Source organism: Coptis chinensis, chromosome 9 (assembly GCF_015680905.1).
Source record: "Coptis chinensis isolate HL-2020 chromosome 9, ASM1568090v1, whole genome shotgun sequence".
Classification (NCBI taxonomy): Eukaryota; Viridiplantae; Streptophyta; class Magnoliopsida; order Ranunculales; family Ranunculaceae; genus Coptis; species Coptis chinensis.
Genome location: NC_141464.1, coordinates 23620683 through 23692771, shown reverse-complemented (window position 1 = coordinate 23692771; position 72089 = coordinate 23620683). Strand labels below are relative to the sequence as shown.

Genomic DNA, 72089 nt, shown 5'->3' with positions numbered 1-72089 from the left:
GACAATTCTAGTTAGAGCTGCCTTCTGTGCACCAAGAGACAATGAGCATGAACTATGGTAATAAGAGCTCTGTCAATCATCACAGTAATGTGTTGATTTGAAAAATGAATCAAAGTAGGAGTGGGGATCGAAGCTTTCCAGATGAGCCAAAGATTAGGAACTCGATTCGGATATAAACTAGGATTAGAGTAGAATGCACTGTTCATTCCTAGAGAGTGTAGAACATTAATGGGAAAATCTTGTGGAAGAATTTTAGGTTCTGCGATTCCCACAAAATCTAGATCCCACTTATTGATAAGCTTGGATAGACGGTTCTGCAATTTGTCATTTGCAATACCTCTAATGTTCCAAAAGACGCACCTCATTGTGAAGGATGGAAATTTATTGATGGAAATGGCGATAGCCACCTTATTCTTCCCTATTACCAGTCCTAGATCGGGATTTGGACCTAGTGATGGGGAAATCTGTTTTCTGTTCTTTCCATTATGACCTATGAGTACCTTTGGTAGCATCAGCCCAGCTTGAGGATTGAGGAGAGATTACATCAGGTGGTTTATCCTCTAACTCTCGAACCTGTTTCTTCTTTTCCAGAAGATGTATAACTTTTTCTGCGCTTCCGAGTCTACGATGATAATTCCGGGGGGAATGAATCCGAGAGACAGAGCTATCCCCATTTCTATTGGGTAGTATAGAATCCTCTCTGGATGTTGTTGTAGAGTCCCTTGCTTCAGGATGATCGCCCACCACTTCTGCTGAAGTCTTACACCTAACCGAACTATTTGTTTCATGTGCTCTTTTAGAATCGTGTTCTATGTCAGAATCGTGGGCTCTAATAGGACTATGAATTGCTATAGTTGCCTGCGCTCGGACAGGACTTTGTGCAACATTTGCCTATTCTCTGACAGAGCTTGCTGCTACAGCCACGGTCTGAATAGGACTATGTCCAACTTTTGCTTGTTCTATGACAGGGCATGCTGCTACAGCCATGGTCTGAATTCTGACAGGACTGTGTGCAACATTTGCTTATTCTCTGACAGGGCTTACTGCTACATCCATGTTCTGGACTCTGACAGGACATAAAGGTGTAATTGCTTGGTCTCTGACAGGGCTTGCAGATGCAATATTGGTTTGAACTCTGACATGGCTTGATATCTCATTAATTGCCTGATCGCTGCTAGGAATGTGTGGGGAGTTCTGAATTCCTGAGTCCACATATGGTTCCACTTCAAGACTATGTTTATGAGTCTCTCCCAGCCCAGTGGAACTACCTCCTGATCATCACTTTGTCGTTCATGGTCCTCAATAGAACGTATCTCCTCCACTTCCAGCCCTTCAAACATATTACGGACTGTACTCCTTTTGTTTTTTCTGTGTTTTTTTCCCTCCAGAAACTCGCCCCTTGTTTACTTGTTTCTCTTGAATTCTTTTTTCTTCCATGCCTTCTGAAGGGTTTGTCACCCAAAGGATCCAAGGAGGGAGTGACACCCACTACCACCTCCTTATCTTTATTACCCTTTTCCTTATTATTCTATATATCACTTCGTAGCTTCCTACATTCCGTGACTAAGTGCCTGACAATCTTGCAATGTGTACACATTTTAGAAAGTTTTCCCACCTCCACCGTTTGCCAAAAAATGTTGTGCTTTGTCTTGACAAAAATTTGGTCCAGGATTGGTTTAGAGATATCAACATCCACCAAGATATTAGCATAGTAACCATACTCTTTGTTAAGAGTCTTTTCATCGACTTGCATTGGGTACCCCACTCCACGAGCTATGGACATCAGTGATTCTGGTTCCCAATATTCTTGTCCTAGTCCGGGTAGTCTGATCCATACTAGACCATGAGAATGTCGATGGCTCTCCGGATTGAAATTCGGCGTCCATTGACTGATTCTCATAGGAATTTTATCAAAGTCCCATGATCCTTTGGCCCAAACTCTGTTCAAATCTTCTGCATTCGAAAATCTTAGAAAGAGAAAACCTTTGCCAATAGGGGTAATGAGCCATTCTCCTGATGGCTTCCAGATTTGTGATGCAATTGACCGTACTCTCTCCATTGAAACTTTTTGCAAATCAATTCGTCCAACTAAACAGTGCTTGCAAAAGAGCAAACCTTTCTCATAGGCTTTTTCTAGAATTGTGATTGCCGGATACTCACCCATTTTTTCTGGAATGGGTAATTCCTGGAATTCAACCAGTTGCCGCATTTATTGTTTCGCTGCATCCGCATAGGAAAGTGTTGGAGCACTTTTCTGTGGTTCTTTAGCAGGTTTCTCATTAATAATGGCTTGCGTATCTTGTGGCTGGGTTTCCTTAGTTGTTAAACTTGGATTCTCTAACTCATATAGATCCATCTAGAAAACTTTTCCAGAACACACATTGTATCGCAATGTTGGATTTTACTTGGAAAAGTTCGGAGCTTGAGTATGAGAAAAAGACGAACCCAACCTTGTATTCCCACCTTCCAGAACTCTCACTGTAGAGCAGCGGAGGATTTTACCCAAGAGGAAGGAAGAGATACCCTAAGGAGGATTTTACCCGAAATGGGATGAAGGATGAAGATGAGAGGATAAGAATATTGTTCTAAACTAATTTGTGTCTAAAAGCGGCAAAAAAGGAGTACTGAATCATTTAAATAACTTAAGTTATTTCACTCCCCATCGCCAAGCATTTGGTCCCCATTTCCCCAGTAAAGAGACTATGCCCAATATACAAACTCAAAGTCCATAATTTCAGTAGTTGAGAAACCTTATATGTCATATTCCCCATCATTTGAGCCTCATGAAGGACACCCACTACCAACCTCTCACTCTTTTGGATAATTCAACTATGACGGGTTATTGCATAAGTTCCATGATGGGCTACACAAATATTCTCTTATCATCATGCTCTCATCCACGCACAATAACAAACAAATTATTTCTTCTATAATATCAAGTTAATATATATTACCACACAAAAATAGTGGTTACTCACCTCTTGTATCCACAAAAAGAATATGTATAATAGAAATCTCGTTACACCACGCCAAAAATCTAACCCAAAGCTAGCTACGAGATGCACAAATTCACATTTTCTCCTTCTTCTTTCTTTTAGTTAACTTGTTTTGTTCTAAGCAAAAACCTTGTTTTCTTAAAACCCTAAATTTATGACAAATCATTTCCATTCCAAAGAATTCCCTACCATATTTTATGCTTAACTTTAAGAAATTTTCCTTTTTACTAAATATCTCTATTCATAAATATAGAATATTATTCTCTATTAAAAGTACTCTATTATTAATATCTCTTTTGAAAAATTTCCAAATATTAAAAATCTCTTTCCAAAATTTAAAATTCAAAACACTAAATCCCTTTAATACAAATTTCAAAAATATTCTCTTGTTTTCCCTCCTTTCTCTTTCTATAATAAAAGTCAACCCAAATTTTCTAGCACATTGACCATGCATTAAATATCTAATTTAAAAATATTAAATATTGTTACATAATAATATAAAAATAATAATAGTGGTCTTACAGCTATACACATCGACCTTAAAGAAATCTCGTCTTGAGATTCAGCAATAAAGTACACTATGCGAATAATTCGGATTGCGATCCTAATCTTGTCCTCAAACTCCCAAGTCACGTCGTTCTCAGCTTCACTCCATTGCACCTTCACCAGGTTCACTTGCCTCCGCCGAAGTTGTTTAATGATATATGCTTGTTTAACACTACTTAGAGGTTTGAACTCTCTAAATTGATGCAAAAGCACTCAAGGTTCCTTACTCACGATCTTCGTTTCATAGAGTTTGAATAAGGATTCGAACTAACCTAAAGTTTAGAACAACTACAAATTGGATGTTACAATTAAGGGAACTAAGGAGTAAGGTTATAATATTAAAGCTAGGATTTTCTTCCTACACAAACATTAAGAAAGACATTAAAGTTTGAAAACATGCACTTAATACCAAAATAGAGATTTGAAAGAAAAGGTGGAGAGTTAATCCTCCTCATGTGAAACTATCATTAGTTGTTTATTTGAAAAAGGTTATTTGATCCTTCCTAGACTCATAGACAAGCCCCTAATAGAAGAAAAGATTTGATCCCTAGCATTTATGGCTCACTTAAGAGCTCACACATGCTAGCAAGTGGAACTAAGCAATGACTTATCTCTAAGCTCATTGCTTTGATTCCTAACTAGACACTACACCAACTATCATTTTAGGATAGTGTGTAGAGCTAGTTGTTCTTCCTAACAACCTACCAAACCAACAAAAATTGATTTACCCTCACATGAGTTGGATTAACTCCCCAAAAGGGAAGTTAGCTCATGATCCTTGGGACAAGGATTTATAAACTAAAAAAAACAAAAGAGAGATAGAGAAAGGAAGAAGATAAACAATCAAACTCACTGATATATTTATTTTCTAGAAGAAAACAAGTGTTTCCTCCATTAAAACTATTACAAGCTTCTTACAAAAACTAAAAACTAACTTATGATTTTTTTCACTAAGGAACTAAAATAATGCCATGTGAGGAAAATAAGTCAAGGGAGTAAATGGAGTGTCCCCCACCCTTGTCTAATTTCTTCTCCATTTGAGAGAAATCTCATTTCCTCCTCCCGTGAATCATCAAACCACATTAATTCATTTTTATCCACCACATTAAAACAAAGTGACACCTTGCCTTTTTTTTTCACTATTAACACCTAATCTAATTTATTACATGCAAGGTGTCAACTTTGCACCAATAATTTGTTATTTTTGTCTTGACATGCTCCATGATTGATGACTCATCCAATCTTGTGGCCCCAAGATAGTGGGTCCATATGCGATCCGATGGCGGTCCGGTATTTTGGGCGCTTTTACAACTTCCGCCTATACGTAAAATTCATCATACGATTATCCGAAAGCAGACTCTCTTGTCGTGATTCGAGTCCCGGTTCGAGAGGTAGGAGCTTTAGAAGTTTGATGCTAAATGCGGATTTGGAAGAATTCATATATCCGTTCCTCGTGCTTTATCTTGAGTTTAACCAATATTTCCATGTTTTTTGCAAATACCGCACCTTGAGATGAAAACATATTTATTTCATGATTATTAAACACATAATTAACCAAATTTATATGTCTCAATGGGGTTTCATAATACACTTTTGGGTGCTTATCACACTACCCCAAACAAAGACTTTGCTTGTCCTCAAGCAAAGAAGAGACACTAAAATAGATAAGTGGCCAAAAAATGTGTAGTCCTAAACTAATTCTCGTTTTACAGAGTGCGGTTGCATTGACCATATGCAACAAGGCCTTAAACCACTAGGAATTCCCTAGTAGGCGAAGTTATAGCCTCGTGAGAGTTTTCCGAAAAGATACTCACAAACTTCATTTATACTACAACGACTTCGATTGTAAACTCGTTTCCTAAATTAATCTCAAACTATCCATACATCTCCTTAGCAGGGAACGAGGATTGATTTCTTTGAAACTCAAGTTAATATGTATTCAATAATTAAAACATCTACATATGATTATTCATGCAGTGAACTTTTCATTGAAATATACTAGCAGGGTTGTTTCTGGATCCCTTGGAGAGCGTACCTAAATGGGTTCTCGCAGGTATGTGTTGAAACACAAATTCACTCAAAATTTTTCCACTCAGGTTTTGTTAACTCCAGTGTGCAGTGGGCACACGTTTCCTCACATCTCAATGACAGTCAGAGGAGCCGATGTCGATCAATCACGTCTACTACTTATTATCACACCACCCTACTCCTAATTGAGCTAGAGGTCTTTATTAGGTATTGTGGGGCTTAGGTGGATAGTGTACAAGAAAATGGAAATGGATAATCAAAATTTACGAGTATGAGAGAATAGGGACTTCATATATTTACACTAGAGAAATCCTTGTTTTCTTTCCTTCTTCTAACTGAGCTTTATAACCTTGTTCTTAAGCCTCTAATGGATTTATTATTATATTTTTTTTTTTTTTTTTTTAGATGGCTTAAAAACATGATTCTATTTTTCTTTCTTGAAGCAAGTAACTGACTTTTATTTGGGACAAGTCTTTCTCTTTATTCTTTCCACATTTCATCCTATTTCTCATACTCATCACTTAGGTAGGTTCTTTTATTTGGTTTAATAAATGGGTAAGGAATTTTTGGTGAAAGTGAAAGGTTTGATGAACGGTTCAATTGGAGTGACTAGCGGTAAAATTTGTAATGTAAGAATTTTTAGCTATGTCGATCCAAAGAAGGCCTAAATTCTCGCCTAGGGTTGGTGGTGATCAAGTAAGTAGGCGCGTGATTTCTCTAATCGAAAAAACTCCTCCCGTGTCATCATCACACAAATCACTCATGTCAAGGTTTTTGGTTAGACTCTCACAGGATTTATAGTTTAAGTAACTAACCGTTGGTTCCAGAAACTTACTGCCATGTACAATCGATGATACTCAGTACATGAATATTCATGAAAAGATGTATAAACTATTGCATGCGTATTATTTAAAGTTTCTTAAAACAAATCCTAATTTGGATACTAATGTGAGATTTCTAGACAATTTTCATCAGTGAAAAGGAAACAAGACTTTGTCACTAAGTACAATTATTAATATGAAAATAAAAACTATATATAGGCTACAAGATGCCTAATTTTTGCTACAGGTTTAAAGCACCCCCAAACAGAATGATGCTTAGTCCTCGAAGGATCAATAATTAAAGAGAGAAAGTACCTGAGAACCGTGAGCAAAATTAGGGCTAGATTGCTGGAACAGAGAGGTTGGAGATCATAATATATTATTCAGAAAGAACAAGAAAATGTTCAATAGCACACTAAACATAGCACACGATACATAGCACACGAAATAATGAACCATAGCATACGAAACATGAAAAACAATAGCACACCAAACATAAGGTTTAGCTAGATATATGTACAATGGCAAACTCAAGTTTACCATCCAGCAGGACGTGAAGGTCTGGCGTCCTCTTTAAGGAAATGCATTTCCTTAGCATCGCCAATAGATAATAGTCTGCCAAATTTCTGCCCATTCTTTGTCTCCGGATTCCCTCAAATTGGTCTTCATCTTTTTCGTCCTTTGGGTAACATCGTACATGCCTCGGTATCGGCGGGGACGCTTCCATTGACAAAACCTCAATGAGTGAATGATTCGTTTTTTGGGCACATGGAATCTACCTTGACCTGATCATGAAAAGTGGCTACAAACCGTGGGAAATGTGTCTTCATGATTCGCAAGCGGTGGTAGTAAAAGTATATCCGATCCCGAAAAAGCGCGAGCTCATTTGGTGGAGATAACACAACCTAAAATGTTAAATAATGCATGACCCGAGCTAGTGCATCAATTCAACATAGCGACCTCATTGGCGGTAGAAAAATGCCAATCTCCCGTAATGTTTAGAGTACAAATAACATTGCAGTCCCCATGTTCATGGTCATGCTTGCTAATGGAATGGTGATGTTGCGCATGGCACATGGCCATCTCCTTCTCGTTTGATCTCAAGACCATCACCATAAGAGTCGCTAAACGCTTTTGCCACCGAAAGGAACGGTAAGAATTATGATAGATGTCTTTGCCAAGATGCGGCAGGTTCGTGGTATGGAAGGTCCAAAGATAGGGCAAGTTGTTGTTCGAAAAAGATATGAGGTGTGTCACCAACTTCGGATTGTGAACCCGTCTAAGTAGAAACCATGCACATGGTTGAATGCTTGTGTGTCTTCCATATTAGCATAAAAGTATGCAGCCAAACTCGGAGAATAAGTTTGGTCAGGTTGAAGAATTAGGGAAGACCACCCAATGTTTGTGATGTAATCATGGAAGAGATGGCCATAGGCATTGGAATCCATCATAGACTGAAAAGGATTGCTTTCGGGGAATGAGTTTGGGAGGTACCATGGATGATGAAGATGCAATGTTTGATGAAGATGCCATGGTGGATGAAGTAAAGAAATGGGTAACAATACCGGCAACTGGATGGAAAAATGAATATGTAAGAAAATAGACCCTCCTGTAGCACATGTTAAAATTATATTAGTCACAATGGAAATGATGACAATCCTATTAAGCATTGCATACAAAAGAAGACAAAAAGATAAGACAAAATACATAGTAAGACGGAAAAACGTAATAACATAGATGATTATATACTTATTGACTTAGTAATATCATGGATTCTTATATTGATCTTGGAGATGCATATTTTGCACCAAACTATTTAGGTCTTCTATTTGTTGGCCGAGCTGCATTTGAATGTCCCCTTGGCTGGCAGAGAGTACAGTTTGATTTTCCATTAGGAGAGGGTGATTTTGCAAGGATTGAGAATGATTTTTCCAAGATCTCCTCCTGTTCAACATCATGCGTTGCTTGACGATCTTGGAAATCCTGAAGAGTTATGATGATGATATTCTGACGAGCGTGTAGTTCCCTTAAACCCTGATGAAGAAGTTTAATGCCTTCCATGGGATTAATAATATTCAGCATGGCATTTTCATCAAATAAATGGTCAGAATTTGAGCTTGGGGTGTTCTACTCATCTATCAGAGTATCAGGGGTCCAAAAACCAATGGAGTAGTCTGTTTGAAGTACCTTTATATATGCTCTTTGAAGGGGTGTCTCTGGAGAAATTATTGGATAACCCCAACGCATCATAATCTGCGTTACCAAAGTGGGTAGAGGTGTTGACCTTCTTGTTTTCTTGGTGATTACGTTTCAGAGGTGTTGGATCAGACAAAAGTCATCTCTTTGAGTTTGCAAAATCCAAAGTAGGTGAAGTTGAAGCTTTGTGACTTTTGATTGGTGTGATGTACCTACCACATTATGTCCCAACCAGTGGAGCACAACACGTTGATTCTGTTTCAAAGAGCGTTGAAGAACCATGTGATGTGTATTTTCAACTCCGTTTTCCCCGGCAGCGGCGCCATTTGATATATGCTTGTTTAACACTACTTAGAGGTTTGAACTCTCTAAATTGATGCAAAAGCACTCAAGGTTCCATACTCACGATCTTCGTTTCGTAGAGTTTGAATAAGGATTCGAACTAGCCTAAAGTTTAGAACAACTACAAATTGGATGTTACAATTAAGGGAACTAAGGAGTAAGGTTATAATATTAAAGCTAGGATTTCCTTCCTACACAAACATTAAGAAAGACATTAAATTTTGAAAACATGCACTTAATACCAAAATAGAGATTTGAAAGAAAAGGTGGAGAGTTAATCCTCCTCATGTGAAACTATCATTAGTTGTTGATTTGAAAAAGGTTATTTGATCATTCCTAGACTCATAGACAAGCCCCTAATGGAAGAAAAGATTTGATCCCTAGCATGTATGACTCACTTAAGAGCTCACACATGCTAGCAAGTGGAACTAAGCAATGACTTATCTCTAAGCTCATTGCTTTGATTCCTAACTAGACACTACACCAACTATCATTTTGGGATAGGGTGCAGAGTTAGTTGTTCTTCCTAACAACCTACCAAACCAACAAAAATTGATTTACCCTCACATGAGTTGGATTAACTCCCCAAAAGGGAAGTTAGCTCATGATCCTTGGGACAAGGATTTATAAACTAAAAAAAACAAAAGAGAGATAGAGAAAGGAAGAAGATAAACAATCAAACTCACTGATATATTTATTTTCTAGAAGAAAACAAGTGTTTCCTCCATTAAAACTATTACAAGCTTCTTACAAAAACTAAAAACTAACTTATGATTTTTTTTTAAGGAACTAAAATAATGCCATGTGAGGAAAATAAGTCAAGGGAGTAAATGGAGTGTCCCCACCCTTGTCTAATTTCTTCTCCATTTGAGAGAAATCTCATTTCCTCCCCGTGAATCATCAAACCACATTAATTTATTTTTATCCACCACATTAAAACAAAGTGACACCTTGCCTTTTTTTTTCACTATTAACACCTAATCTAATTTATTACATGCAAGGTGTCAACTTTGCACCAATAATTTGTTATTTTTGTCTTGACATGCTCCATGATTGATGACTCATCCAATCTTGTGGCCCCGCATAGTGGGTCCATATACAGTCCAGTGGCGGTCCGGTATTTTGGGCAGTTTTACAACTTCCCGCCTATGCGTAGAATTCATCGCCCTGATTGTCTGAGCAGCTCTCTTGTCGCATTCGGAGTCCTGGTTCGAGAGGTAGGAGGTTTGGAAGTTTGATGCTTCTGTGCGGATTTGGAAGAATTCATATATACGTCGTTCCTCGTGCTTTATCGCAGGTTTAACCAATATTTCCATGTTTACTACAAATACCTGCAACAGTATGAAAACATATTTATTTCATGATTATTAAACACATAATTAACCAAATTTATATGTCTCAATGGGGTTTCATAATACACTTTTGGTGCTTATCATTTAACGTCACGGTCCACGATGGTGATACGCTTCTGACGTAGACTAGATTAGAGTATCTCAAAGTTGTATTTGATGTGGTTCATCATATCCTAGATTGTTTAGAGTTTGAATGATGGGATTTTGAAGGAAGAAGGTAGACTCTTAGTTTAGAAATAGTTTAGTTTTTTTGTTTATGAATGAAAAACATTGAACTTAAGTTGTTTAAGATGGAAATGAATCAAAACATTGAAAGAAAGTATTGAAATGAAGATTGAAACAAAGAACAACAAAATAAGATTGATTGATTCATTGAAATAAACAAATAACAAGATTGAAATGAAAAGAAAATGAAGAACAATAAAGTAAAAAGGCTTGAAAAATAAATTACTAGAAATTAAATCCAACATGACACTAGATTAAGTCTAGGTTCATTCTCTACTCCTACAAATCAATTGGTTTGGACCCTAAATGCAATGGATGCTTTCTCTCTCCTTCACTTTTGGATTATATACCCCTACTTTATGTCTTTTACTGATTTGTCCTTCTCCATTACATTTGAGACACCTCACACTTCACTTAATGCTTTTGCTTTTCTTTTTGCTTTTTTATTTCTTCTTGACCAAGATATGTTTTAGAGAATGCCATATTTTGAGATAAGGGCCTCCATCTCTGGTCTTCTGAGTTGAGGGCTTCGACCTTTGACTGTGACCTTTGACTTTGACCGTTGACTTTGACTTTTCCAGCACTTTTTCATAGCATCTTCTGGTCTTCATAATAAGTGTGATCAAGCTTTTTTTTTGTGCTAAAATACAACTTTTATGATAAGTGGTCTGAAATTCTCTGTTACCTGAAAAAGGCAATAAAAGCTACGAGTTGTCTTTTCATTAAGCGTAAGAAGGTTTATAATACAGTAATATAAGGGTAATAAAATGCACATTTGGGAGCTAATCACCACCCCCAAATAGCATCTTGCTTGTCCTCAAGCAAGGATGAGTTAAAAAACTAATATCACAAATGAGTGATTTATTATAAATTAAATTAATCTCATTTCGCAGAGTGTGATTACATTGACCATATGCAACAAGGCCTTAAACCACTAGGAATTCTCTAGTAAACGAGTTTTAAGCCTCATGAGAGTTTTCCAGTGAAGGTACTCACAAACTTCTTTTATTTAGTACAAAGGGTCTTGTTTCCTTATTTATTTTTAGAAGTCCATACATCTCATTAGTGGTGAATAAGGACAAGCTCCTTTGAACTTAGAATAATATATGTATAGTAATTTAATCATCTAAAGATAAATGTGCAAAACATGAGCAATGAAATGCAAAAGCAGAGTCATTTTTGAGACTTTTAGAGAGCGTCCTTAAGGTCGGTTCTCACAGGGGTGTGTTGCAATCATAACTCTCTGATAGATTCATTCAAGGTTCATTCTCTCAAGTGCAGTGGGAACTTATATTCCTCGCATACTCAAATGACGTCCAAAGAAATCTGGGTCGATTGATAACGCTTGCCACTTACTATCACACCATCCTATTCCTAATTGAGTTAGAGGTATTTTATTAGGAGTTATGGGACTAGGGTGATGGTTTAGAAAGAAAAAAGAAGGGAAAAACAAAATATGATAAGTTGAGAAACAAAGTCTTCAAGATACTTGTAACTAGAGAAGAACCTCGTTTGTTCTTTTGCTTCCGAATTATACATTCTTTTAGCTCTTTGGCTTTGTGACTCCATATGATTTTGAATTTTTGGGAGTACTAACCTTGCTTTTGTTTCTTTTTGTTTTTATTTCTGATATCGTTTCCTTTTGATTTTGAACTTTTCGAAGATTCCATTTCTGACTCATTTGCTTGTTTTTGGAGTTTTGGTTTTCTTTTCTTTTCTTTTCTTTCTTTTCTTTTCTTTTCTTTTCTTTTCTTTCTTTTTCTTTTTTTTTTCGAAGCAAATAACTGTTTTGTTTTTGTACAAGGTCTTCTCTTTTCTTTTTCTGAAATCCATCCAGTTCTCAACTCGTCAGCTGGGTAAGCTTTTTATTGTGTGTTGTAACGGGTTAGGAATTTTTGTTGAAGAATAAAAAGGCTTTTTAGGAAAGGGTGAAGACTCAAGAGGGGTAACTAGAGGAAAAACTATCTTTTTGGGTTTTTAACGTTTATTTGGCTGTATCAATAAAAAAAAAGGGCCTAAATTCTCCCTTAGGATATAGCGTGGTGATCAAGCAAGTAGACATGTTGTCTTTCTATCCGGACATCCTTTGTGTCATCAATCAATAATCATACAGATAAGGCTTTTGGCTAGATTCTCACAGGTTATGAAACTTAATTGTTCTAACCTTAGTCTCGGAAACTCATTGCTATATACAAACAAATGCTGATGCATGTCATTCATGAAAAGATGCATAAATTATTGTATGTATATTAGTCTAAATACAAAGAACCAATCCTTACTTTATTGTTATAATGAGACTTCTAAACTTTTTATTCATCCTAGAAAGGGGAAATAAAACTTTTTAATACTAAACTGAAAAATATTTTTGGTCTTTTTCGAAAAAAATTTTTAGAAAGGGAGAATTACACTATTATATCTACTATATATAAAATATCTAGTTTTTGCAAAATGTTACTATACCACCCCCAAATAGAACTATGATTTGTCCTCAAAGTATGAAGAGATAAGAAAATATATTACCGTACAAACATGAGCAAAAATGGTGATACACCTGTATTTTGTTCTTCATGATGAAAATACGCCACCCCCAAATAAGTTTGGGGCGTGGGTTGGTTGATATAGAACGAGAAATACATGGTTTATTATACTAGGGATAATTATTCTACTATGAAATCTTTTTGGGTTTTCGTATTTTTGAAAATATATATGGAATGCAGAAGATCTAACATGCATGCATGATTATTATTAGACTACGATAAAAGAAATAAAAAATGTCAAATGTAAAGTACGTAAACAAGTATCTATACAGACACATATGAAATGTATGTGTGCGTGGGATTTTTTATTTTTTTATTTTTTTTAGAGAACAATTGTTTTTCCTCAATCTAAAGGTATCTCTAACTATATAGAGGTTTTGACAAGAAGATAAAATTATACGTGAATCTGGTATCATTTTAGTTACTCCGAGGAGTATAATTTTTATTTTTATATCCTCTAGTTTTGAAAATTATGGAGAGATATTTTAAGATACTCGTACTCAAAAGCCGTGATTTTTAATGTTAAGCATTTGAAAACAAATCATAACATGTAATCTCAGGCAACTTTCGTGTCGGCTCTATGGTGAACCCAATCTAGACAAACAGAGCTTCAGCTATGCGAGTTAGGGGATTTACTACGCAAGACATGGAATGTCCTAACCCGAGCGAATAACTTGGTGATATAGGCAACCTTTAGTAAGCAAAACTGATCTCAAACTACTCCTAGATTGCGTTGTTCTAGGGGTTGGTCTGTGTAAAATCCATTACCCATTTTGTTTTTGAAAAAAATCACTTAACTATTCATGTATTGAGAATCTATCTTTAACAGAACAAAGAAAACAACTATTTTTTTTTTTATTTTAAAAAAAACATTTGTTTTTGGCTTTTTGGTTTTTATGTTCCTAAATTACTATGACAGAAAAATATAAACTATAAAACTACTAAGAAAAATCATTATGACGAAAGTGATCTTCCCAATAGAAGGTGCTTGAAATTAAGTGATTCTAATTGAGAACCTGAAGTTGTGTATTGTGGTGTTGTCTTCAAAACATTAAAAGTGAGGTTCATCCTAAATTGTTTATAGTTTGAATGTGGGAGTTGAAGAATAAGGAAGGTAGACTCTTAGTGTAGGACTTGTGTAATTTTAAGCTAATGAAGAACATAAAAACTTAAGTTGTTTAATATGGAAATGACATGAAAACATTGAAAGAAAGCATTGAAATAAAGAACAATAAGATAAGATTGATTGAAATAAGGAAAAATAACCAGATTAAAAAGAAAGAAATAAATAACAATAAAGTAAAAGACTTGAATTGAAAAACAATAACTAAATCTTACAAACCAAATGGTTTGGACCAGGAAACAATGGATACCTTCTCTCTCTCTAACTTTTAGATTATATACCCCTACTTTATGCCTTTTACAGATTTGCCCTTCTCCATTACAATTGAGACACCTCACACTTCGCTTTATGCTTTTGCTTTTTGATTTCTTCTTGATCAAGATAGGTTTTGGAGAATGTCATATTTTAAGATAAGGGCATCCATCTCGGGTCTTCTGAGTTGAGACCTTTGACCTTTGACTTTAACTTTTTCAACAATTTTTTTATAGAAGCTTCTGGTCTTCATAATAAGCGTGATTAAGGCTCCTTTTGGTGCTAAGATGAAGCTTTTATGATAAGTGGTCTGAAATTCTCCGTAACCTGAAAAAGACAATAAAAGCTATGAGTTGTCTTTTCATTAAATGTAAGAAGGGTTATAATGCAGTAATATAAAGGTAATAAAACACACATTTGGGAGTTGATCACCACCCTCAAATAGCATCTTGTTTGTCCTCAAGCAAGGATGAGAGAAAAAAAAACTAAGATCAGGAATGAGTGATTTATTATAAGTTATACTAATCTCGTTTTGCAGAGTGCGATTGCATTGACTATATGCAACAAGGCCTTAAACTACTAGGTATTCCCTAGTGGACGTGTTTTAAGCTTCGTGAGAGTTTTCCAGTAAAGGTACTCACAAACTTCTTCTATTTAGTTCAAAGGGTTTTGTCTCCTTATTTATTCTCATAAATTCATACATCTCATTAACGGAGAATACGGACAAGCTCCTTTGAAATTAGAATAACATATGTACAATAATTTAATCATCTAAAGATAAATGTGCAAAACATGAGCAATGAAATCCAAAAGTAAAGTTGTTTCCTAGACTTTTGGAGAGCCTCCTTAAGGTGGGTTCACACAAGGGTGTGTTGCAATCAGAACTCTCTGATAGATTCACTCAAGGATCGTTCTCTCTAGTCCATCGGGTACTTATATTCCCCGCAAACTCAAATGACGTCCAAAGAAATCGGGGTCGATTGATTACGCTTGCCACTTACTATCACACCATCCTTTTCCTAATTGAGCTAGAGGTCTTTTATTAGGAGTTACGGGGCTAGGGTGATAGTTTAGAAAGAAAAAGGAAGGGAAAAACAAAATATGATAAGTCGAGAAACTGGGTCTTCAAGATACTTGTAACCAAAGAAGAACCTCGTTTTGTTCTTTTACTTCCAAATTGTGATGCATTCTTTTAGCCCTTTGGCTTTGTGACTCCATATGATTTTGAATTTTGAGAGTTCTAACTTTGCTTTTGTTTCTTTTTGTTTCTGATATCGTCTCCTTTTAATTTTTAAACTTTAAGGAGATTTGATTTTTTTGACTCTTTTGATTTTTTTGGAGTTTTGGTTTTTGATGGGTCTTTCTTTTCTTTTCTCTTTGAAGCAAATAATTGTTCTGTTTTTGTAGAAGGTATTCTCTTTCCTTTTTTTGATATCCATCCAGTTCTCAACTTGTTAGCTGGGTAAGTTTTTTATTGTGTGTTGTAACGGATTAGGAATTTTTGGTGAAAAATAAAAGGCTTTTAGAAAGGGGTGAAGGCTCTAGACTGGTATGGTAACTAGAGGAAAACTATCTTTTTGGATTTTTAATGTTTATTTGGTTATATCGATCCAAAAAGGGCCTAAATTTTCTCCTAGGATATGGCGTGGTGATCAAGCAAGTAGGCGTGTGATCTTTCTATCTGGACATTCTTTATGTCATCACTCAATAATCATTCAGATGAGGCTTTTGGCTAGATTCTCACAGGATAGGGAACTTAATTGTTCTAACCTTGGTCTCATATATACAACCAAATGCTGATGCATGTCATTCATGAAAAGATGCAGAAACTATTGTACGTATATTGCTATAATAATGAGACTTCCAAACTTTTTATTCATCATATAGAAAATGGAAACAAGATTGTTTTAATACTAAACTGAAAAATATTTTTGGTCTTTTTCGAAAAAAATATTTTAGAAAGGAAGAAATATACTATTATATCTACTATATATAAAATGTCTAGTTTTTGCAAAATGTTACTATACCACCCCCAAATAGAATTATGCTTTGTCATTAAAGTATGAAGAGATAAGGAAAGATATTAAAATAGAAACATAAGCAAAACCGGCGATACACCTGTATTCTGTTCTTCATGATGAAAATACGCCACCCCCAAATAAGTTTGCGACGTGGGTTGTTTGATATAGAACGAGAAATACATAGTTTATTATACTAGGGATAACTATTCTACTATGAAATCTTTTTGGGCTTTTGTATTCTTTTTTGAAAACATATATGAAATGCATGAAAGAAAAATGGAATATTTTGGCATGATGTATTTGTTTTACCTTCTACTCATATACCAAATTCTACAAGAAAACAAAAAACAAGCATATAATATTAAGCATATAATTAAACTTATAATAAATGTCATACACGTAAAAAAGTAAAAGAAAAATAAAATATCCAACTATACGAACACTAGGGAAATGCCTAGTCAGAATCTGTGCAGGACTCGTCTCGACATTGAGAAAATCCTTCTCCTTGATGACGTCGGGTCCTAGCATGTCTATCACTACACGGGAGCGCGTCTCTGATGCTCTGTAGTGTTCTAGTGACACTGTGTTGAAAACATCGCTCCTCCTGCTGGAAGGACCGCTGCTCCTCTCTGATGGTTTGTTGTTCCACTATAATTTTCCCATGAGTTTCCCTGAGCTGGTAGAGATACGCATGCAGAATCCTCTGGCCGCCATGGAGGAAGTGAATTCCATACATAGGTTGAGTGAACAGTCGAGTGGCATCTTCAGCAAAGTAATCCACTTTCTCAGTCGAGCGTGCTTGCTCAGCGGCTCTGGCGGCAGGTGGAAGCCATATTTTATGGACGCAGTAGGCATAGATAAGACATGTGGTAGTGTCCTTGACCTCCACTAGGGTGTCTGTGGCCTCGAACCCCCAGTGCTGCATGATCCTGGTGACTAGCACTGGTAAAGGAGCGGTGAACTTCTTCGGTTTATAGAGTTGCTCCCAAACGAAAGTGACGATGCAGAAGTTGTTCTTCTGCTCTTGAAAAATCCATAGAATATGGAGCATCGCCTTACTAATATTAGAAAGCTTGGCTGAGCCTAGCAAGTTGTAGGATGTCCATTGAGATACTACCAACTGATTCCTTTGCAGCGAACTCTGAAAAGTGCAGTGAGACTTCGTGTTTTTCACCCCCTTGAGAAGTGTCTCTACCATCATCACATCGATGGTCTTGTTTTTTGGGGATTGTTCCGTATGAACATAAGCCCTCAGAGGAATCCCCGGAACTCTACTCACCACCTCCTTGGTGAGCTCCAGTGAGCAACCATCCTTGACAATCGTGATGCAGTCATCCTCGCTTCTAAGCATACAGTTATAAAATGAAAGAGTAAGAGAGGGAGAATAAGCCGCACTTTCCAACAAAACCAAGGGTTCCCATCCTCTTTTTCTAATCTCAGCCTTGAAGTGCACTTCAAATAGATCAGAATTGAGGAGGTTTTGAAAATTTTGCTTCGGCACGATTTTAAGAACTCAAGCCATTTAGAGTATGGATTGATAAAATTGGGGTTGAAAATAGAGCAGGCTGTGAAAAAAATGGGTGGTAGTATGTATGGGCGAACGAGCAGTCGTGAGCTAGGAAGGGCGGTCGCGTGGGCTAAGTAGTTTGATGGCATGTGCCTTCCACGTGCCTCTTTAATGAAATTGAAATTTTGGCCCAAGCCCAAATAAAATCAGGAAATTTCGATCTTGTCATTAGTGCCTTGCCAACTTCAAGAACCGATCTGCGCTTCGTTTCTCGTCCGATCTTGACCTGTGAGGTACCAAAACGATCAGCATTAAAAATGCAATGTAACATCATATGGTATACTCACATCTAACGATGGATGAAAAACAAATGATGGAAAGAAGTTAAAAGGAGATGTAGGGAAATATGTACAGATAACAAAAAGAAATTTTTTTTTAATTTTTTTCAGTTCTAAATAAGTTTGACTGAAATTTAAAAAGGTGGGTCATTTTAAGTCCGATCTCCAAGACTTGGAAGTTTTTGAAAACTTGAGTCAATCTCAACTAGATAGCTGGATTACTCTCTTCAGCTGTGCTCGATGAGTAGGTGGCTGGCACATGAAAACATTAAAAATTGAATTCTCACTATGAGATTGAAGACCGGGGCAAGTTGATATTTGACAATTCAAGCACCAGCTTTCTCTCATAACTCGTCTCTTACTTGTGTATGAACCTTACCTAAACCAAGAAAGATTTTCGGTATATGTGTCCATATCTTCAGTTGCAGTTCTCTAGGAAGTGCTTGCACATAATCATTGAAACTTATCCATCTATCCTTGCTACAGAAGACATTTTTGAAAAAACTTTCAAAAAAGAGAGAGATTGAGAAGGGGAAAAGATTTAAAAAAAAGGAAAATTTTGAAAATTTGTACAAGTTTGAGTCTTTTAACGTCAGATTCTCGAGACAAAATAGAGAGGTGGATGCAAAAGATAGAATTAAACAGAGAATAGTATCACTTTGGATTACTCTATTTGTTTAATTCTCATTTAGAGACGCCACATCTTTCTTTTTTTTAAGTTGGTTTTCTCAATCAAAATATATCTCTAACCATATAGAGGTTTTAACAAAAAAGATAAAGTTATTCGTGATTGTAGATATTACTACTTGAAAACAAATCATGATAGATAATCTTAGGTAACTTACGTGTCACACCCCAAATTTCTAAACAATTACAAAATGAATATTTGAAATATAAATATCTCAAACATCACTATGTTCAATTGTCTAAAAACCCAGACTATAACGGGGTGGATACAACACATGCCAAAACCGAAAACCCACATCATAAAGAATCAACTTAACAACAATAATCTCCAAATCTTCTCAACCATCACTTTATTAAAAGACTATCTTCCGTCCAAAAATCATCAATATAAAACTCTAAGAATAATAGGCATTCAACATCATCTTCTCATGTCATATGAATAGGAAACTACGTTATTACATACTTCCAAAAGATCAGACCTAATAAAAATAAACTCCCGGACTGCTCCAGAAACAAATCCAAATCAAACGTCGTGGTTCCACTGCCTTCCACCTATGTTCCCAAGAACACACCCACGTTGCCAAAACAAAGCAAACATGGGTCAGCAAAATGGAATTTGCTGGTATGAGTAGACTAACCACATAAAAACAATGTCATACTTTAATTATCTAACCAATCACTTTATATTTTCCCATAACTTAATCATTCTCAGCTTGGAAGACAGGTAGTTCCTTCATTTCAACCGACATAGTTTCTTCCCAAGCAAGACTTCCATTTTATTAACTCATTATAATAACCCATCTTAATTACTTAATAATTGAATTAAATCTCACCGATATCCACTTCGGTATAAGGGTAGGACAGCGTCCCTGCACAAAAGATTATTAAGTCGTACCCTCCTACAAACGGAAGTTAGAAATTTTATATAACATATGTAGATATCCTATAGGTATTCATATGTAAACCCAAGCACACTCGCACAATCAAATTAATTTCTCTTATTAATTAATCAATTACTTTTCTTATACACCCACCTTTTAGTACCTATGTACCTCAGGTCGTTCCCGCCACATTCAATGAATACCCGGGTCATTCATGGCACATTCAATGAATACCCAGTTATAACGTTAACGGGCCATTTATGGCACATTCAATAAATACCCACCTATCACATGACATCTTCAGTCATAAAATCTCATTTCCAAAACTTGAGGCGTGGAGAGATTTAAAAAAGGTGTGGTAAATTTGTTGAGAACACTATTGAACTTTATTGCATATATTATTCTAGAGAACGGAAGAGTATCTTGTTTCTTGTATTATTGTTTACGCGTTATTAATATATCGATGTCTAAATGTCATAGCGTTGTATATCATAAAAGACTGAACTATCATATAGTAGTTAATAGACGTACACACACATATATATAAAGTCTTAGTCCAAAGCCAAGCACGCTTATAGCACTAGACCTATCCCAATAGACCTAATCATAGCCAAGTCAAAGGTCTTTATGTCTATGTCTCTTAAAATTTAAATCTCGTCACATGTCCAAAATTTGATAATATCCACGTCAAATCTCTCTTAGAAAATGACGAACCAATTATACATGCTTCCGTAATATTTTAGCATTAGATTTGTCCATACAATTTACAACATAAATGTAACACAATTAAACAGTCAATAATCCACAATCAAGGTCCAAACCAAAGTCCAAAAGTCCAAATATTTAAAGACCCCATTGGATCTATTTTAATTTATATGGACCGGTCCAAACAAAAAATAGAACTGGCCCAAACAAAAGAAATGAAACTGGCCCAAAACTTAAACTGAACTGGCCCAAAACTTAATCTGAAACTGGCCCAGCATACTAATTAGTTTGGCCCAAAACAAAAGAAATATAAACTGGCCCACAACAACTAATGTGGTCCGGCCCAAACAAAACAACCTAAGGCCCAAGCCCAAGAGAAATAGACTTAGAACAGGTGAGACTGGGAGCACCGGATCCAAATCTCGGTCATCCCCTCCACCAGACCAGCTCGTGTTCGGCCACCGCAAACCTCCACACACCACCATACAAAAACCAACCGAAATTAAACCCCATCAAAAACCAACAACATTTAATGAAAGCAAAATTTTCAAATCATTAGATCAATCAACCTCATCCAAACTAGATTTGGATTCGCGCTTCAATCGCCCTACTGTCCAGCCCACAATCACCACGAAACAGTTGGGTTTTGATCCCCATCGACAACCAAAGCTTTAGAGTATACCCTCAAAACCCAAAAGCCCTCACTGCTTACCAATGGCGTTCGACGCCATTAACGACCATTCAAAGCTCCGAACAACACCAAATCTCCAGCACTCCACTACAACTAATCATCCATCAATCAAAACAACAACAATCACAACAGTATTCAAGTTCAAACTAATATACAGGACTACTCTAGGCTCGCGTCTCCATTAACAAAGCTCCAAAGTTCGAACCGTTCCAACAGTTTCAATTTAAGAGTTTTCAATGATTAAGCAACTACAAATACTAACCTCTAACCAGTTCAACCATTCAACAAGATGAGAGAAACATAAAAACATAGAAAAACAGATAACAACTTAGCAGAAGAAAAACTACGTAGATATAGCTTTTTCTTCCTACCCGTAGATGCGGTGAAAACAGAAAACTATAACTACGGTGAAAATAGAAAAACTATAAATACTCACTGTTTGTAAACCGAACAGCTAGATTTTCGAAAGTGGAAAAACCTTGAAAGACTGAAGTCGGATGTCGCACGTAGAAGACGGTCTTCCTCGTTCGAAACCTTTTCTTTTTACTCTTACACATCAACCCCTCACTGATGTTACTCTCCTTTTCATTTTTTTTTTCTTTTCTTTTCTTTTCTGGGTAAAAACTCTCTATGTTTTTTAAAAACTCTGTGTGAACTCCTTTTTGTTTTCAAAGTCCCCTAAAAACAAGGGAGGAAAGTTTATCTCTTAACCCTACTGGGTTTCCTATCCTTACTAATATATATCCTATCTTTTGTTTGATCTATTCTCTATTATTATTATTATTATTAGGAAAAATAAAAGAATAAAACACGGGGTGTTATATTACATATCGACTTTGTGGCGAACCCAATCTAGACAGACAGAGCTTCAGCTACCCGAGTTTGGGGATTTACTGCGCAAGACATGGAATGTCTTGACCCGGGCGAATAGTTTGGTGATATAGGTGACCCTTAGTAAGCAAAGCTGATCTCAAAACTGCCCCTAGATTGCGTTGTTCTAGGGGTTGGTCTGTGTAAAATCCATTGCCCGTTTTGCCCATTTTGAAAAATCACTTAACTATTGATGTATCGAGAATCTATCGTTAACAGCACAAAGAAAACAAACATTTTAATTAAAGAAAGAAAAAACATTTGTTTTTGGCTTTTTGGTTTTTATGTTCCTAAATTACTATGACAGAAAAATACAAACTATAAAACTACTAAGAAAAATCGCTATGCTGAAAGTGATCCTCCCAATAGAATGTGCTTGAAATTAAGTGATTCTAATTGAGAACCATCCCATGGTTTGGCATCCCTAGATCTTCCACCTCTTGTTTTGCAAGTAGGCAAATCTAGTGAAGAGGACTAGCTCTATTTCTAGATAATCTAGTCTCTCCTCTCCTACTCTCTAGTTAGCCTTAGTTAAAGCCATTACAACCAGAGAGAAGGACAAAGCTCGAAACAATTAGACATCAACCATAGAAGGAAAAAGTTTTCGAAATCAAAGGCTCTAGCTGCTAACCATCCCATGGTATGGCATGCCTATGGAAAACAAGACATGCTAAACAACCATGAGAGACAACAATAAGACACCTTCACTCAATCCCCATCGCCCTTTGCTTTGTTTCACATCTCTTCTTTATAGAGAAAAGACTACTCAGCATCAAAGGTGAGATTGAAAGAAAAATGTTTATTCTAAAATAGAAAATAGGGAAATAAAAATAAAGACAAGAATTGTAAATGATAGGAATTGTAAAGCTATTCTAAAAAGAAGTGTAAAATAAAGAAAAGAAAAATTGTAAACTTGCTCCATAGGGGTACACTACTCAAACGACGAGTAAAAGTGCTAACGTGGAATGCGCAAGATATACTGTGGACTCAAGGCTCCGACACTTACAACTACACCCTCCAAGTGGAGAGGTCCGGTTACCTTATTGATGTATCCCCTTAAAGCAAAAGATGGAATGGAATGGGAAAGGAATGCATCGGAAAAGAGGAGTCAATCCTCGTAGATGGGATGATTAAGAAAGAGTTTTTAGCACTCCAACTAATAGGGTTATATACTAAAGGCATTACTTTTGTATTAACTCTAATTCTTTATATTTTGAATGAGAATCATATGGGCAAATGTTATGCATATTATATATGTTATTAGTTATATGTATGTGTCTAATACTTTATGTTGTAGATGATATGGTGTGTGTTGACACACAGAAGATCATATCATCAGTACCTTATAAAGTATAAGTAAACGTTCACAGCCTAAATGGATTTGGACAAACCATTGGTATGGTTGTAGTATAATATGGTATTAGTCTATCTTGACTATAGGATTACACTAGTACACTTTGTGTGTATTGAACAGGACCAAGTGAGGTTGTTTCTCTTTATACTGACTATATAAGAGAACAAACACCTCTGTTATTATGGATGCTTGTCCTCTTAATCCGAATATAATAACGGACACTTACGTGCATTGTACATTGCTTTAAATCATCAATGAGTGAGATTTATTTGTGAATCAACAAACTTGATGGATTGGGTAATGATATTGTATGTAAGGTGTGTTGTTGATTATAGAAGGAATCCATGTCTCGTAAGAAGTCGGGCTGATGATGTCCCCTTAAGGAGCTTATAAGGATTGTCATGTAAACCCTGTAGGTAGATTTGATCTGACATGACAATGAGGTTGAGTGGTACTACTCAAGGACATAAGAAGTTGATTAATGTAGTTGTCAGTAACTTGACTTAATCAACGGGGTTTCGATATCTTAAACACGGAGAGATCAACAAGCATATAATATGGAGCCCATAAATGCTGACACGTAATTTGGGATTAGGGCGGTAGTGCAACAATGGCCTTTAGTGGAATAAGCCATTTGTTGACGGAATTAGGCCTTGTGTTCTGGGCGAACATGGGAAGCCGAAGCCCGTTAGGAGGCCCAACCCTAATTTCTCCTCATGGTCCCTGTTGTAGCCTATATAAAGGAAACCTCTTTCTCTGGCCGTTTTTCTACACAAAAAAAAATCAAGGTTTTGCTCAAGAAAAATAGATCCAGAAATCGGATCCAATTTTGTGAGTGAGAGAGGCCAAGAGAGAAAGAAGAGGTTGGAAGATCGTTGCCCACACAACGTCCACTCTGTGCATAGGAATACAACAGAAGATCAAGAGGTTGATTTCGGATTCGTGGATTTCTGGATTCTCAGAGATATCAAGAAGCTGATCTAAAAGGTAAATTTCTAACCAAATCGTGACACCCCTTATTCCGCTGTGCGTGGGTGTTTCGCGGTTCGTAGTAATTCATTCGGCGAAATCATAACGGTTCCTACACCAGCTTCGTTCACATCACTTGTTGCTTCAAATGTTGTGTTTGTCGGTTTAGGATTAGGAATAGCTTGACCTAGGAACACACCTTTTTGCGTTTCATCTTGGGTTAACAAGTTCAGAGATTGTTGCACGGATACTAGGATTTTGGTATGCTGTTACATGATAGATAGCATTATTTCGATGGGCTTATCTGTTTGGACACTAGTTGATAGTGTAACGGGAACTAGGTCTCTTTGGTTATTGATAGGTGTGTTTTGGTAGTTCTGGTTAAACTGGGATGGAACCAATGCTCTATTCTGATTGTTATAGGTACCTTGTCCTTCTCCTTGTCTGAATGTATTTGTTGGTTTGTTGAAACCTGGTGGTGTTTGGTTTTGTGGAATGTTGGTCTATGCAAAGTTTGGATGTTGTCTCCACGGTGCATTTGGTATATGGAAAACACATACTTCTTCTAGCTAAAGTGATGATAGGTTTGTGATTAAGGGACAGGTGGCATCTATATGATTTAAGCTTAGAAAAAAATTGTATGGTGAGGTATTTACGTTCATGACAAGATGAGGGGTTTGGTCTTTTTGTTTGGTTGTGACGGCATCTATCTTTCTTGTGAGGGTTTTTTTATTAAAGTTTTGATTTCTAGATCTAATTTCACCTCAAGAATTTCAATAGCCTTAGATGTACTAGGTTGGGCTGTTCTGGAATTGTTTATGTCGCCCCAATGGGTACTCTTTTCAGCTTGGTTTTCAAGAAAGGTTAAGGCTTCAGTTGCACCTCTATCCAAAAAATTACTATTACTCATGATGTCGAGGATTACTTTGTGTTATGGGAGAAGGCCTTTGAAGAAATATTGGACAATAGTAGATTTTTCTAGTTTATGGTGAGGACATGAATGGAGTAGGTCAGAGAATCTATCCCATGCTTTGAAAAATGTCTCACTCGGACTCTGTCTGAAAAATTGTATCTTGCTTATTATCTCTTTTATTTTCTTCGGTGGAAAGTACTTCTTCATGAAGGAGAACACAACATTTTCCCATGTATCGAAAGAATCGGGCTTCTGTGAAAGAAGTCAAGCATGACTCTTACCAGCTAGAGTGAAAGGAAACACTCGTAGCTTAACATAATCGTTGGTGACACCCGGATGATGAAAAGTATTACATACTTCATGTATCCGGCGTAGATGCTCATACGGTAACTCGTGTTCTAACCCATGGAAAATGGGTAGAAGATTTAACACGTTCGGTGAAATATGAAAATCACTCGTGAACGGTGTGAGTGGTATACAAGATTGAGGCCTATCTTGCAACGGTGTGTAGAAGTTAGAGAGAGTCTCTTCAACTTACACTACTTCTTTAGCCATCTTCTGAGATGGAGTACTAGAAATAAGAGATTGTCTAGGGCGATGAGCTCTCCTACGTGAGTAAGTTTTATTCTTGCTAATACTAGAATTGCCTGAACGCAGTATCATACACTTTTAGCAAGACCCCAAAACTATCCTAACATGCGCAAACGGTGCAATGTATGGTCAAGAATTCGAAATTCGTTTTTGCAAGAATGGAGTTTCAAAAACTTTGCTTTTGGTCTATATTTTACTATGCTTTGTTTAGAGGAACAATTGGGCGCGAGACTAGGATGGCTCTACTACACGTCTCAGAAGAGTAGGCAGTCACTTCTCTAAGTGGTGTGCTACCAAGAATCTCACTCACGATGAATCTGTGGGAGGGGAGTGAGGAAGGTAGTTGGTCCATCGGAATTTGGTAACTGATTACTCTAAATCCTCGTGGCTATATTTTTGTCCTTTTATGGAGGAGCATGACTACTTTGGGCTCTAGTTGATTGATTGTAATTCATTTTTTTTTTTTGGTTTAGGGCTTCAAAAATCAAGCAACGTCCAATTTACCTACATTGAGGAATGACTTCCCCATGGTTGTTATGTAGCTCGAGCTCAGCCTTATGCGTGAATGTAAATTGCAGTGCGGAAATTAAATTTCAAACAACCACGTAAGCATGCTTTAATACACAAGGTATCCTCTTACTTGGGCTTTGAGGAGGTTTAGAATTTGCCTCTCAAGCTGTGCTTACACCCGCTGTTTGAGGAGAAGGCGACGTCGGTTGGCGCATGATCTAAGAATCAAGCCTAACCTTTCAAGCTTTACCCTATTTTAAGTTACAATAAAGGTCCACTTAAAAAGCCCACAAGTTGGGTTTTTGATAATTTAGACAAATTTGCCTTCAAGGGCCCAAAACTTAAAACTAAACTAATACTATATTAATCTAATAGATTAACTAGCTTTAGATTGATAATCTAAATTAACTATAGTCAAATGGGCTTAAAGTGTTGATTACCAAGTTGATTCAAAGTGTGTGACCTATCACAACTTACCTCACACACTTGAACTTCCCAAGGCAATGAAAACTCTAATCCCTTGGTAAGTATTCAACTTCAACCAAGTTCAACTCATGTTCATCCACAAAAATCAATCAAAAACTATTTTTTTCTAAATTTTTTCGTTTTTCCTTTTATCTCTAACTATTACAAACAAGTTCCACTAATTTATCCTACTTTATTACAAAATCCGGGTTCGAAGTTCAGGTAAACACTTCAACACAACTGATACTGGAAAAAAATCAGGTGGTGTTATGCTAATATGGGCATGCAGTCGCCCGTGCAGTTTCGACAAACTTCTGTCAGCTTTTCTCCACTGCTTCAGCTCCTCTCTAGCTTGTTGATCCTGAACCCTGATTTGCAAAAAAGTAAGTCAATACTAAAAAACAACAAAATAAAACAACGAAAAATTAAAAAAAATATAGAAATGGAAAGATGAGAATGGTGCTTACTCCTTAGATTCTCAACCAAGCACTTTTACTCCTTCAATCCATGTCGGTGGCGCCATTTGGAGCAGTGTATTGTGGTGTAGTCTTCAAAACATTAGAAGTGAGGTTCATCCTAAATTGTTTAGAGTTTGAATGTGGGAGTTGAAGAAAAAGGAAGGTAGACTCTTAGTGTAGAACTTGTGTAGTTTTAAGCTAATAAAGAACATGAAAAATTAAGTTATTTAAAATGGAAATGACATGAAAACATTGAAAGAAAGCATTGAATTGAAGATTGAAACAAAGAATAATAAGATAAGATTGATTGATTGATTGAAATAAGCAAAGAAAACAAGATTAAAAAGAAAGAAATGAAGAACAATAAAGTAAAATACTTGAATTGAAAAACAAGAACTAAATCCTACAAACCAAATGGTTTAGACCCTGAAACAATGGATACCTTCTCTCTCCCTAACTTTTAGATTATATACCCCCACTATATGCCTTTTACAGATTTGCCCTTATCCATTACAATTGAGACACCTCACACTTCACCTTATGCTTTTGCTTTTTGATTTCTTCTTGACCAAGATAGGTTTTGGAGAATGCTATATTTTGAGATAAGGGCCTCCATCTCTGGTCTTCTGAGTTGAAGGCTTTGACCTTTGACTTTGACCATTGACTTTGACTTTTTCAGTACTTTTTCATAGCAGCTTCTAGTCTTCATAATAAGCGTGATTAAGGCTCCTTTTAGTGCTAAGACGCAGCTTTTATGGTAAGTGGTATGAAATTCTCCGTAACCTAAAAAAGGCAATGAACATTATGAGTTGTCTTTCATTAAACGTAAGAAGGGTTGTAATGCAGTAATATAAGGGTAATAAAATACACATTTGGGAGCTGATCACAACCTACGTGGGGTTTGGCTTGCCCTAGATTGTGCACTTCCTTGTTTTGCAAGAAAGCGAATCTAGTGAAGAGGACTAGCTCTATTACTAGATAATCTAGTCTCTCCTCTCCTAATGTCTAGTTAGCCCTATTTGGTAGCTATCCCAACCAGAAAGAAAGACGAAGCTTAAAACAATTATAAATCACCTATAGAAGGAAAAAGTTTTCGAAATCAAGGGCTCAAGATGCTAACCATCCCACGGTATGGCATGCTTATGGAAGACGAGACATGCTAAACAACTATAAGAGGTAACTATAAGACACCTCCACTCAATCCCCATCGCCCTCTGCTTTGTTTCACATATTTTCTTTTTAGAGGAAAAACTACTAAGCGTCAAAGGTGAAGATTGAAAGAAAAATGCTTATGTAAAAATAGAAAATGTAAAAATAGAAAACAGGGAAATGAAAATAAAGACAGGAATTGTAAATGACAGGAATAGAAAAGTTATTCTAAAAAGAAGTGTAAAATAAACAAAAGAAAATTTGTATACTTGCTCCATAGGGGTACACTACTCAAACGATGAGTAAAAGTGCTAACGTGGAATGCGCAAGATATACTGTGGACTTGAGGCTCCAACACGTACACCCACACCCTCCAACTGGAGAGGTCCAGTTACCTTATTGATGTATTCCATTAAAGAAAAAGATGGGATGGAATCAAAAAGGAATACATTGGAAAAGAGGATTTAATCCTCGTACATGGGATGATTAAGAAAGAGTTTTTAGTGCTCCAGCTTCGTTCACGTTACTTGTTACTTCAAAGATGCTCATGAGCGATGTGAATCGTATACAAGATGGAGGTCCATCTTGCAACGGTGTGTAAAAGTTGGAGAGAGGCTCTTCAGCTTGCACTACTTTGTCGACCATCTTAGTAGGTGGAGGAGGAGAAATTGGAGATTGTCTAGGACGACGTGCTCTCTTACGTGAGTAAGATTTATGCTTGCTATAAACTAGAAGCCTAAACAGTTGGGGATCAATCCATAAAACATATAAAAGCATACACCCCCAAACATAATGAGATGATGCATGTGGAATGTAATATGCAGAATGATAAGAGAAAGTTTGTGTAACTCATCATGGAACTTATGTAATAACCCGTCATAGTTGAATTGTCCAAAAGAGCGAGCTGTTGGTAATAGATGTCCTTCATGAACCTCATATGATGGGGAATAGGACATACCAAGTTTCTCAACTACTGAAATGACGGACTCTTGTATTTGTATATTGGATGAAGTCTCTTTACGGGAAGATTTAGAAAATTATGAATGATCTCAAAGGCAATTGGCTTAAGTACGAATTTGAGGTTTCTTTGAAATGGTTTCGTGGTGCTGTCCTCAGAAATTGGTGGATTTTTTATGAATGGAGGTTGGATTTCAAGAGGTGTTAATTTGGGATGGTGATGGTTGGATGGTGTCTTTTCACATGATCTCAAAGACTCAGAGAATGCTTCATCTAGTTTTGGCATTTCCACATGATTGTGGTTCATAACTGCAATAGTATGGATGTCACAAATTTGTTCCATCGATAAGTGTTTAACGACCAAACTAAATTGAAATTCACTTTCCACTTTAGATTTTATTCCTTCTTTTCCAAACACTTCATTTTCTTTGTCCTCTCTGCCTAGATCTTCATAAATTTTCTCAATGCCATTTTCCAAGTGTGTTGAATCCAATACATGCTCTTGAGTTTCTTCTGTCGGAGTTTTCTCATTTATGAGTGATGATGCATTAAGGCATGTGAGAGAAATTGTGACTTCAGGCATATAGTTATTGTCATAAGATTTGGAATTCTCATGATAGTCAGGTGGAGGTTGATAGGGATTTAATTGGTTAGAAGTATCAGGATGGGCTTTAGCAATTTGTTTTGTTAAAGTAACACCTTATTCCTCTTGTTGGATGGGTTCTGGACTAGTGGGAAGAATATCAGTCTCAGATGTGGCTTTTTTTTAATCGGATTGGAGAAAATATAAGGTAGTTACTATTTGATGGTTAATATTATTTGCTTGGCCATCTCCTGGTAGAGTTGGTCTGTGATAGATAGTGGAGTGGAATATGAATTTGATAAGGTCGGTGATGTGAGTCATAATAGGTTTTGGGTGAAACCGTACTCTGACTGACTAGGTAGATTTATGAATGGTGGTTGACTATTTGTGGTGTAACTCCATGAATTGTCAACATGATTAGAAAACTCTTAAGTGTATGGGGTACTAGGGAAGTTTGAAAATTGAAGTTCGCAATCGTAAGGATTTCCCGTAGTAGACTCGAATTCAGTATATGATGGACAATGAGATAACCAGTGATAAGGACTACCGCAAAAAGAACAAGGTTCTGTGTTTGCATTATAATTCCATGACGGTTGTGTTGCATATTAATAAGACATGAATGCTCAGTCAATGATGATGCACAAACAGTAAAAATTAATTTTTTGGATTTCTGAAAATATTTGTTTGGTCTATACATTTACTATGCCATGTTCAAAAGAACAATTGGGCATGAGACTAGGATGGCTCTACTACACGTCTCAGAAGAGTAGGCAGTTACTTCACCAAGTGGTGTGCTACCAAGAATCTCACTCATGATGAATCTTAGGGGGTGAGGAAGGTAGTTGGTCTACCGAAATCTGGTAATTGGTTACTCTAAATCCTCGTGGCTATATTTTTGTCCTTTTTTGGAGGAACTTTGGGCTCTAGTTAATTGATTTTAATTCATTTTTTTGGTCTAGGGCTTTAAGAATCAAGCAACGTCCGTCTTACCTACATTGGGGAATGGCTTTCCAATGATTTTTATGTGGCTCAGGTTCAGCCTTATCCGTGAATGTAAATTGCAGTGCAGAAATTAAATTTTAAACAATCACGTAAGCATTCTTGAACACACAACGTATCCTCTTACTTGGGCTTCGAGGAGGTTTAGAATTTACCTCTCAAGCCGTGCTAACACGTTGCTTGAGGAGAAGACGACATTGGTTGGTGCGTGATCTACGAATCAAGCCCAACCTTTCGAGCTTTACCTTGTTTTAAGTTACAATAAAGGTCCACTTAAAAATCCCACAAGTTGGGTTTTTTTTATAATTAAACAACTTTGCCTTCAAGGGCCAAAAACTTAAAACTAAACTAATACTATACTTCTTCTTTTTTCGCTAAGCCATACTTTATATATATCATAATAAAATTGGGATACAGTTGACCTCTGAACAACACTGTGGTAGAGAACTCATGTCAGCCTTACTTGCCGCCCATCTTGCAAGGTCATCAACCTCCCCATATGGTGTAGCCAATTAAAATAGGAAAACACAAACTTACTGGAGGTTCTAATAGTAGCTTTAACAATATTATGTAAAGACCAGTTTATACTGGGTTCCTAGCCTTTTAAGGTGTTTATGACATTGAGGCTATCTCTCTTAAAAACAAAATTTCCACTTCCCAAGTGTTTTGCCAGTTGAACTGCAACTTCTACCACCAGTAGCTCACTTTCTTCAGCTGACTTAGCAGCAAACCTTCTAACTACAGTAGCTAGTAGTCGTCCATCCTCCTTCCATGCCATAGGAGCTCCAGGTCCTTCCCTAGTTCTTTTGTTGAAAGCAGCATCAAACCTAATATTTACACAGTCCAAAGGTTGAGTTAGGTGTTGTCTCCCAGCTAGAGATTGATGTTTGCAGACATTTTTTGAAGTAGAGGCATGCAAGTTTGCATTATCATTGCTATTCACATTAAGACTTGAACTTGATGTTTGTCTATTACTACTTCTATGTTTATTTCGATCTACAGTAGTATTAATAGAGTTAAAAATAGAGTTAGGGATCTCCCTATCAAAAGCCTTGAGCCTTCTCTCCCATTGTATATTTGTTGTTGTCAGAATGCTCTCCCTTGCTGCTGCTCTTTTGTCAAATTTCTATAGGTTTCTATTATCCCATATAATCTGGAGTAGAGTGCATGCATACACTCCTAGGTTGTCTATGATAGGGTCAGTGTTGTTGCATCAATTCATAATCTCATCCAACCACCTTTTAGTATTCCACTTGTCATGTACTTCAGTCCTCAGTGGTGTGGCCAACCAAATGGATCTTGCCCATTCACATTCAAAGAAAACATGTTCCTGTGTTTCCAACTTTTGGTAGCAGAAAGCACAGCTAGTTTCCTTGTTTCTTATCCTCTTTTGGATTCTTTCCTCAGTTGGTAGTATATTCATGTACATCTTCCATAGGAAGATCTATTCTCTGGTTGTCACCTCTGCTCTCCAAATTCTTTTAATGGTTTTAAGATGAAAAGTGGAGTCATAATCTCTCCACTCTTCAGCTTTGAGCATATGGGAAGCTGACTTGACTGAGAACTTTCCTTTAGGGCTAGGCCACCATGTTAGATCATCTTTTTTCACCTTCCTGAGGACTTATATGGATAGCTTTAATAATCCCAACAACCACAGGGTCAAACACTTCCTCAATCAAGGCAGTGTTCCATCCATTACCATCTTCCCTCATGAGATGTTTGACCTTCCAGTATGCTTGGTTACCCACTGGGTTCTGCAAGCCTTTAATTAACACAGTTTTATCATACATCATAATCCATGGATCTTTAAAGACATAAGTATTACTCCCATCCCCAATGTTCTATATGGACCCATTGTTCACCAGTTTGAAACATTTATTGATCCCTCTCTAAAAGTAGGAGGCATTAGATAGAGCTTTCTACTCCACTCCAATGTCTTTCATACCATAAGCAGCATTAAAAGTCTATTACCATATATAATTCTTATCTTTTAAGACTCTCCAAGCTTGCTTGGCAAGCAAAGCCTTATTCATGTCAGAAAATTTCCTAAATCTTAGTTCACCCACGGACTTTGGTTTGCAAAGTTTATCCCACTCAATAGTGTGAATACTTTTAGATTCCTCATACCCATGCCACCAGAAGTCCTTGCAGACTTTGTCCATACTATCACATACAGAGGTAGGCAGGGAATATGATGTCATGGAATAGAGGGGAGTAGCTTGGGCTACAACTTGAATAAGCACAGTTCTGCCAGCCTGGGAAAGCAATCTGGCTCTCCAACCTTTTATTTTCTTGTGTACTCTATCTACCAGATAGTCAAAATCATCTCTCTTACTTTCTGATAGGGCAATAGGTTTCCCAAGGTATTTATCATTATTGGTGAATTCCTTCATACCCTAGAATCTTTTGAGAATCTTCATATGCTTAGGATGAAAATATTTGCTAAAAAACATACTGGATTTATCAAAATTAATTTTGTGTCCAGAAACCTTACAGTAATCATGTAGGATGGTTTTAAGAGTACCAACTTCATTCAGGGAAGCTTTAGTGAACAAAAACAAGTCATCTGCATAGAGAAGGTGTACAATAGGTGGAACATATCTCCTAATCTTAATGCCATGTATATTGCTATCCTATTCAGCTTTATTTATCATGCGAGATAAGGCTTCAGAAGCTAAAATAAACAAATAGGGGGAAAGTGGATCACCTTGTCTTAGTCCTCTTTGCGGAAAGAACTGATCTAAAAGTGAACCATTCAGCAGAACTTTGAAAGAGACAGATGATATACATTGCTCTATAAAGGCTCTCCACTTCTCACAAAAACCCAATTTTTCAAAGATATTATTAAGAAAACTTCATTCTATTCTATCATAGGCTTTGGCCATATCTACTTTTAAAGCTACCCACCCCTCTTTTTTTTTTGTTCATGTGTTTCATATTATGAAAAAGTTTACTGGCTAGTCCTATATTATCCCCAATGTTCCTACCCTTGACAAAGGCCCCTTGAAAAGGGGACACAATCTTATGAATATGACACTTAAGCATGTTAGCAAGAATCTTAGATATGATTTTATACACAAAATTGCATAAACTTATAGGCCTAAAACTAGAAATATGTTCAAGGGAGGTAATCTTTGGTATCAAAGAGATAAAGGTTTCATTAAATTTGGGATTAAGAATACCATTAATGAAAAAATCTTGCACACAATTTCCAACATCAGGCCCAATAGTCTCCCAACAAGATTGAAAGAAAATCCCTTGAAAGCCATCAGGCCCTGGGGCCTTAAGAGCCCCCATCTTCTTAACTACTAGCCAAATATCCTCCTCAGATGGAATCTTAATCAGCATATCATTTTCTATGTTAGAGATACAGGGAGTAAACAATGTATCAATAACATCATTATTCACAGGAGTATCAGAAGTAACCAAATTTTGAAAGAAAAGGTTTATATTTGTACCAACCAATTCCCTCCCCTCTACCCAGTTACCCTGATCATCCTTAATTTTATCTATATTATTTTTCCTTCTTCTATATATAGTGGAAGTATGAAAGAACTTAGTATTCCTACCTTGTTCTTTAAGCCAGTAAGCACCTGACTTCTGCCTCCAAAGATCCTCTTCCTTCCTAATACTATACTAATCTAATAGATTAACTAGTTTAGATTGATTATCTAGATTAAGTAGACTTAAATAGACTTAAAGTGTTGATTACCAAGTTGATTCAAAGTGTGCGAGCGATGATTCACGACTTGCCTCGCACACTCAAACTTCCCAAGGCAATGAAAAATCTAATCCCTTGGTAAGTATACAACTTCAACCAAGTTCAACTCATGTTCATCCACAAAAATCAATCAAAAACCATTTTTCCTACTTTTTTTCTGTTTTTCTTTTTGTCTCTAACTATTACAAACAAGTTCCACTGGTTTATCCTACTTTATTACAAAATCCAAGTTCGGAGTGCAACTATACATCAAAAATCAATTGGAACTGGAAAAAACTAGACTCACGTATGTTGAGGTACCTCCGTGGTTGCCCTCTGGCTAGGGCGCGGTCGCTCGTCCGGTTCCGATGAAAGTTTGTCGGTTTTCTTCTCCAGCTTCAGCTCCTTCCCAGTATGTTGATCCCGAACCCTGATTTGCAAAAAAGTAAGTCAATAATGAAAAAACAACAAAATAAACAATGATTTTTTTAAAAAAAAATAGAAATGGAAAGGTGAGAATGGTGCTTCCTCCTTAGATGCTCAACCAAGCACTCTTGCTCCTTTAATCCCCGACGGCAGCGCCATTTGAAGTAGAGTAGATTAGAGTATCTCAAAGTTGTATTTGATGTGGTTCATCCTAGATTGTTTAGAGTTTAAATTATGGGAGTTTGAAGGAAAAAGGTAGATTCTTAGTTTAGAAGTAGTTTAGTTTTTTAGTTTATGAATGAAAAACATTGAACTTAAATTGTTTAAGATGGAAATGATTCAAAACATTGAAAGAAAGTATTGAAATGAAGAATGAAACAAAGAACAACAAAATAAGATTGATTGATCGATTGAAATAAGCAAAATAACAAGATTGAAATGAAAAGAAAATGAAGAACAATAAAGTAAAAAGACTTGAAAAATAAATGACTAGAAATTAAATCTTACATGATACTATATTAAGTCTAGGTTCATTCTCTACTCCTACAAACCAATTGGTTTTGACCCTAAATGCAATGGATGCCTTCTCTCTCCTTCACTTTTGGATTATATACCCCTACTTTATGTCTTTTACTGATGTGCCCTTCTCCATTATATTTGAGACACCTCACACCTCACACTTCACTTTATACTTTTTCTTTTCTTTTTGCTTTTTGATTTCTTCTTGACTAAGATAGGTTTTGGATAATGCCATATTTTGAGATAAGGGCCTCCATCTCTGGTCTTCTGAGTTGAGGGCTTTGACCTTTGACTGTGACTGATAAGTGCTCAAAAAGTGCAATTTAACCCTCGATTATGCCTCTTGTTTAGCCATCTTAGTAGACTAATAGTGTTTGTAAGTTATGTTTTATGATTCTACAGGTGAAAGAGAGAGTTTTGTAGAATATTAGAGAAAAAAGGGTAAAACGGAGCAATTCAGGGCATTAAGGATCAGATGGGAAGCCCATGGACAATCATGGAGAAGTCCAAGGAATTGAAGCTATTAAAGATGCAACTTGGACCTATTTTAAAGCATATTTGGAAGCCCAAGACCAAAGGATTCGTTGCATAGACCAAAGCCCGCAAAAGAGGAAAGAAGGATGGAGCAAAAGAGGAAAAATAGAGTCTTGCATCTGAGACGCGACTATCATGCGTCCAGACATGACTCTCGCATCTGAGACGCAAGGATCGTGCATCCAGACGCATGAAACGACACTGTAGCCAATTCTTTCTCAGTTTTGGAGATGAAGTTGGACTCTGAAAGAAGTTAATTTGTATTATAAAACAAATGGCAGTTTGGAATGCTTCTAGAACTCATTGTCCCCTATAAATAGACGACCTAAGTGCCTCATGTAATTTTCCAATTCACTAATACTCTTGTCTCCAGAACGTGAGGCAGAGAGAGATTAATAATAAAATATTCGATTTTAACTAGCCGAGTCTTAATAAATTAGTCTTTCTAGTCTTATGTTCTTCGACTCTTCTTATTCTCGTTCTTCATGTTCTTTCTTCTTTATGGAAGGCTAATCTTCTCCTTCAAGGGAGAAGATGAAGCCGGTGCTTAGGGTTTGTTGATTTTTTTGGTTCATGGTATTCTCCAATCAGATTAGTTCTTTATATTTTTAGTTATTAGTTCCATTGCTCAGACCAGGGGATGGAAGTATAGATTAAGGTTTTTATTTATTGCAATCAAATATCATGCTAGTTTAGGGTTTTATTTATTGCAATTGAATATTTGCTAGTGACATGCTTTTATTTATTGCAATTGAATATAATGCTAGAATAGGGTTTTATTTATTGTAATTGAATATTATACTATTATTCTCTACTTTTTTTCTAGTTGTGTATTATTTTAGAATAAAAAAAAAGTATTCATTGTGTTTGCCTTAGATGGTGATTCATTGAATAGCTGCCCAAGCTCACATAAATGGAAAGAAGATATTAATAGCATAAACATAGGAACAACTTTAAGTAGAGTTATTCGTTAACGATGTTTTGTCCAAGAGGGCATCGGCACTCACTCAATTACCTAATTGTAGTTTACTTGTGAGAACAACCATGAAGCAAAAGGTCACAGATCAAAAGTATTGGTGGATTCTAATCTCTTGAATTCCCTCTCTTATAAATTCTCAATAGTTTAGTTAATTTAGTTTAGTTTAGCATTAGAATCTAAAATCTCTACAATCATAATTTTTAATCCCTCAAACCCCCTTTCTAGTCTTGCCCTTCACATAACATACAGTTAAATATGGAACGATACCCTACTCATCCTTTACTTATTGAGGGATAATTAGGTTTTGATACGCTTCTATTTGTTTAACGACCATCATCTATCTACATCATCCATATACTATCTCAACACGCAAAAAGAAGCAAGGTTAGTGACCTTTGACTTTGACTTTTTCAGCACTTTTTCATAGTAGCTTCTGATCTTCATAATAAGTGTGATTAAGGCTCTTTTTAGTGCTAAGACCCAACTTTTATGATAAGTGGTCTGAAATTCTCTGTAACCTGAAAAATGCAATAAAAGCTATGAGTTGTCTTTTCATTATGCGTAAGAAGGGCTCTAATGCAATAATATAAGTGTAATAAAATGCATATTTGGGAGCTGATCAACTTCACCGGGTGTGTCAAATCGTCATTAATCTCGATCTTGCCAAGCTTAACAATCTGTGTCGGGTCTTTCACACACTTCTGAAGCATGGAAATATGAAAAACATCATGTATAGAAGATAAAGTAGATAGCAAAGCGAGCTGATATGCCACACTACCAACGCGAGCAACAATCTCAAATGGTCCAATGAATCTAGGCATTAACTTGCCCTTTTTCCCAAACCTCATCACACCACGCATAGGGGACACCTACAAAAATGCATAGTCCCCAACTTCAAACTCAACTCCTTTCCTTTTTCGATTAGTGTAGCTCTTCTGTTGGCTTTGAGAAGTTTTAATCCAATCTCATATCACACTAACATTCTCTGCAGTATCCCTAACAATGTCCGGACCAAGTATGACACCATCACCCACCTCGGCCCAACACGTTGGTGATTTACATGGCCTCCCGTAAAGGGCCTCGAATGGTGTCATGCTAAGACTATAATGAAAACTTTTATTATACGCAAACTCAACCAAAGGATTGTGTTCCTCCCAACCACCTCCAAAATCAAGGATGCATGACCGCAACATGTCCTCCAATATCTGATTCACCTGCTTTGTTTGTCCGTCCGTTTGAGGGTGATATGTAGTGCTCAAGTTTAGCTTCGTGCCCATAGCACGCTGGAAGCTATCCCAAAACTCTTATGTGAAAAGTGGATCTCTATCATACACAATGGAAACTGGTATGCCATGAAGTCTCACCACCTCCCAAATATACTTCTCTGCCAATCTATCAGTGTTCCGATATACTCCAATCGGAATAACGTGAGCAGACTTTGTCAATCGATCTACAATAACCCAAATCGACTCGTTTCCTCGTAAGGACTTAGGTAGTCCATCAATGAAATCCATCGAGATTTGTTCCCATTTCCATATGGGAATCTCCAAAGGCTGTAACAAACTTGAAGGCCTTTAATGCTCTGCCTTCACCTGCTGACAAGTGAAACAATGAGACACATACTCTCCAACATCCCTCTTCATACCTTCCCACCATAAAGTCCTCTTCAAGTCATGATACATCTTTGTACCCCTAGGATAAATAGTAAACTGAGACCTATGACCCTCGTCCAATATCTCATCTCCCTTCAACTTAACATTATCTGGAACATATAGTCTATCCCGAAACCTCAAAGCACCATCAGAATCCACAGACCAAGTCTTAGGGCAATCATCAAAAAGATCAAGCACTAAGTCATCCAAGCATTGTACTAAAGAAGGATCACTAAGTTGTAGGTTCAAAACCTTGCTCATCAAAGAAGGTTGGACTGTCAAACTACGAACAAAAGCTCTATCTGTCCCTGATTCAAAATGTAAATCTGCTAAAGCCAAAACCTCAAGTGACTTCCACTCCTGCACCATAAGTGAAGCCATCACACTATGTTGGCTACTCAAAGCATCACCTACCACATTCCCTTTATCCGGATGATAAAGAATCTCAAAGTCATAACTGCTAATGTACTTTATCCACCTCTATTGTCACATGTTCAACTCTTTCTGTGGGTACAAATACTTCAAGCTCTTGTGATCTGTGTACAACTCAAACCTCTCGCCATACAGGTAGTGTTGCCATACCTTCAAAGCAAATACTACTGCCGCCAACTCCAAATCATGTGTAGGATATTTTTTATTGAAAAAAATAAAAGAAGGGGAAGAAGAAGAAGAAAAAGAAGAAAAAGGATTGGAGAAAAGGAAGCTTTGGTATTCTTTTACTAGCATTTAATTCAAAGTGAGTAGGCTAAACCTTATTTATTTTAAAATTTTAATTGGTTGATTATCATATGATTTATATTAGATGAGTATTGATTTATTTATATTTTGCGATCAAACATTATTAATTTTATTAAAGACATACTAGGAATATTGAGTTATTGCATAGCTTGAGTAAGAATTTAATTTTTGTAGAGTTACAAAAAATTATATATTGTTGTTAAAAGTTCTCTATGTAGTGATTTTCATATTTGAATGGTTGTGCTATAATTCCAATTTATGTAGATAGAACCTTTTGAGTAGATGTGTTTAGGCATATGTTTCACTGTTTTTGGATAATAAATGATTTTGCTATGATTTTCTCTAAATATATGTTTTGTATGATTTTTAGGAATTATTCATGACGTCAGAAAATTCTAGATTTTTGTGAGTAGGTTCCTGGAAGTCTCTACTAACAGTCGTATTAATTTCGTAATTTTTTTAGCCCGTTTCATATGGTTGTTAACTTGTGTGCTTATAAGATTTATCAGCCAATATTGTAATTAATTAGTGCAGCGTTAGTAATTGAGGTTTTTTGCAAAACCCGTCAGAAATATCAGAAAAGTTCCATATGACGGAACGTAGGTATTTTCAATACGATCATTTTGGTATATAGCTTGTTCAATTTGGATATATGGTTAGAAAGTTATATTAATTTTTGCATAATAGTGCCTGATATTGATTATGAGAATTTATTATATGAACTCTATAGTTGATTTTTGGGATGAATTGAATGTTTATGGTGTTATACACACCTTATCATTGATTCTACTATTTTGGAACATGCATGATATAATACTAAATTAATATTCTTGTGAGAGTTCTATTGTCATAATGAATTGGATAGTATGGATTTATGTATAGTTTATATTGGTACAAATTACCATTGAAGTATATTATCGAAATGAGAAATTGATGATGATAGTAGAATCTTAAATGTAGATTGGATGTAGGAAGACATTAATGAATTGTAGGGTTATATGTGAAGAAGATGAATATTGGACATAAAATACTACTCATAAAACTATTTTTGCACAATCTTTTGTTTTGCCTAGATGGAAACCTTATAGTACTCAGATTTGTATAAAATTTAAACCATAGTTTCCTGACACATTGTAGTCTGACATATTAGATTTTTTTTATTTATCCAACAGTTAAGTTTCTGTCAAGGCTTCCATTAGTGGGAATGGTCATTGTAGAAACTACGCCAGACAACTGCAGTGCGCAGTCTTTTGCTTCTGATTAGATGGAGGTCAACCCATTATTGGATTGATCTCAAATTTCATATGTAACTTTATTACACTAGGAAGTCTGACATGTTAGAGTTTCAGAGAAATTCAATGGTGGGTTGTCAATCGAGGCACATATTAACATGGTTGTTAGTATTAGCTAAGATCTAAAATGGACATGGTTAGGTGTTTAATTTGGGTGTTGGCATGATGGCACTATATGGTCAATGTTTATACTTTTGTTATATTCTTACTATTGTGAAAATATTGGCGTATATGTTTTATTATATCGTAAATATTAAAATATATGGAGAATTGGTTATGGCTAGTTATTGAATTTTGTTAGTGTATCTTGGAAATTTAAAGTATTTGTGATAAATAGTATGTGAAACTTGATTGTACTCTTTTAGAGTGTTGCTCCCGGTTGGGAGTGTATTTTAGCTGATGAGGCATTCAATTAATGTGTTGTTTGTGATTGAAAATGTTGATATATATAATTTATATAGTTGATGATGAGGTGAGTTGAATGGCTATTGCATTTGGTATGTTTCGTAATTATTGTATTGCTTGATAAAATGATTTCATGAGATGAAAGAATTACATTTAATGAGAACTCTTGGGTGTAAACGTGTTGTAAAAGGTCTTGTAAAAATTTAATGTGTCGCCCACATCTTTAGATCTCTCCATGCCTCTTTGTTGAAAAGAAAAAGAAAATAAATGTATATGACTAATGATGTCATATGAAAAACCGCCTTAGAGATGAACTAATGTATTCGTCTTGCGAGATGGTTGTATTCCTTAAGTGTATGGGAATGTAGGCTGGTCTGGATTCCTTGAATGTACGGGAATGACCTATTATTTTTTTTATGCCCAAGATAGACTTTGTTTATGCGCATTGAAAGCCCAGAGATGGTTGTGACTCACAAGTTACGAGTTTACAAGATATGGAAGTATGTTCCTGGAGGTGATATCCCCACTTGGGACATATGTCTTGTAGTGGTAACTGGTGTGAGAGAGGCACACGGATATGTGTGATTTGGCAAATGTGTGAAGTGCAAATTGTGGAGTATGAACTAAAGGTTGGGCAATGTCTATTAATAAATGAGCCAATGAGATAATTAATAAATAAAGTAAAACATTGATTTTACGTATGAGTGAATTATTACATATTAATATTTATGTATTATGATGTACATGATTTTTTATAAAGAAATGTATATGTGGTTTGTGTGAGTAGATACTCACGAGGGATAAATGTACTCCGTAGTTGTGATATATTTCCCATTCTCATAAGTAGACGAGTGATTTTTAAGTAAAATATGTGTATCTGGTTTGTGTGATATGATGGATGTGGTGGTGTGATATGAATATTGATATTTGTGATATATTTCAGTTTGATTATGTATACTCATGATGGTTGCAGTAAGAGTGAAATAGATGTATAATGTAAAAGATTACGTTTGGAAAATCTAACTTTGTTTTGTAGGAGGGTAGGACTTATTAACATTTTATGCAAAGACGTTGCCCTACCCTGACACGACGTGATAGATTAAAAGTAAGGTATAATTTGTTTGTTAACTAGTTTGAAAATATGTATAATGAACTTACTTGGAAGAAACTACACGCCATTTTGGAAAATGGAACTATCTTGTCTTTCAAGTTGAAATGGTTGGTAATATTTTATTTATTTATTAGAAAATTGAATGTAGTACTATATATTTTATTTTTAATCTTACTCATGCTAGTAAATTCAATTTGCTGAACGATGTTTGCTTTCTTTTGCAACGTGGGTGTGTTCTTGGGAAGATAGATGATGGAGTGCAGTGGATGAGGTTGCTTGATTTGGATTTTCTCTTAGAGTCTTCTGGTTTTAAGTTTTATGGAGTGTATGGTTTTGAATTGAGACAGATGTAATAAAGTTGGTTAGTTGTTTTTTGAATTCGTGAGTGAAGAGTTGTTTTTTCGGTTTTAATTTGATCTCATATTTTTTTTTATTGTCATGTTTGATAATAGGTTAATAGATTTTCATTTCATCCTGGGTTTTCAAATGATTGAATAGGGTGACGATTGAGATATTTATATCTTGAATAATTCCCTGTTTTAATTGTCTGAAAATTCGGGGTGGGGTGTGACATTTCTCCTCCATAATCCCATCTTGCCCACTAGAAAATGAAAATATTGCGCGCTGCCATGCTCACTTGTGGAGAAATGCAAAGAATATCCGAAGTTCTGCAACCAAAAGATGCGTAATGCGAACCAAGGATTAGTCAAGATAGGCCTCTTATGATGGACAGGTGAACCAAGGATTTAGGCTGTGTTTGATAGCCTTATTTGTCATGGCAAATGCAAATAAATATCATTATTCATTTGTTTCCCACTGTTTGATGTGTTTTTTGACCCATTGCAAATAATTTTTGGATTTGCCACGATTTTGATGGCAAAATTTATTCTTGGGAGAGGTATATAAATTTTTCCATGAAAAATTAACACACAAATTTGCCATGATTTGCCACCAACCAAAAAACAAAAAACAAAAGCCCGAGAACATCTCACCGTCCCTCCCTTCGCTCTTTCATATCTTGGTGAAGAACAACAATAGAGTCGCCCCCAACCTGGTTTGCTGGTCTCTCTCCTTCTCTCCTTCTCTTCTTCTCATTCTCCTACACTGATTTGGAGTTGGTAATTATCCAATCAGTGAGACTTGATAATTTGAAGAGCGGTATAGAGAATACGTTGGTGATCTTGTTACTCCAATTGACACTCTTGGTCAAGACCAAGTGATAAAACAAAGATACTCTTTCGAGTTTTCTTACTTCAGTTATTTCTAACGATATTTCTTTGTTGGTAATATAACAACATACCCCTTTGATTGAATTTCATCATATTAGTATTCATATAAGAATTGGTAATTTTGGTAAGAATGGAGTTTCTGTTTTCTTGGTATCGAATTATTTCTCTTGGGTTAAATTACAGAGCATAGAAATTTGAGAAGAGTTTTTAGCTTCTTTGTAGGTTGTGGGTATATCCGTTCTTTGTATTGTTAAGTTTGCTTTGAAATTGGGTTCATAAGCGTGATAGGGGAAACATTCTTTGTGGGTGATTGTTACCTGTAAAATTTCTTTGTAGTTGTTAGTCTGTAACATTTATTTGTTATTGATGGAAATTTGGTTGTGTGTGAGTGTGGTGGTGCTTCATTGCTGTAGTGTGGTATGTGTCTTTGTAGTAGTGTGGACCGGTGTCTGCTTTGAGTTAGTCTTCTTCTTCTTGGTTCTAGGTCTTCTTGGTGGTAGTGTGGCTGCTGCTAGTGATGGCTTCTTTGCTCTTGCCTCCTTTCATTCTTTGCTGCCTCTGCCTTTGGTGGGTGTTGATCCGCTACTTCCATGTCTTATTTCTTGGTGCGAGTAAGTAGTGTGTGTGCATGCGTTGTGATTTTATGTGCATGTGTGTGTTGCGGTGATTTTTGGTGGTGTGGCGTAGGTGTGTGTGTGTGTGTGGTAGAAGACAAATAGGAAGTCGTGGAAACAGTTTGGGTATTGGCAATGGGGAGACTGTGGGAGAAGCAGAGAGCCCCACTCCAGTTGAAAAAAGAGGGCAAAGAGCAAATAGTCCATGTCCTGATATTGAGGCTTTGTCCTCTTAACACATTTTGAGTTTTTGACTATAGCTGATCTTACGGATGATGACGTGGATAATGCACTTGTTATAGTTTTAACTAGATTTTGGACTCGGGCATACGCCCGAGATCTATTAAATATTTTGTGTGCTGAAAAGGCTTATGCACCATAATCGCTGGTAATTAACATATTCCGGTTTATTTTCAATAAAAATATATTCTTATTCGAAAATTTGCCACCGTAATTTTCAAATAGAATTATCTTAAACTCGATCTAGCTTGTATAATAGGTTTATTAGATTTATGGTGATTTAGCAGCAAATTTTCAAATTAGAATATATTTTTATTGAAAATAAACCGAAATACGTTAATGAGCAGCGATTATGGTGCATAAGTACATGGAAACTAAGGGATCAAATTGAAATAGCCTATTCACTTTGTGGTTTAGAATATTAATCCATAATTTTCAAATGAAATTATCTTAAACTCGATCTAGCTTGTATAATAGTTTTATTAGATTTATGGTGATTTAGCGGTAAATCATCACCGTTCGGCTTACGTACTAATGTGTACAAATCACTAAAACAGATTGATTGTTTCTATATCCTCAAAGAATACACTACTCCCACTTGAAAAGATTTATCACATGAACGTGTCCTACGAATGGGTGTCGTTATATTAAATTATTCTAAAAAATATTAGCAACTATGCATAGCTATGAGATATGAAAATTATATTAATTACTCATTTAAATTTCTTACACCGCTCTCTATAAAAAAGAAGCATCAAACCTTGATAAAACTCATCGACTTCTTTTTATTGTTAGGTTTAATAATAGAAATTTGATTGAAGTTTTGTGAGAATGTCCAATGTGGCAAATATAATATTGAAGCTACTTGAATAGCAATGCATTCCCAATCACAATAAAAGAATTATAATAAACACAACTTGAAATGCAAAACTATATTTGTCGAAACATTTATTCCCCTACATATAATACATATATGTTTTAGGGTTATTAGTTCAATGCATTTGCATCAAGTTTCTGATTTTTCATTAATTATTCTTTGATGTTAGTTTAATGTATTACGTTGCATCCAGTTTCCAATTTCTCATTAATTATTCTTTAAGGTTAGTTCAATGCAGTTTCATCAAGTTTCCGATTTTATGTTAATTATTATTTGAGGTTAGTTCAGTGCAATTGCATCCACTCTATGATTTCTCGTTAGTTATTCATTAAAAGGTTAATTCAGTATAGTTGCATCTACTTTTCAATGTTTCGTTAATTAGTGTTTGAGATTAGTTCATTGCATTTGCATCCAGGTTCCAATCTCCCGTTAATTACTCTTTGAGGTTAGTTTAATACATCTGCATCTAGTTTCTGATTTCCCGTTAATTGTTTTTCTAGATTAGTTGGATAGTTTACAATTTCTATACAGTTTGCATACATGTAAGAGTCTGTTTTTATAAACTCACTTTTGTTTTGAATTCCTAATTACTCGTAATTACTCATGTGAGGAGGCTAAAAAAGTGAACATTTATGCTTTGAGGCCAGTGCGATACAGTTACATCCGACTTCCGATTTCTAGTTAACTATTTTTTGAGGTTATTTCAATGCATTTGCATCCAATTTTGGATTTCCCGTTAGTTAATCTTTGATTTTAGTTTAATGCAGTTGCATCCAATTTTTTATTTTTTGTTAATTGTTCTTTGAGGTTAGTTCAATGCATTTGCATCGAGTTTTTCGATTTTCCGTTAATTATTTTTTGAGGTTAGTTCAATGCAGTTACATCAAATTTATAATTTCCCGTTAATAATTCATTTAGGTTAGTTCAGTACAGTTTCATCTATTTTTTAATGTTTCGTTAATTAGTCTATGAGATTAGTTAATTGCATTTGGATCCAGTTTCCGATTTCCCATTAATAACTCTTTAAGGTTAGTTCAATACATCTGCATCTAGTTTTTGATTATTTATGCTTTTAGATTAGTTCGATACAATTATATCCGGTTTCTGATTTCCCGTTAACTATTCTTTGAGGTTATTTCAATGCATTTGCATTTAGTTTCCGATTTCCCACCAATTATTCTATGAGGTTAGTTCAATGCAGTTGCATTCGGTTTTTTATTTTATGTTAATTATTTTTTGAGTTAAGTTCAATGCATTTGCATCCAGTTTCCGGTTTCCCATTAATTATTATTTGAGGTTTCTTTGATGTATTTGCATATCGTTTCCGATTTTCGATTAAATATTTTTCAAGGATTTGCATCCAATTTCTAATTTCCCGTTAGTTACTCTCTGTCGTTAGTTTAATGGAATTTACATAAAGTTTCTAATTTTCCGTTAATTACTCTTTGAGCTCAGTTATGTATTTGAATCCAGTTTCTGATTTCCTTATAATTATCTAATGTGGTGTATAATATCAATTTCTACTGATCCATCTGTAGTGTCCTTGCAAACATGACATAAAAAGTAAATTATGCTTAATTTACTATGTGCATGGGATCATCGAAGATTATCCAGTTTCCGATTTCCCGTTAATTATTATTTAAATTATACATAACTCACCATGTGGAATCTTCAAAGATTATCTACGAACGGGTGTTGTTATATTAATTATTCTGAAAAATATTTGCAAATATGCAGAACTATTATATATTAATATTATATTGATCACTCAACCAAATTTCTTATAACGTGAAAACCTCACTCTCCATTAAAAAAAAATCACCTTTGATGAAACCCTTCAACTTCATTTTGTTGTTTAATAATAGAAGTTTGATTGAAGTTTTGTGAGATTGCCTAATAAGGCGAAGTTCATATATATTGAAGCTACTTGAATAGCAAGGAGTTCTCAATCATACGGAAAGAGATAAGATAAATATCATTTTAAATGCAAAACTATACTTATCGAGACATTCCCACAACATATAACTCAACTATGTTTTGAGGTTAGTTCAATGCATTTGCATTCAGTTTCTGATTTTCTATTATTTATATTTTGAGGTTAGTTCAATGTAGTTGCATCCAATTTCCAATTCCCGTTATTTATTTTTTGAGATCAGTTCAATGCAGTTGCATCCAGTTTCTGATTTCTCGTTAATTATTCTTTTCGGTTAGTTCAATACATTTGCATCCAATTTCCAATTTCATGTTGTTAATTGTTATATTATTTGAGGTCAGTTCAATGCATTTCCATCCAGTTTATTTTTTGAGATTAGTTCAGTGTAATTGCATCCGGTTTCCAATTTCCCGTTAATTATTTTTTAAGATTAGTTCCACGCATTTGCGTTATGTTTCCAATTTATAATTAATTTTTCTTTGAAGTTAGTTCAATGCAGCTTTATCCAGTTTCTGATTTTCGGTTAATTTAATCTTTGAGGGTTAGCTCAATGCATTTGCATCCAGTTTCCGATTTTCCGACAATTATTTTTTGATGTTAGTTTGATATATTTGCATCCAAGTTTTATTTTTCAGTTAATTATTCTTTGATGTTTGTTTAATGCAGTTCTATCCATATTCCGATTTTCTATTAATTAATTTTTAAGATAAGTTTAATGCTTGTATTTGCATCAAGTTTCCAATTTTCCGTTAAATATTATTTGAGGTTAGTTCGATGCATTTGTATCCAGTTTTCAGTTCCCCATTAATTATTTTTTTATGTTAGTTTCAATCAATATTATATATATTTAAAAAAAATTGTCATTATTGCTTTGCCGTTATTTTATTTTTTTTCATTTTCTATTATATATTTTGTGATGTTATTTTTTGTATAATTGTTTTTAACTATGTTTTGAAGCCGTGTTAAGGATATATTCGAAATAAGTCGGTGTTTTATCATAGACACTAAAATTGTATGATTTGTAATAGGGAATTAGTTTATACAAATCACCTATTTTTTTTGCAATTGTTTTTATTTGATCAAATATATAAAAATTGGAACACTAAAAGTGTTTGATTCGTAATAGGAAATTACTTTCTACAAATCACCTATTTTTTTTTAGTAATTTTTTTTTTATTTGATCGAATATATAAGAATTGGAAGTACACTCAAACTCTCTAAATACAAGAATTAGAAATACACTCAAACTGTAAAGATATTCAATGTACGTGGGATTATAGGCTATTAGAAAATACTATCTTTCATATTAAAATGTCACATAAGATAGAGAAAAAGGTAACTCTCATATTAGAGTGTCACATAAGAGAAAGAAAATCCTCCTTTAAAGGTCTCTGTTTTAGTATATAGATAGTAGAAGACTGGGAACCATAGCACCCTCAGCTCGAAAATTCAACTCATTTACAATACATGAAATTTGAATTTGGTGAAGTCTGGAGAGTGACTATAATTTTTAAATCTTAAATATTTTAAAAGCATAAAAAATGAAAAAAATAAAATATTTGCCGTGGCAAATTTGGACAATTAAACTGGTTGCAAATCAAGGCAAATGATATTTACCACAGTATCATCAAACAGTGGCAAATTAAATTTGCCACAAATTATTTGCAATTGTTACATAACAAATTTGCCAGTGGTAAATGGTAACAAAATTTATATTTGCCACAGTTCCTATCAAGCATAGCCTTAGAGTTAGTAGTCTACACTCAACAAGCGATCTCAGTCAAAAATTGAACTAGTATTATGTACAAGCCATCTTATTCAAAACTTGAACCCAGTGTATGTTTAACAATCTTCTCTGTACCTAAAGATAACTTCAGTTATCCATTACAACTTAAAAAATTCAAAGGAAAACATGACAAAAAGAAGGGTTCTGGGTCAACTCCCCCATTCAAATTACATAATCTGACCACTCAGAAATATGAGAGGTATGATCCATAGTCAAACTTGGGATTTTATCCAACATGATTGGATTCCCTTTACCTCCCATCAATCTGGCAGGATTACCAACAGCAGTAGTTCTTGGTGGCACTTGTTTTAAAACAACTGATCCAGCCCCAATTTTTGCTCCTTCACCAATTCTAACATTTCCTAATATACAAGTCCCTGCACCCACCAACACTCCATCGCCAATCTTTGGATGCCTGTCTCCACTTGTTTTACCTGTACCCCCTAATGTAACATTGTGTAGAATAGAAACATTGTTACCAATTACAGCAGTTTCTCCAATCACAACTCCCGTTGCATGATCTAATAATATCCCTCTACCCATTTTAGCCCCTGGATGTATATCCACTGCAAAAACTTCAGATACCCTATTTTGGATTACAAGTGCCAATACATTTCTACCTTGTGACCATAATTTATGCGCTGTTCTATGAGCTTGACATGCCAAGAAACCTTTAAAATTTAACATACAATGTACTAAACTAATACAAGCTGGGTCTCTTTCTTTCACAGCCTTGATATCATCTCTGATAGCTCTTCTAATCTCCTGATCCTCATTGAAAACACTTGAAAAAACTTCTAAGAGAATATTGCTTGAAAGACTTGAATTGCTTAACTTCATAGCTAGGTGATTGGCTAGTGCACTCTCAAGAGACTTGTGTGATAAGATAGACGCGTAATAATAATTGAATAAGATCGGTTCTTCCTCCATATCGGATTGCGCTTCTTCTCTCATTTTAAGCCAAATATCATCATCTTCATCAAGTCTGTTATCACTTTGTTTCGGATGATCTGGCTTGATGGGTGAGCATGAAACAAGATTGCAAAAACTGGCTGGTCTTGCATATAACGCATACTTACATTTAGAACTCTCACTCTTGGACGGATCAGAAGACGAAGAAGCAAGACGTGTTGTCATGATCTCGGCTCTAGAATTGTGAACACAAGCTGCCATTTGAACTTCGATGGTACGTAAAAGTGTTCACTAGAATTTGAAACTAACAAGGAAGAAGATGTAGAGAAAAGAAGAAGGAAAAGGAAAATAATTATGAGATTGTGAGATGAAGTTGGAGTGGAATACGGATTGGATGTATTATATAGGGTGGAGGAGAAGGGAATGTGGAGTGACCAGAATTTTCATGGCAAATGAGATGAGATAATTTTGGGAATCATAATAATGACCGATCATAATATAATCAGTTAAAATTTGGCTGGTCTACGGGTTGGACACGAATTTAGTGGAGCTGATGTAATGTAAGACGTCGGCAAACAATATAGTAAAGGATCACCTAGTTCCAAAGCCAAATCCATTATTATGTTTCACAGAAGCAGATGCCAGGATCAGAAGATTTCAGCAATTTGATTCCAATTTTATAAAGGTTTTGCACTGAGATGTCATTATACAGTCAGTGAAATTAGAGCCTTCAGGTGGCGTGTGTGAGTCAATGTATGTGTTCCGTTTCTGTCTTTGATTTTTCAACTCTAAAAGCCTGCCTAGAAGCTGTGACGTTTGAGATGACGAACTAAGTTATAATTTAAGTTCGTATTGATTCACTTGTAGCTTGGACTTTGAAGTATGGACTGGGTTGTTGACTACGAATAGTAACGTTGCCATCAAGTTCCATACTTACTTCTTGTTCTGTTTCACTGAAACTACTTCATCTTCACGGTTTCACCTAGCCATAAAATTAGAAGATTATAGAAACATGGCATAATTACATCTGACGAATTAAGACTGCACAATCGAACATTGCTCATACAAATATTCCCTGTTAATTTTTAAGGACACAGGTTTCTACATGTGAGTTGGTCACTGAGGCAGTGAAGCATTGCTATTTGTAGGTTCTTAGTTGGGTTAGAAGTAGTTAGAACCTTTCTTCCTGTTGAATTGAACTGGAAAATTGACTAAAGAGAATTGCAACTTGAGGAATCAATCCAAAATTGAATTGGCAAATAATGATATGTCAAATTTTCTTCGAAAGTCAAAAAAAAAAGACCGTGGGACTGTGAAAGGAACCCAATGATGATTCGCCTTCGCCAAAGGACGCCAAGAAAAGCTAGAGATTTAAAGGCAGGACCTCATTATGGACTCATTCACCTTTTTATCGTGGTGGGAGTTCACTCTGTCCAACATCAAAAGAAAGTGCACGATGTGTGGTGAAGCTTCTGTCCACTGGCAAGTAGTATGCTTTGGGTAATTGGATATATACACCCCAAGTACACCCCAAATACCCAACCTACCATCTCATTAAAGCAAGTAGTTTGTACTTCGAGCGCGTCCACCCAATTGTAATCTTGTGGCTTGTGTCAAAGGCTCACAGCCACTGCGATCTATGTCCTTTAACCTCAGTGACATTGGTTACTCCATCACCATGTTTTCACAGTCACTGAAAGATAAGTAATAACTCTGAGCGAGTAGTATTCACATCCAATGAATACCACACACGTGTCCAGCACAAACAGAAATACCGCACCGACCTCATGTCCTCGTCCTCCGAACTTGCTGCATAGCAATTCACGACGCAAAGTGGTATACTCGGCTTCGCTTCGAGCAACTTACACCACCTTCCGCATACACGATCTAAGATGTTCGTCATATGAGCTCGCTCCAGAGTAGCTCAACTCGCACACCCTCATGCGGAATGTTCCATCTAGTGACGTCATCCATTATCCAGATGCAATCATTACCAGAGCCGTACTGGCACAACCCAACCACCCCCATCATTGCGGGATTCCTACTAACACCCGCCATACACGCTTCCCAGATCTCAACCACACAACTGTATTCGTCTTTACACGTGTTGCACAGATTTACATTGCTCAACAACTATAAATACCCCCCGCTGGAACTACGTCAGACCTGATTCTTCTCTCCCCCCAGAATCAAGAGAAGATACGTAGGCAGTTCGCTCATCAACGAACTCGGTCTTTACCATATTTAACCTCATTCTCCCTCCTACCTCGCATGTGAAGGTTAACTAAAACGCTCCTTTACATTGGCCCCATCTGTGGTCTCGATTTCTTGATAAACCACTTCACAAATCCTAAAACCAAAAGAAAAATCCTCAAGCCCACGAAGCATGGCAAGCCTCGAAGCTCAAAGCAAGAACTTAACAAGTCAGCTAGGTACCATGAACGAGCACATCACCCTGCTCAGGCAGAAGAATGTTGTATTACGAGCACAAGTAGACGCGCAAAATCCTACTGGCAAAATAGCAGAGGACGGTATCCATGAAGTTAACCAGCAAATCAACAAGCTGTCGCAAAGAATCGATCAGAGTGAAGTCAATCAAGCTCCATAATTACTACTCTCGCATTTTGTACAGGTTCTTCAAGCTCCAAACTAGGGGCTAGCCACAACCATCTCCGAACTGAGGTAAGTCATTGCCATCTCAATAGGCTAAATTCAGTTAATATGCTCTATGCATCTCTAGAATTACTACTGTTAGTTCGTACTAACTCTTTGGTGTTAGCTCGCATTTTGTAAGGTTCTTCAAGCTCCAAACTAGGGGCTAGCCACAGCCATCTCCGAACTGGGGCTACTCATTGCCATCTCAATAGGCTCAATTCAGTTATTATGCTCTATGCATCTCCAGAATTACTACTGTTAGTTCGTACTAACTCTTTGGTGTTAGATCGCATTTTGTACAACTCGCATTATGTACATGTTCTTCAAGCTCCAAACTAGGGGCTAGCCACAGCCATCTCCAAACTGGGGATAGTCATTGCCATCTCAATAGGCTCAATTCAGTTATTATGCTCTATGCATCTCCAGAATTACTACTGTTAGTTCGAACTAACTCTTTGGTGTTAGCTCACATTTGGTACAGGTCAATTAAGACTTCAAAAATAAATCTGGGGCTAGCTATTGACGACGATCTCCAAATTAGGATGCCCACCGACTCACTTCGGTCACGACACCCAACTGAGTATAACGCTCACTCAAGCTCAAATGCTACATAGCGTCACCACTTCTCTCCTATTATCAAGACCACAGAGGTCGCCTCCGCTCCTGTTGACAAGACCCCAGAGGTCGCCTCTGCTCCTGTTATCAAGGCCCCAAAGGTTGCCCCAGCTCCTATTGTCAAGACCTCAGAGGTCGCCTCCGCTCCTGTTGACAAGACCCCGGAGGTCGACTCAGATCTTATTGTCAAGACCCCAGAGGTCGCTGCAACTCCTGTTGTCAAGACCCCAAAGGTCGCCTCCGCTCCTATTGTCAAGACCCCAGAGGTCGCCTCCGCTCCAGTTGACAAGAACCCAGAGGTCGCCTAAACTCCTGTTGTCCAGGCTAACTATCAACTACGATCTCCAAATTATGACGCTCACTAGAGCCGCCAACTCACTAGCGCAGGCAGACTCACTTAGGTCCTGACGCCCACCTAAGTAGCACACTCTCTTGAGCTTACAGGCTCCATAGCCTCTCCAATTCTCACTAGTTGAGGACCTATACTTCTAGGATCAACTCAGTGAGAACTCTCTCAGTGAGCAATACACTTTCTTAAGCTAACACGCTCTCCGTGAGCAGAACGCTCTCTTGAGCTCATAGCCTCCAGAGCCTCTCCAATTCTCACTAGTTGAGGACCTATACTTCTAGGATCAACTCAGTGAGAACTCTCTCAGTGAGCAATACACTTTCTTAAGCTAACACGCTCTCCGTGAGCAGAACGCTCTCTTGAGCTCATAGGCTCCAGAGCCTCTCCAATTCTCACTAGTTGAGGACCTATAACTCTAGGAACAACTCAGTGAGAATGCTCTCAGTGAGCAATACGCTTTCTTAAGCTAACACGCTCTCCATGAGCAGAACGCTCTCTTGAGCTCATCAGCTCTAGAGCCTCTCCAATTTTCACTAGTTGAGGACCTATAACTCTAGGATCAACTCAGTGAGAATGCTCTCAGTGACCAATACGCTTTCTTAAGTTAACACGCTCTCTGTGAGCAGCACGCTCTCTTGAGCTCATAGGCTCCAGAGCCTCTCCAATTCTCACTAGTTAAGGACCTATAACTCAAGGATCAACTCAGTGAGAACATTCTCAGCGAACTACAAGCTTTCTTAAGCTAACACGCTCTCCACGAGCAACAAGCCTTCTTAAGCTAACACGCTATCCGTGAGCAAAACGCTCTCTTGAGCTCATAGGCTCTAGAGCCTCTCCAATTCTCACTAGTTGAGGACCTATAACTCTAGGATCAACTCAGTGAGAATGCTCTCAGTGAGCAATACGCTTTCTTATGCTGACACGCTCTCTGTGAGCAGAACGCTCTCTTGAGCTCATAGGCTCCAGAGTTGTAGGAACCGTTATTCAGAATGCAAATTTCTACAAACCGCGAACACCACGCGTAGCGGAATTAATGGGTGTCCACAATTTGTGATTGGAAACATACCTTTGAATCCGATTTAGAAAACTCTGAGAATCCAAGCTTTATCAAATCCGAAATCAACCGCTTGATCTTCTATTGTATTTTTTTAGAACAGATTGGATGTTGTGTGGGCAACGATCTGCCAATCCCCTTCTTTCTCTCAAGATCATAAACGAATTTGAATCTACTTTTCTTGCCTCTTTTTTTGAACAATGAATTGTGAATTTTGGCAAGAGAGAGAGTATTCTATTTATAGGCTACAACAGGGACCATGAGGAGAAATTAGGGTTGGGCCTCCTAACAGGCTTGGGCTTCCCATGTTTGCTGAAAATAGTAAAAATTTAATAGTTTTACCTACGAAATAAAGCGATGAACTCAAAACGTAAGTAAACTAAAACTAATTCTTATGATGCTTTATCTTTATCAAAGTTTCTACTCTCAAGTCTATGAGATATAGTGGAGTAGAGTGATTCGTTCCACTCTTAGTCCTTTCGCATGCTATGTTCTCAAGTGTAAGTACTCTAAACTTAAAGTCTAATGAGAGATTTACGAAAAAGGCAACTAGACTACGATGCAACTACCCACGAAATGCAACTAGTCGATGATGGGAATAACTAAGGGAATGCTACGTTGATTCTATGATAAGGAGTTAGGGGATTGATTCCACCTTAACTTCGACTTAATCCTATTAACGATGAATCGTCAGTAATCCGAATTGAGCGCCCTTGAGAACAATTGGTTCTTCCTAATCCTTAATTACACATGGCATTTCTACCAATTAATAACTAGCATGTGAAGCGATTAAACCCATTCTCATGGTGAACTAAACGTTTCTAGAGTGGGAAAGGAAATTACGACGAATCTACGTTATTCGAATCAAGCTTTCATCAAGGCTTCTCAACCCCTCTAATGGAGGTTTAGCCGAGAATCATTACTTAATCATTTCCGATTACAATTAAACTAAACATGATATAAATAATTGAAATTTACTTAATTAAACAATAATGAAATCTAATTTAATGACTAAAATGAAATAAGGGGGGGAATTGAAATTAGATCTAGAAATGGAAATGACAAAAATCGAAATTGATAAAAAAATACTACTTTATTGATCTAATCAAAATGAAGAACAAGATTCAAAGGTTTAATCTAATACAATAATTGAAATGGAACTAAACTTAATTAATCTACATGAAAAACTAGATCTAGAATTCATTAATGGAGGCTACTAATCTAATCTATTTCTAGGTCTAACTATCTACCATTAACTAACTACCACTAACAAAGAGCTAAGCTTTTGTTTTTATACATTCAGATCCAAAATCGTGCATGGGCTTGGAGCCATGTTTTGGGCGAGAGAATCGGGCCCAAAACCCAGTCTTCAAATCCAAAAGGCCTCTTCAGCTGCAGTTGGCTTCCACAGACTTTTCATCCACTTCTTATCCTCTGATTGGGTCAAGGCTTAGACCATTGGAAATCTCTTTCCGAGCCGGTCGTTTTGACATAAGGTAGACCCCATTCCGAGGTCTGAGTCCAAAGATATGTCCTTCGGAAGTTCTGCTAACTTTGTGTGCTGTTTTGGCCCGCGTCGACTTTTCAGCTTTTGACCGGGCTTTTAGAAAGGCTTTGTCTTCTCGAAACTTGGCCTTTAATCATGGAACTCCTTAGTAACGGACCTTTGCTCCTTTATCTCGCTAAAGTGGCACATTTCTGCACATAATGGACTTTGAAGCCTAAAATGCATAAAAACACGTAATCAGTGTTGACTCTTAATTATTACTCACATAATTGGTCTAAAAGTATGACTGTTAAAGGGTTAAAACTACAGTTTTAGGCTCTTATCAAACCACCCCCAAACAGCATTTTGCTTGTCCTCAGGCAAAGACGAGAAATTAACATAAGTGACCAAAAATGGAGTTCTATCTACTTCTCGTTTCGCCGAGTGCGATTGCATTGACCATATGCAACAAGGCCTTAAACCACTAGGAATTCCCTAGTGGGACGAGTTATAACCTCGTGAGAGTTTTCGATGAAGGTACTCACAAACTTCATCTATACTACAACGACTAAGAAATAAAACTATTGTTTCCTTATTCATGCTCCAAACTATCTATACATCTCACTAGCTATGAACAAGAATAACCAAGTCAAAACCTAAGCTAATATATGCATAATAATCAATCATCTATAATAAACATATATACAATGAGTAATACTATGAAATGTCTAGCAGGTCCGTTTCGAAACTTCGGAATGGCGTCCTTAAGTAGAGTTCTCACAATAATAGTCAAGATACAACACTCTGATTTTTCCACTCAAGTTTAGCTACTCTAGTCTTGTGATGGGCACACTTTCCCTTACAATCTCAATGACAACAAAAGGAAGCGAGTCGATCAAACACATCTGCAACTTACTATCACACTAGCCTATTCCTAATTGAGCTAGAGGTCTTTATTAGGTGTTCATGGGGATTAGAGATGGTTTAAGAAGGAAGGAAATGGATATTCAAAAAGGACAAGTTTGAGATAATAGAGTCTTCATATTATGTAACTAGAGAAAACCTTGTTATTTACTTTTGCTTCTACACTTTGTTTCCATCCTTAGCCATATTTTTCTATTTCTTTTTTTTTTTTTTTTTTTTTTTTTTTTGGCTTTTGACTCCCTTTTATTCTATTTTTGGAGTTTTTATTTTATTTCTATTTTTATTTTTCTTTTCCTTGGATGGAAACTTCTTTTCTTTATTTTCTGCAAACAATTAACTAACTTTTTGTTTACGGGGGTTTTCTCTTCTTCTTTCTTCCTCATTCTATTCTCAGACTTATTCTAAATTGGGTAGGCTGATTTATTTTTATTTTTTATTTTGTTTTTGTTTTTGTAACAGGGTAAAGGGATTGTGGTTTATGAAAGGCTAAAGAAAGGCTCAGAGGGCTTAACTAGCGGAAATAATTCATAGGTTTGAATTTTGGCTATATCGATCCAAAAAGGGCCTAAATTCTCGCTTAGGATATGGCATAGTGATCAAGCAAGTGGGCGTGTGATATCTATCGGATTTTACTTCTCCTTGTGTCATTTCTCAAATGTTTCGTTCATATAAGGCTTTAGGCTATATTCTCACAGGATTTGTAGAATAAGTACTCTAGCATAGATTTCAGAAACTTACTGCTAACAATCATAGATACTCATGTAATATATTTATAGATAGATGCAAAGATTATTACCTAAATATTAACCTAAGTTTCTAACAATTATTCTGATGCAACAGCTACGTGAGACTTCTAGATTGTTAAGAGCATGGAGAAAGAAACAATACCAATATTCCTAAGTGTATAGCATAACTTATTTATTTATATTTTTGAAATTTTAACTAGAAACAAATGCATATTATACATATCTATATCCTAACAGATGCCTTAATTACACGTGTTTCTATGCCCCCCCCCCCCAAACAAAAAGCATGCTTTGTCCTCAAAGCAATTAAATAAAGAGGGTAAGAAAAATACCATTGAAGCGTGAAATTCGGGAACATCTGTAAAACAAGGTTAGAACGTACTAATATAGGAAATAAAAACTGACACAACTTTATACGAATTCTACCCATGGGGTTAACAAGAATGAAATTGCTTGGGACATAAGCAGACACTAACTAGAATGAAAACTTACCTTATCCCCCCGCATTACTCGTCATCTTCCTCATTCTCTTCTTCCATAAAGAAGTGAGGTTCCTTCAGCGATCTGCCATGCCATGATAATTTGTCGGGCTTCCGCCATTTATCATCTATTATTGCTAACCTATTAAGAGCCCACTTGGTGCGGCCGGGGTGTAAGGTGCAACCAAATGAGGTTGTATCCTCCACCCTTGCCAAGTCATTGCGGAAAGATCGAATAATACTATTGGTGGGGTAAATGCGATTAATCGGCCGTAATCAATCCGTGAAGCATGTACAAAAAGCGGGGAAAGAAACATAGCATAATACGAGAAACTAGAACGGGCATAAGAAGGTACTTATGCCTCATGCTATGGGATCGAGCTAAACTAGACATCAAGGTTCGGGGAAGGTCATGACACATCGTCCCGTGGCTAAAGCAAGGAAGGCGGCTGCAAGTGGCATCATTCACGAGAAGAAAAATGCCATTCCCGAAAATGTTTAGCATGATCCAAAACATAGCAGTTCCTATGTTCATGGACGGGCTACCAAAGCGCGACGTTATATTCCCTTGGTCCTCAATCACGGAAAATGCCCGCACCATACGACTCATGCAAAACTCATAAGTGTAGACATACATATTATCGACCCAATAGCACCATGGGTCTTGTATTTCATTGTGGGCATAGCCGGATCCAAGAACAAATGCTAGCAAGAACCTGGTAATTTCCATTGGTTCATTATCAATGTTGATGGAGAACACTTGTTCTCCATCTGGTCTTTCAAAGAAAATGCAGTTATCGTAAAAATAAGATGCTAGAGTCGGAGAATAAAGTGCATCCGGTCTTACCATAAGCGGCTCCCAGCCAACGAATGTGATTGCTTCGCGAAACCAAGCACCATAAGTAGTGCTTTGGAACAAATCTTGAAAAAGACTGTTTCGGTATCAATGTTGGAGATGTCATCTCAAAATTACGCTTTTGAATAGCTGCGAATGATCCGGATACTCTGGCGAAAAAACTGGAAATTTTCTGGTCCACGGAAGTCGGCGCCGAGTGCGCTCGATAGAGCGGTGGTCGCTTCTGAAGAAATTGAAATTTCCAGTGTTTGAGCGGTCGCTTTCGGCTTGAGGCGCGGGCTTCGACAAAACTCAGAAAAAATATATCTGAACGCGAAGTCGCGCCTGTAGAGGCGAAATGCTTCGGAGTTCGCGTAAACTTCGGAAAATGAGCCGAAACGAGGGAATCGCGGGAGTGAAAGGTGAGTGATGGAGTTTAGGTGTAGTGTGAGTTGTGAGGATAGATTGTATCAAGTTTATATAGGTTTAAAGTTGCTAAAATGGATCGGGAAGTTGCCAAAACTAATTACGGCAGTTTCCGGAAATCCTAAAATTTCCAAACCCAAAAACGGAAACAACTCATTTTCTTTATTCTAATTCAAACCCAGTATCTTTTAGGTTGATTTTATGATAGAATGTACCTATTTAATCTAGGTTTCATCCTACAATGATACTCAATCATAGATATGCCTAAACGGCCATATTTTCACCTTGACTCCGCAATAAATTCTAACACGAGGGTTATAAAAATAATGCTTGAATTGATAAAACCACCCCCAAACAAGTTGGGAAGGTGGGATCAATATGAAACAACCACGCATACTGAAAATAACCCCTTATATTAAAATTTTTATTCAGAGTACATTACACTACAAAATTCAAATTACGGAAATAAACTTGCAATAAAATAAATAACAATAATGAAATTACAAATAAAACATAAAACCTCAAACTATACTATCCCTAGCTACTCCTGAACTGGTGGCGGAGGGAACATGCTCAAGATCGCTCCCCGAAGCTCTCGAAGAGCCAGCACCATTCGTCCTTCGGCGACGACGCTCGTGCTTGGATGGTGTGTCCTCAGAAGGAGAGTCCCCGTGAGGTGGGTATCGCGTCAGCATCTCATCCCGAATCGGCTGAGCTTCTAGCTTGGCGCTCATCTGTTCCCACCTCTCGTCCTCTCTCTGGGTATGGAGCTCGTAGTTGTGATGCATCGTTGCCTGTCGAGTCCGGAGGTCTTCAACGATAGTGTTGTTAACGCGATGCCTCGATGGATCACAGCCATGCGTTACGCATGATCGTCGGCACCTCTCCAAGGCATCGCGTCAAAACAGGTCAAGTCCTCCTCATCACCGGAGGCATCCCGATGTCCCCGACCTCCTCGGCATTCTCGGCTCCTCCATCCCTCTTCTTCTTCTTCTCTATCCTCAGCCAATCTCCAAACCCGTTGGACACACTCCTTATAGATGCGAGGGTTACGGTGGAGAGTGATGTATGTCCGATCAGTCGCCTGAGCTGCTCTCAACTTGAGCATGATCTTTGTTATCAACACAGGGGAGAGGGCAACAGATCCTCCCTACTCCCCTAATCATGCTCAGTAAAAACTCTAAGATGCAGAAGTCATACTTCCGCTCCTGGAGTATCCATAAGATATGGAGGCAGTTCAGGCCGATATCGCTGACCTTCCCCTTCCACGGGCGTCCGACCAATCCAATCGGGTTGTAGTGGTTGTGGTTGGTCCTAAGGAAGTTTGTCGAACACAATGCGATCTTGCATTGTAGTCCCCTCCAATAACTGTCTCGTGCATCAATGGTTCTACCCCATTATCTTTGGGACTCTGCAGGTGACATCGAGATAGATTCTAGGCGGAATGCCTAGAATCTCAAACAACTAACCGGTCGTCACTTCCCTTCCGCCTCTTCGCCACAACTACAAAAATCCTCGTCCCTTCCAACTCCCTCGTATCATAGAACCGTCGGACTAAGTCCTCGTGGTAATAGGCTTCAGTCGAGTACTACAAGTTATTCCAGTCTCGACTGATCATCTCATCACGGGAAAACGGCGCGAAGTGGTCGGCGGTAAAAGCTTGCTCCGGCAAAATTCAGGCGTTGTTGAGCCATTGGAAGTTTGGAATGTAGTGGGGGTTTAAATGTGATGTGGTGGTTGGATTTTAATAGACCGGTTGAAGCAAACTGTGGTGGTGGTGGAGTGGTGGTCGGCAGCACCAAAATTTTGAATTTTCGGTGGTTTTTAGTGATGGAAATTGGTAGTGGTAGTGGTCGGTGGTGTTTGGAATCGATTTGGGTTGGGATTTGATTTGGGGCGTGGGTTAATTTTAGTTTTCTTTTTATTTTGATTTTGTTTTTTAGGTTTTTGGAGCTTGGGCGTTAATGGCGGATGGAGAAGAAGATCGCGAAGTCTTTGTAAAAGGGGGGCGTCGCTAATGGCTGTCGGTGAAGCGGGTTGGGCCCAAGCCCAAAATCGAAATTTGTGATTTTTTTTTTGATTTTTCGCGAAACTTCAAATCAAAATTGCCGCTTCGTTACCGGTCCGATTTTTGCGAATGAGATATGGAAATGATCAGGAGAGAATTTCCAATCCAATGATCCATAAAACGCTCCATTCTGACCGTCGATGACATATAAGATAGTGGAAAACGCCTTGAAGTGCGTGCATGACGTACGTTATGCGAACAATTGAACTCTAAATTCATGGATTATGTCAACCCAAATCGTAATACAATAAAACGGCCTAAGCAACTCTAATGGGACATAAATATTTAGTAATGGAAATTTAACACCCCACCCCCCCAAACAAATTTTTACAACGAAGCTTAGAAAATTTGTTTTTAGCGATAGGTCTTTTAAAGTCGATTCGAGACTTCCTAGGTTACTATGCTTATTCTTTAATATATATATATATATATATATATATATATATATATATATATATATATATATATATTTTTTTTTTTTTTTTTTTTTTTTTTTTAATTTTAAAAAGAAAAACAATAAACAATAAAGACATAATTCACCCCATAGAGAAACATGACTCAAAAATCCGAGAAAACATGCAAGAGTGGAAAACGTGAATTATGTCAAACGTGGACTTCGGATCCGGTACTTACAGCCACACACTCCATAGGGAGGGCCCGGTTACCTTAATAGTGCACTCACCAATATATGGAAATGAAAGGAAATGCACCAAACACAAAAGTTGAGTCATTTATAGTCAGAGACTCGAGACTTGTCTAAACATATGCATGAACATGCAGTTTATCATATATCAACAACCGAAATAATTGTGGATCATTCCATAAATAAATATCACAGAAAACATATCCAAACATAATCAAGCACCAAGATTTCCTATGACTCAACCTAGTGAAATGAAAGCGAAATCGGATAACCCTATTACGTAACCTAACATGCACCATATTTTTCATTTTTGAATGAGTGGGTGTTCTAGTAAATAAGTGTGGAAAAGTGAATGGTTGTGAAGAATATGGTGGATATGGATAAGGTGTAGAAAGGCAGCCTGTAAACAATGAGGATGTGGTTTTAGCACAAAACTCATTCATTGTGTGTGTAGGGACTGTCTCAATTCTGAAAATGAAGGTGTCAAATGGTTTGTCCTTACGTAGTATTTGTTTACTAGGTGGATTTAAAAATTATGAAGCTGAGAAGAAACAACGGGATCCAGTGCAAACTTCGGATTCCTTTGAAAGGGTGGAAGGAGGGGAATCGAGGTGGATGTTGTGCAAAGTAGTTCTTGATAGGGTGATTCATCACCTTCTCGAAGAAACTCATCGAATTGCTCATCTAGATTGGTCATATCCTCATTATTACTATGATAGTCCTCTACATCTTTGAGAAAGTCATCTATCTCATCCTCATCCGTAATATGTGTATCGACTAGTGTAGGGATGGAAATGTTGGAGTCTGAACTTCCAAAGGAAAGAAATTTGGGCATATGATTATCGGGGGCGTGTTGTTGAAATAATCTCGAAAGCAACGCCTCGATCATGCTAACCTCTCCATCCATAGGCGAATCGGGTAACTATGTCTTTGTTTTAAGAACATTGACTTCAACAGACAAGATGGCCAAAAGACATGGACATTGAACCATCGCGACAATTAATGAGCGCATTGGCGGTTGCCGAAAAAGGTCGCCCTAAAATGATGGGACAGAGTCGTTAACGACTTACGGTCGAGGATGACAAAATCAGCCGGATAGTAAAAATCTGAATTTTTACGGAACATTTTCGGCGACACCCTTAGGATACTTAATAGATCGATCAGCTAATTGCAGCGTCATTCTAGTGGGTTGCATCTCATCTAGACCTATTTGTCTATACAAATAAAAGCGGGAGTAAGTTTACACTAGCCCCCAAGTCAAATAACGCGGTCGTCAGATAAGAATCTCCTAAGGTGCATTATGCGGTGGGGCGACCGGGTCCTTGTATTTAACAATTCCATTATGTTGGATAGAGTTGGGAATTGTTCTGTTAAAAAGGCGTCTTTTGGTATATTGGTCTTACGCCTAGTAGTACACAATTCCTTAAGAAACTTAGCATGGTGTGGGAGCTTTTTTATAGCTTCGAGGAAGGGAAGGTTTGTAGTTAGATTCTTAAAAACATCCCTAATCTCCTCGTAATTTGTATCCCTAGTTAACATGGCTAATTTTTGTGGAAACGGTGGTTTCTGTCTATATTTAGCAATGGTATTACCTGGGTGTTTAACCGTAGCATCCTGTTTCTTAGGTTGTGTTGGAACTGGTACCTCTACAGTAGTAGGCTCTTCAGTTTCTATTTCGGTATCTAGTAATATAGTAGGTGTAAGGGCTACTGGTGGGGTAACTATAGGCATAGTTACTTTGTTATCAACCATTCTGCCAGAACGGAGGGTGGTGATGGCCTTTAGCTCACCTACATTTTCATACTCGTTACTAGTATTATCGGTTACCTCAAAGGCTGTATTTGTTGTTTTAGGATTAGGTATTTCGTTACTTGGAAACACACCTTTGGGTTGGGCTTTATCTTGAGCCAACTGTTTGGTTAAATTATTAACAGTTGTAGAAATTGTTTGGTAGATTGAGCCATGGTTTGAAAAATTTTTTGGCTTACTTGTATGAAGGTGTCAAGGCGATCCGGTTGTGTGGGTGTAGTAGTCGGGTGGTGTGGATGGAACTATTTCACGTGAATTATTTATGGGTGGATTTTGGTAGTTATTATTTACGGAACGATACCTCTACTAGCATTATAATTATTATAACTACTTTGACCTTGTGCTTGACCTTGTCGAGAGGTTGCACTTGGTTGTTATAATTATTAAAATTCCCGACCACAATCCTTGTCGTAGTGGGGCTTGGTTAAAGCCGTGCGTAGGCCTAACATATTGATTATTGTACCACTTTGGGTGTGACATTTTGGTTATTTCTCCAACCGAAGTTGGGATTTTTGTCTCAAGGGCGTTAGGTTCACTATTAATGGAACAAGCCTGTTCATAGGCTATAGGACGATTAAAAGTCGGGATGCTCGGGGCTCCAACAGAAACTACATGGATTTGAATTTACATTCATGACGGGATTGGCTTTTGTTGTACAGAAATGGCCTCTACCTTTTTGTGAGGGATTCAATTAGAGTTTTAAGCTCGGGATCTGATTTAACCTCAAACATCTTGGTAGCCTTAATCGTTGAAGAAGAACTAGCGAGCGGGAGTAATCGTCACTACCCCCGGTTGTTATTTCGCTTAGTTTGGTCCTCTAAAATTTATAAGCCTCGAGGCTCCTTTGCTTAAGAAACTACCCCATTCATTATGTGAAGGACTTCTTTATGGTGGTGTAGAAGTCCTTTGAAAAAGGCACGAACTAACGTGTCTTTCGCTAAGTTATGATGTGGACACTCTATAAGGAGATCGGTGAAACGATTCCAAGCCTCTGAAAATGTTTCATGAGGATTTTGTCGAAAGAAATGAATCTTGGAAAGCATCTCATCCGTCTTTAGGGGTGGGTAAAAATGTTCCATAAACAGCTGAACAAGTTTAGCCCACGAGTCCACAGAATTAGGCGTTTGGGCAGTTAACCAAGATGCCGCCTTATCGGCTAAGGTGAAAGGGAATACCCTTAATTTAATTTGTTCCGTACCAACCGTAGGATGGTGGAATGTTGTTAGGACTTGTTCAATCCTACGCATGTTGATAAGGTTTTTCATGGTCTAATCCATGAAAAACGGGTAACAAATTAAAAATATTTGAGGGATTCGAAATCCCATTTGGGTTTGCTAGAACGATGCGATTTGGGGCTATCGCTCAAGGCTTTGTAGAAGTCGAGAGAGACCTCTCTTCGGCGTCGGGCATTGTGTCGTCGGGTGATGTATGTGAAATAGTAGCTAGAGGTGTAGTGGGTGGTATACTAGATAGACTTGTTTGTTGACGTTGTTGTGTAATGGCGTTGGTGTTTTTGTTCGGCCACACCTTAATCTCATACAAGGCTAAAACCAAACTTAGCTAAACACATCAACACTCCAAACAATTACGATATACTAGTATAAACCTTTAACAGAGAGGCGAGGTGTGGAAGAAAGGAATACCTGATTCGTCCTTGCTTCGGCTTATGAATAGCGTCTTGTTTACGCTTGTTCAGTGTATATAGTAGGTTAGAACACTGAAAAATATGAAAGATCAAAGTTCGAATCAAAACTGTCGAAATCCGAAAAATTTTGTTAAGGGCGCGGGTGCGCTCGGATAGGGTGCGGTCGCGCTCCGGGTAATTTCCAAATTACAGTGTTTTTAGAGCGGGTCGCGCTCCACATGGGGGCGGTGGCTCTTCTTGCTCTATAGCTATAGGGTATGGTCAAGGAAGCCATGAAGGTGCTTCAAAGGTAAAATTTACCCGAATTTTTCAACTCACGAAATGGACAACCACGGTATGAATCAAACAAGGGTGGGTGGGTGTAATGGGACTTTCAGAACAGTACTAACACTACGAAAACAATACGAAAGTGAAACTAAGATGGCAGCGGCGGCATTTGATAATAGTAAAATAAATAGTTTACCTACGAAATGAACAATGAACTCAAAACGTAAGTAAACTAAAACTAATTCTTATGATGCTTTATCTTTATCAAAGTTTCTACTCTCAAGTCTATGAGATATAGTGGAGTAGAGTGATTCGTTCCACTCTTAGTCCTTTCGCATGCTATGTTCTCAAGTGTAAGTACTCTAAACTTAAAGTCTAATGAGAGATTTACGAAAAAGGCAACTAGACTACGATGCAACTACCCACCGAAAATGCAACTAGTCGGCGATGGGAATAACTAAGGGAATGCTACGTTGATTCTATGATAAGGAGTTAGGGGATTGATTCCACCTTAACTCGACTTAATCCTATTAACCATTTAATTGTCGTAATCGAATTGAATCGCCGCAGAACAATTGGTTCTTCCTAATCCTTAATTACACATGGCATTTCTACCAATTAATAACTAGCATGTGAACGATTAAACCCATTCTCATGGTGAACTAAACGTTTCTAGAGTGGAAAGGAAATTACGACGAATCTACGTTATTCGGAATCAAGCTTTCATCAAGGCTTCTCAACCCCCTCTAATGGAGGTTTAGCCGAGAATCATTACGCAATCATTTCCGATTACATTTAAACTAAACATGATATAAAGAATTGAAATTTACTTAATTAAACAATAATGAAATCTAATTTAATGACTAAAATGAAATAAGGACAGGAATTGAAATTAGATCTAGAAATGGAAATGACAAAAATCGAAATTGATAAAAATACTACTTTATTGATCTAATCAAAATGAAGAACAAGATTCAAAGGTTTAATCTAATACAATAATTGAAATGGAACTAAACTTAATTAATCTACATGAAAAACTAGATCTAGAATTCATTAATGGAGGCTACTAATCTAATCTATTTCTAGGTCTAACTATCTACCATTAACTAACTACCACTAACAAAGAGCTAAGCTTTTGTTTTTATACATTCAGATCCAAAAATCGTGCATGGGCTTGGAGCCATGTTTTGGGCCAGAGAATCAGGCCCAAAACCCAATTCTTTCAGTCCAAAAAGGCCTCTTCAGCTGCAGTTGGCTTCCACAGACTTTTCGTCCACTTCTGCTCCTCTGATTGGGTCAAGGCTTAGACCATTGGAAAGCTCTTTCCGAGCCGGTCGTTTTTACATAAGGTAGGCCCTATTCCGAGGTCTGAGTCCAAAGATATGTCCTTCTCGGAAGTTCTCACGACTTCCAGGCCGCTTTTTCGCCCGCGTCGACTTTTCAGCTTTTGACCGGGCTTTTAGAAAGGCTTTGTCTTCTCAAAACTTGGCCTTTAATCACGGAACTCCTTAGTAACCGACCTTTGCTCCTTTATCTCGCTAAAGTGGCACATTTATGCACATAATGGACTTTGAAGCCTGAAATGCATAAAAACATGTAATCAGTGTTAACTCTTAATTATTACTCACATAATTGGTCTAAAAGTATGACTGTTAAAGGGTTAAAACTACAGTTTTGGGCTCTTATCATTTGCCCAGAACACACGGCCCAAGTCCGTCAACAAATGGCTTATTCCACTAAAGGCCATTGTTACACTACCGCCCTAATCCCAAATTACGTGTCAGCGTTTATGGACTCCATATTATATGCTTGTTGATCTCCCCGTGTTTAAGATATCGAATGTCCGTTGATTAAGTCAAGTTATTGACAACTACATTAATCAACTTCTTATATCCTTGAGTAGTACCACTCAACCTCATTGTCATGTCGGAATAAATCCACCTGCAAGGTTTACATGACAATCTTTTTGGGCTCCTCAAGGGGACATCATCAACCCAACTTCTTGCGGGACACAGATTCCATCTATAATCAACAGCTCACCTTATAAATAATGTCATTACCCAATCCATCGAGTTTGTTGATTTACCAATGAATCTCACTCATTGATGATTTAAAGTAATGTACAATGCACGTAAGTGCCCGTTATTATATCCGGATTAGGAGAACAAGCATCCATAATAACAGAGGCGTTTGTTCTCTTATATAGTCAGTATAAGGAGAAACAACCTCACTTGGTCCTGTTCAGTACACACAGAGTGTACTAGTGTAATCCTATAGTCAAGATAGACTAATACCAGATTATACTACAACCGTACCAATGGTTTGTCCAAATCCATCTAGGTTGTGAACGATTACTTATACTTTATAAGATACTGATGATATGATCTTTTGTGTGTTCACACCATATTATCTACAACATAAAGTATTGGACACATGCATATAACTAATAACATATATAATATGCATAACATTTGCCCATATGATTCTCATTCAAAATATAAAGAATTAGAGTTAATACAAAAGTAATGCATTTAGTATATACCCCTATCAAGAGCCTCTCCAAATTTCACTAGGTGAGGACCTATAACTCTAGCATCAACTCAGTGAGCCACAAACTTTCTTAAGTTAACACGCTCTCCACGAGCCAGAAGCTTTCTTAAGCTAATATGCTCTCCGCGAGCAACAAGCTTTCTTAAGCTAATACGCTCTCCACGAGTAACAAACTTTCGGAAGTTACCACGCTCACTCAAGCTACCTGGCTCCATAGCCTCTACAGTTCTTACTAGTTGATGACCTACCACTCTAGGCTCCACTCAATTCTCACTAGTTGAGAGCTTACAGTTCTAGGATCAACTCAGTGTAGAACGCTCTCAACGAGCCGCACACGCAGCCAAACAAAAACACTCTCAGGAGTTCAAACGATCTCCATCATCAACGCTCTACCAGAGCTACAAAAATTCTCTATAGTAATACGCTCACTAAAGCTCAGATGCTACTTAGCACTACAAACTATTCTCTAGTCACGGCCATGCATGCCCAAGGTCAACTAGAGACGACGTGTTAACTCGAACACGAACGCCCTCTCAAACTGCAGCATACTCCAAATTCACCACATACACTTCTATGTCAAATTCAAGATGTAAACATCAAAATGGTACTTCAGGAGTAAATGATGCGTTTCATAATACAAAATTATCCTCAGATTCTCCCACGTGCCAGCTATTGTCTCACAACAGTTCATTATCCAACAGGCACCGACCTCAGTAGCACGTTTAGCATTTCTGTTCGCAACTGCTCGCATCCTCACATGTGCTAAACATGTGCTATCGTTCTCTCTCAGCAGATCGCTCCTCCGTACAAAGCAACCAACTGAGAGGGGACTGTGAGAGGGAGTAGTATTCACATCCAATGAATACCACACACGTGTCCAGCACAAATAGAAATACCGCACCGACCTCATGTCCTCGTCCTCCAAACTTGCTGAATAACAATTGACCGCACGCAAGTGGTATACTCAGCTCGCTTCCGAGCGACTTACACCTTTAGCTCGCACACACGATCTAAGATGTTCGTCCTATGAGCTCGCTCCAGAGTAGCTCAACTCGCACACCCTCATGCGGAATGTTCCATCTAGTGACGTCATCCATTATCCAGATGCAATCATTACCAGAGCCGTACTGGCACAACCCAACCACCGCCCATCATTACGGGATTCCTACTAACACCCGCCATACAAGCTTCCCAGAACTCAACCACACAACTGTCTTCGTCTTTACACGTGTTCTGCAGATTTACATTGCTCAACAACTATAAATACCCCCTGCTAGAACTACGTCAGACCTGATTCTTCTCTTCCCCCAGAATTAAGAGAAGATACGTAGGCCGTTCGCTCATCAAGGAACTCGGTCTTTACCATATTTAACCCTATTCTCCCTCTGACCTCGCATGTAAAGGTTAACTAAAATGCTCCTTTACATTGGCCCCGTCTGTGGTCTCGATTTCTTGAGAAACCACTTCACAAATTCTAAAACCAAAAGAAAAATCCTCAAGCCCACGGAGCATGGCAAGCCTCGAAGCTCAAAGCCAGAGCTTAGCAAGTCAGCTAGGTACCATGAACGAGCACATCACCCTGCTCAGGCAGGAGAATGTTGTATTACGAGCACAAGTAGATGCGCAAAATCCTACTGGTGCAATAGCAGAGGACGGTATCCATGAAGTCAACCAACAAATCAACAAGCTGTCGCAAAGAATCGATCAGAGTGCAGTCAATCAAGCTCCAGAATTACTACTCTCATATTTTGTACAGGTTCTTCAAGCTCCAAACTAGGGGCTAGCCACAACCATCTCCGAACTGGGGCTAGTCATTGCCATCTCAATAGGCTTGATAAGAGCCCAAAACTGTAGTTTTAACCCTTTAACAGTCATACTTTTAGACCAATTATGTGAGTAATAATTAAGAGTTAACACTGATTATGTGTTTTTATGCATTTCAGGTTTCAAAGTCCATTATGTGCAGAAATGTGCCACTTTAGCGAGATAAAGGAGCAAAGGTCGGTTACTAAGGAGTTCCGTGATTAAATGCCAAGTTTCGAGAAGACAAAGTATAACACCCCGTGTTTTAGTTCTCTTATTTTCATAATAATAATAATAATGAATAATATATAAAATAATATAGGATAACTATCAGTTAAGGATAAAAGCCCATAGATAAATGGATAAGGGTTGTCCTTGTTTTTCGGGGAGTCTTCGCACGTAGAGTTTTGGGGAAAAAAAATACAGCGAGGGTTTTAGAAAAAAAAAAGGGGGGAGTTTGGCTGAGGGAAGAAAAGGTTTTGAACGAAGAAGATCGTCGTTTACAATTGGTTGACCGGTCTTTTCGGGTTTTCATTTGTCGGGTTTATAAAAGGTGAGTAGAATATTCTTTATCCATAATTTGGTATCGTGTTTTCTTGTTTCGGTTAGCTTATCATGTTATGGTAGGCGTTAAAACATGTGATCACCTTTTAGTATCTGTGGAAGGATCTCGGCGTGCTACACTTATCACAAGTATGAAATAAAGATAGAGAAAAACTATTGCCTTCCGAGCCTTATAATCTGCTATACCTATGAATTGTCGAAATTTTTGGGTAACTGTTAAAAAGTCTTTTTCTAGGTCATGATGTTTATGATCAAACATAGAAGTCGTTCGGACTACCATTTAGTTGGGGAGATTCAAGAGTGGGAATCGTTGATGGTGCGGTGTGGCAAGTGGAGTTTCACGTCTTTTTAATTTGAGAAATCACCGGAGACACATTTGTTGTTTTTTGGCGGACGGATTGGATGGCCTCTCCAAGCTGATGCCTTCTCGCTCTTGCATTAGTTCATTGGACTGATGCGTTTTGAACTATTGAAGCTCAAGAGAGCATCAATGGCAGCCAAGAAATCGCCGATGAATTGTTATTGTTGGTTTTGTTGTTTTTTTTTTGTGGATGATTGGGTTGATGTTTGGGTGTGAGGGTGTGTTTGAGGTTGGTATGAGGGCTGTTGGAAGCTTGAAACAAGCTCTAATGGCGGTGGGAATATTTCCAGATCTAGTTTTGGAGAAGATGGTGGAATTAAGAAGTGAGGATTTCGTGTTTCTTAAAGGGGTGGGGGTTTGCACCCTCTTCATTTTCGGTTTGATGAAGTGAGGGGTGGTGGCCGATTTTTGGGTGGCCGGTTTTGGTGGTGGCTGGTGGAGTGAAGAAGATGAACAGTAATCCGATTTTCTAAACAATTAAAAATAATGAATATTTGAAATATAAATATCTCAAACATCATTATGTTCAATTGTCTAAAAACCCAGGCTATGACGGGGTGATACAACACATGTCAAAAACCTAAAACCCACATCACAACAGGGTTTTTAGACAATTGAACATAATGATGTTTGAGATATTTATATTTCAAATATTCATTATTTTTAATTGTTTAGAAAATCGGGCTGTGACACAAAGCCTTTCTAAAAGCCCGGTCAAAAGCTGAAAAGTCGACGCGGGCCAAAACAGCACACAAAGTCAGCAGAACTTCCGAAGGACATATCTTTGGACTCAGACC

General features: G+C 37.2%; 3 protein-coding genes and 1 pseudogene across 3 annotated transcripts in view; 1 reads left to right on the top strand and 3 right to left on the bottom strand.

Annotated features, from left to right (window-relative positions):
* Positions 1-987, bottom strand: part of LOC147475257 (uncharacterized) — a 2044-nt gene extending 1057 nt beyond the window's left edge. The window contains exon 1 of the mRNA XM_086585352.1: positions 904-987. Coding sequence (XP_086441478.1) covers positions 904-987 — 84 coding nt within the window. The remainder of the gene's footprint in view (positions 1-903) is intronic.
* Positions 988-38798: 37811 nt separating this feature from the next.
* Positions 38799-39257, bottom strand: LOC147475256 (uncharacterized). The gene has a single exon (XM_086585351.1). The coding sequence runs from the start codon at positions 39255-39257 to the stop codon at positions 38799-38801; it is 459 nt and encodes a 152-aa protein (XP_086441477.1).
* Positions 39258-49091: 9834 nt separating this feature from the next.
* Positions 49092-50722, bottom strand: LOC147475255 (serine acetyltransferase 1, chloroplastic-like). The gene has a single exon (XM_086582969.1). It carries the CDS (start codon positions 50272-50274, stop codon positions 49264-49266), a length of 1011 nt encoding a protein of 336 aa, XP_086439095.1. The 5' UTR covers positions 50275-50722; the 3' UTR covers positions 49092-49263.
* Positions 50723-65041: 14319 nt separating this feature from the next.
* On the top strand, positions 65042-65135 carry LOC147475254 (small nucleolar RNA R71; annotated as a pseudogene).
* Positions 65136-72089: the final 6954 nt, after the last annotated feature.

What these genes read in the sequence shown, in the direction of transcription:
- LOC147475256 (XM_086585351.1), bottom strand. Translation starts at nt 39,257, where the DNA reads ATGGCTTCACTTATGGTGCAGGAGTGGAAGTCACTTGAGGTTTTGGCT.
- LOC147475255 (XM_086582969.1), bottom strand. Translation starts at nt 50,274, where the DNA reads ATGGCAGCTTGTGTTCACAATTCTAGAGCCGAGATCATGACAACACGT.